The 67,302-nt window shown below is 24.0% G+C and overlaps 6 protein-coding genes across 11 annotated transcripts; 4 read left to right on the top strand and 2 right to left on the bottom strand.

The window, feature by feature from the left end:
- Positions 1 to 9,000: 9,000 nt before the first annotated feature.
- Positions 9,001 to 11,253, top strand: Rfwd3 (ring finger and WD repeat domain 3). The gene is made up of 4 exons (XM_011505449.1): positions 9,001 to 9,027; positions 9,187 to 9,392; positions 9,458 to 10,385; positions 10,702 to 11,253. Exons 1-4 carry the CDS (start codon positions 9,020 to 9,022, stop codon positions 11,246 to 11,248), a joined length of 1,689 nt encoding a protein of 562 aa, XP_011503751.1. The 5' UTR covers positions 9,001 to 9,019; the 3' UTR covers positions 11,249 to 11,253.
- Positions 11,254 to 12,751: 1,498 nt separating this feature from the next.
- On the bottom strand, positions 12,752 to 17,527 carry Ubc4 (ubiquitin conjugating enzyme 4). 3 transcript variants are annotated; one of them, XM_011505420.1, is made up of 6 exons: positions 17,014 to 17,527; positions 16,710 to 16,818; positions 14,754 to 14,906; positions 14,287 to 14,369; positions 14,059 to 14,222; positions 12,752 to 13,351 (listed from the first exon to the last, which is right to left on the bottom strand). In XM_011505420.1, the coding sequence occupies exons 2-6, from the start codon at positions 16,791 to 16,793 to the stop codon at positions 13,215 to 13,217; spliced, it is 621 nt and encodes a 206-aa protein (XP_011503722.1). In that variant the 5' UTR covers positions 16,794 to 16,818; positions 17,014 to 17,527; the 3' UTR covers positions 12,752 to 13,214. The 3 variants fall into 3 exon arrangements, with proteins under 3 accessions (XP_011503722.1, XP_011503721.1, XP_011503723.1); XM_011505419.1 differs by lacking the exon at positions 17,014 to 17,527 and having other exon boundaries at positions 16,710 to 16,882; XM_011505421.1 differs by lacking the exon at positions 17,014 to 17,527 and having other exon boundaries at positions 16,728 to 16,878.
- Positions 16,977 to 28,692, top strand: Prps (phosphoribosyl pyrophosphate synthetase). 2 transcript variants are annotated; one of them, XM_011505422.1, is made up of 7 exons: positions 16,977 to 17,037; positions 20,892 to 21,102; positions 21,953 to 22,136; positions 23,211 to 23,285; positions 26,376 to 26,599; positions 27,685 to 28,018; positions 28,600 to 28,692. In XM_011505422.1, exons 1-7 carry the CDS (start codon positions 16,983 to 16,985, stop codon positions 28,690 to 28,692), a joined length of 1,176 nt encoding a protein of 391 aa, XP_011503724.1. In that variant the 5' UTR covers positions 16,977 to 16,982. The 2 variants fall into 2 exon arrangements, with proteins under 2 accessions (XP_011503724.1, XP_011503725.1); XM_011505423.1 differs by lacking the exon at positions 23,211 to 23,285.
- Positions 28,693 to 29,963: 1,271 nt separating this feature from the next.
- Positions 29,964 to 38,124, bottom strand: LOC105366844 (metallophosphoesterase domain-containing protein 1). 3 transcript variants are annotated; one of them, XM_011505427.1, is made up of 6 exons: positions 38,088 to 38,124; positions 31,815 to 31,931; positions 31,155 to 31,299; positions 30,683 to 30,959; positions 30,340 to 30,566; positions 29,964 to 30,136 (listed from the first exon to the last, which is right to left on the bottom strand). In XM_011505427.1, the coding sequence occupies exons 3-6, from the start codon at positions 31,282 to 31,284 to the stop codon at positions 30,009 to 30,011; spliced, it is 762 nt and encodes a 253-aa protein (XP_011503729.1). In that variant the 5' UTR covers positions 31,285 to 31,299; positions 31,815 to 31,931; positions 38,088 to 38,124; the 3' UTR covers positions 29,964 to 30,008. The 3 variants fall into 3 exon arrangements, with proteins under 3 accessions (XP_011503729.1, XP_011503726.1, XP_011503727.1); XM_011505424.1 differs by lacking the exon at positions 38,088 to 38,124 and adding an exon at positions 32,266 to 32,439; XM_011505425.1 differs by lacking the exon at positions 38,088 to 38,124 and having other exon boundaries at positions 31,815 to 31,967.
- On the top strand, positions 32,571 to 35,697 carry Mcad (Medium-chain acyl-CoA dehydrogenase). The gene is made up of 8 exons (XM_011505428.1): positions 32,571 to 32,657; positions 33,085 to 33,252; positions 33,326 to 33,426; positions 33,511 to 33,591; positions 33,702 to 33,941; positions 34,374 to 34,514; positions 34,930 to 35,205; positions 35,410 to 35,697. The coding sequence occupies exons 2-8, from the start codon at positions 33,108 to 33,110 to the stop codon at positions 35,560 to 35,562; spliced, it is 1,137 nt and encodes a 378-aa protein (XP_011503730.1). The 5' UTR covers positions 32,571 to 32,657; positions 33,085 to 33,107; the 3' UTR covers positions 35,563 to 35,697.
- Positions 38,125 to 46,036: 7,912 nt separating the features above from the next.
- Positions 46,037 to 46,830, top strand: LOC105366846 (uncharacterized). Its single transcript, XM_011505429.1, has one exon. It carries the CDS (start codon positions 46,245 to 46,247, stop codon positions 46,569 to 46,571), a length of 327 nt encoding a protein of 108 aa, XP_011503731.1. The 5' UTR covers positions 46,037 to 46,244; the 3' UTR covers positions 46,572 to 46,830.
- Positions 46,831 to 67,302: the final 20,472 nt, after the last annotated feature.

Genomic DNA, 67,302 nt, shown 5'->3' with positions numbered 1-67,302 from the left:
CCACAGATGGCGCACAGCTTCGCATAACCTCCATTTAGGCTCACTTACGACCGATATTTAGAGGCAACTGCACACGTGTTAAGATAAACACAATAGCATTGCAGTGTTTGATCAGAGCACTACAATCGCCATAACCTCTTAGTGATAATATTCAATAGATTATAACCTACTTCTTGTTACAGTAAATCATAATCTCACCAGTGACATGCAGGGAATAAGAAATTGATTATCCTCTAATTATCCAACAAACAGATATATTAACACCATAAGATTATCAAGAAATATAAAGATCATTGTAATTTAACCAAGGTTAATAATTCTCATTGGAAATAAAGTAAAATAAATGAATCAAACAGCAATAATAAAGATATGTGTTAATTATTGAATCGATGCATTAACCCTTTACTTGCCCGGCAACCCCACACAACATCTAGTGGGTTTTTTGTTCTAAGTTGATTTTTGCACGTTTGGCTGACGAGTCAGATTGTGGAATTATTTTCCGAACAATAAATATTAAGAGAGTTAAGTATCAAGGGAGTTAAGTATCAAGAGAGTTAAGTATCAAGAGAGAGTTAAGTATCAAGAGAGTTAAGTATCAAGAGATATCAAGAGAGTTAAGTATCAAGAGAGAGTTAAGTATCAAGAGTAAATAAGTATTGAAAATTGCGCCCCTTAAATACATTTGCTGACCATGAATTTTACTTGAACCCCTTCCCTTATTTTCTGTCCCATCAGAGACTCCTCCCTTATAGTGCGAGGGCAGCGCCTCTTTTGTCTTCGGAGTTAATTAAGAGCCTAATCGTCTCTGGGTCTTCATGATGACCAGATCTCTCATTGCTGCTGCCGCATGCGACAGCATGTAGGCAGCGGAAAGGGGGCATTGTTGACACATCTAGTGATAGCATTGCAACTTGTAAACAGCGGGAAGGGGAAGGAAGGTCCGCTTGCAGTAATGCTTGATGTAGTTACCGAGCGGAACGAAAATGCAGATGTCTAAACTATAGGTTTTCCTGTGTTTATGGTATTGTTTTTCCAGATGTTTTATGACACTAATGCGTCAGAAATTTGAGCAAGCGAAGTTTTGAAGTCCAAATACAAATTTTACGATGTTACTTGCCAGATGTTTTATTACACTGACAAAAAAAGATAAATGTTCTCGCATTCTCGAACAATACTATAGATTGGAAAATTATGATTGAATAATAATAATTATATTTAATAATATTAGTTGTCTAAAAATAGACTACCGGGCTAGGAGGGCCAAATATATAAAGTTAGGAGTAAACTCCCAGATAGTGAAAGGGAAGATTGCGGCAAGTGGATAGGATAGTGCATGTGTTCAATAATAAATAGTGTTGATATTTGTTGTAGTTTATTGCGATAATTGCGATAATTGTGAATTATAATTGTATTATAATGATTTTTAGTTTATGTTTGAATTCCTATGTTTCTTGAGTTTTGTATTGCTATTGCCACAGAGCTGTAATGTGCGTTGCATGTACAGGTAGAAGGGCGTAACTTTCTGGTCCTCCTTATGTAATGCACGTGGTGGTGGAGTTATACACGTAGTCTTCTACATGTTCTTACATGGTCATAAACCCTCACGCTTCCTTGTGTAGTGGCACGTGGCAGTAGCTTGAGTTTGCCTTGTTATTATCTTATTGCTTACCTTGAAGGTTCTGCAGGTGTGCTCTTGATGGAACTTCATCTTAGTCTGCTGATATTGCTGCGTGCGGCACCTCGTAAGTCTTTCTTGTGGGAGCTAAACTTGCCCTTTATGCGTTTGCAGATTGTGTGAGCTTGGTCGCTCTACAGTTCTTTACCTTGCGAATGGAACTTTTACCTTGTGAGTTCTGCAAATTTTGTGCTCTTGATGGCAGCTAGTGATGTCTGTAGGTTGTGCCTCATGCGGCAGCTTGCAGTTTATGCTTTGTGTTTTTCTGGCTATACCTCGTATTGTTTGCTGAATTTGCCTCGAGCGGCTCCTTATAGGTTATGATTATGTTGTGCTTTGTGCACCACTGTTTTCTTGTTCCCGTTTCCTTGTCTTGCACTGCTGCCAGTGTATGATTTGATTTGCATTTACCATGCATTTTTTATGAGTTGGATATGACTAGGCTTTGCCTCTTAATCGGCCTTTACTGTGTATGTCTACATCCTTGTTACTTGGCGTTCCTTTGGAGAAGAAGCCTTGCCGGCTTCTCTTGTGAGAAGAGACTCTGGTGCGCCTTGCCGGCGTCTTTCTTAAAAGCATTCTCGTCTTTTCGAATTGCCTCCTTGGTGTTTCCAATCAAAGCGCCTCTTTCTGGGCGTCTCCAATCGAATTGATTCTTTCATTATTGGTGGTTCCAATCAGAGTGCTTCTTAGTTGCATCTCCGCCATGAGGGGGACTTTTTTGGCACGTTCTCGCTTCACTATCCGAGCCACATGTAGCTGGGTTTGACAACAGCGTATGCGTATGCCTTTAATATCTCTTTTTCGGATGTCAGACGAGGTGGTTTTTGCTTATATTTTTATAACTTGATTATGCCAGAAGTATTATGGCTTGTCGTCGATGGATACTTTATGGCGTGGTCGCGTCGAATTTCTCGCCGCATGTTTTATGACGTGTTTCGTTAGACTCTTAATCGCATATTCTCGCCGGATGTGTATATGAATTGTTTTTGTTTAGAAAATCAAGGGTTTGCTTTTTCCAGAACTCTTATCTCGAGTTTTCCAGATGTCTAATGAGCTGGGCGTATTCTTACATTCTGGAACATTAGTTATTACAATATTTTTACTCAATACTTTTACTTAAATAAATTTCAGAAGCAATTGTAGTAAAACCATGAATAGTATTAGTTATTAATTATTTATATTGATAGTAATAGTATCAAATGAATTATGACGTAAGAGATTTTAAGAAATAATAATATTAATTTCTGTAATAGACAGCGATATTTAAACATTTTTTTATCATGTTTATCAATAACTACAAATATTTAAATGTCATAATATTAAATGGATTGATTAATTATATAAATATGCACATAAACTCGCATTTCTTATTTCCATTCTCTACCTCTTTATAATACACTAATATATAAACAAATCAATATGTTCGAGATTGCGAGAACATTTTTCCTACCACAAAATACCCTCGGTCGTTGGATACTCGAGAAGGTCAGTACATCTGGAAAACTCGTAAATATTTATTTTACTTATTACCGCATATCAAACGCACTCATGATTCTCCGCTGCGGTTAAAACGATCTTGTTTACTGCTAAGAAAGCAAAGAGTGTCAGATGTACGTAAAACTATCGTACAAATTATTTCCAAATATTCATTGCAATTCAATACCCTACACGTGCGACAACCGGCAATCATCGGCACGTGCCCACATCGAGGTCAAGAGACAATGAATGCATTATTGTCAAGTACGCCGTAATTTGTCTCTCGCACGAGCCAAGCAACGACGCTTGACCAAGAACCTCCCACGTCGCTAAGTCCAAGAGAGGGGCGAGCCTACCAATTGTAAGGGCTGCCGCCGAAAACACTTTTTCGGTGTTATCATCGCCAAAGCCTAAATTCTTCGGAAGTGGGGAAAAAGGGCGTGTATGCTCACTCATGCAGCCCAAAACCGCGCTCTAATTGGACACAAGGACGGGGAACGGATCCCAAGTGAAACCCATTGTTAGTAATGTATTTAAGAGAAACAGCTACGAGAGCAATCACTCTTGATACAGTTCTTAGTCAATTAGGAAGTAAGATTTCTACGCGTAAGTAAAAATCATACGTAATACATCCTCCAAGAAAGGAGACATACAAGGCAGTTATCAGAGTCCGAAGATAAACACCAGTCGAAGTCCTCATCAAAGCAGGCGTGGAAAAGTCCCTTGACTGAGTCTACGATTAGTCTTCGTAAGTAGTATCAATTACTACAAGAACCAACAAGAACACAAATCACGCTTCGCGCCAATCAACGCTCATAGCAGACGTAACCTGTAGCAGTTCCTTCGCGACGTGGAGCCTTACAACCTCTTTCTTCTCAAGGAACAACTCTGCAGTACGCCAATACCAGGACTAAGGTACGCTTGCTACGACCCGAGTATAATCTCTACTAACAACCGTTGCTCATTGAGCACCCACCTGGTCGGCCATAACCTTCACAAACACGTGCCCATGCGCACGGAGAGCAATCGACAAACCCCGCTTACACCGTAGTAGTTTCTAAGCGGAATAAAAAGTGGGAGAGGTATGAGTGCGCGAGCATTTGTTTTGTAAAAACTGACTAACGAACCCAAAGAATGCTTATAACAAAAAAACTCAAATATACTACTATAATTCCAAAAGTAATAACAAATGAACTCTACGAGTCTATGCCCTGTTGACGTCACGACAAATATCGGCATAGCAACGGCAACCGAACCACTATTGGTGCAGCTAGTTTTTACGAGAATATTTAAGGAGCTGCACATGACGCTCTCGACCTCTTATTAGTTCAATCAAGCAATCATCAAGATCAAATTGTTGTTCTAAAAGTCAACGCCATTTCAACGTATCATCAATACAACTGAGATCGACTCTACACACGTAAGCTACGCTATGACACTCGTTCTTACGAATCACTAACACACGGCTCCGTGAACTAAGTAAGCAGCAATACCTAAACCACGGCATCATTGTCATTCATCAGTGACGTCACACACCAACGCCACCACTCAGGCCTCTCCAGCTTATCGGTAGCGGCAACGGCGGTATCAATTCTCCTCAACAGTGACGTCACACACCAACGCCACCACTCAGGCCTCTCCAGCTTATCGGTAGCGGCAACGGCGGTATCAATTCTCCTCAACAGTGACGTCACACACCAACGCCACCACTCAGGCCTCTCCAGCTTATCGGTAGCGGCAACGGCGGTATCAATTCTCCTCAACAGTGACGTCACACACCAACGCCACCACTCAGGCCTCTCCAGCTTATCGGTAGCGGCAACGGCGGTATCAATTCTCCTCAACAGTGACGTCACACACCAACGCCACCACTCAGGCCTCTCCAGCTTATCGGTAGCGGCAACGGCGGTATCAATTCTCCTCAACAGTGACGTCACACACCAACGCCACCACTCAGGCCTCTCCAGCTTATCGGTAGCGGCAACGGCGGTATCAATTCTCCTCAACAGTGACGTCACACACCAACGCCACCACCAGGCCTCTCCAACGTATCGGTAGCGGCAATCGGTGGCGTCAACACTCACCTATCACACCGTGACACTCTTCACGGCATCATCATCCTTTATCAGCACATCTCCCACTACCACTACGAGTTCTAATCACAAGTAGGAGAGTCACTCACTTCAAGAATATACTTATAAGATTATCATCACTCATATCACCTGAAGAAACTCTCACCCATTCATTGTATCATTCATTCAATCTCACCTCCATAGACCACTGATTATTTATTATATCATTATTATTCAATAAAGGGAAAACCAACTCATACAAAAGCAGTATTGAATTATTGCATTGTCCATTCCACTTGCCAACAAACCTCTCTTCACCATCTCAGGGAAGCGTTTTTAGTCTGATCTCAGACCCGTACACTTGCTACAATCCGAGTATAAGCTCTACTAACACCAGTTGTATACGTCACGCTACACTATAAACCATAATGTCAACTAAACATGTGCTCACGCGAACAGCGCAAGTGTCAACGAATCAAACTTTACGCCATTCTGCGCTCATACTCGAAACATCACGCTGCATTAGATGAGTGTATGTTTGCCACAGTAAACGCATTAATCCACCACAAGTCATTTTAATAATTAATAATAGTAATACTGGTCAAACCCTGTAATTGGATAAATAACAGAATAAACAGCATATACACCAGCCATATTTATATTAAATTATTTATAATATCCCTTCCACTTGTGACCTTTCATCGCTATCACACACCATCCGTGGTCTCTGAGTTGTTAACGTGTCTGGGATCAGACTGAAAACCTCCTTAGATGTTGGGTGTTGCTGGCAAGTGGAAGGGGCAATGCAATTATTCAATACTACATGCAGTGTTTCCTTTCTTTCCTTTATTAAAAATAATAATGTAATAAATAGTTATTATTCATAAAGTGTGTGAATAAAGGTGTGAACGATGAATTAGAGGAAGTTTCTTCAATAGTGTTACGTGCTGACGGGTGTGTATGTACTCTCCGTGATGTGTGGAGTGATTCCTTCCCTTCCGAGAAGTGCCGCTGTAGTAGTATGCGTGAGAGCCGCCGCTGTTGTACCGCTGCTGCCTAAGTGAGACTGGGTTGCTCCTGCCTTTGTGTTGGTGCGTAGGAATTGCTGCTGTTGCACCGAAGCTTTCTAAAGGGGGACCGCTGCTGCTATCTTAGGGTCGGTGTAATCCGTTAATAAATGTAGTAGGCTTCGATAGTTTTACTCTTGATTAAGTTAGCACTATCGCGTTATTCGTTAAGTTTGATTAGCGGATTCTGAAATATGCTGCAATTTCACTATTGTATAGTCAAATTGCTTACTGGTTGAGCAATTACGTACGTGTGTATCTACAGTGAGAGATGACTGTAGAAAGAAGCTTGAAGACTGAATAGTGAGCTGCTGTGTTACTGCGTAATCGTTATTACGCTAAGCTGAGACAAAGACTCGCAAAGAACCGACAAAGACTGACTGGCGCGTGGCACGCGCAGTCCTTAAGTATTCTCGTAGTAATTTTTTGGGCGCCGGTGGCGATCCGGTGTCTGTTACTATACCGGTATTTTTTTGTGACGTCAATAAGCATAGTTTTTGTGAGTTTCATTGTTATAATTCTTCGAAATTCTAGTCCTATATTCGGGTTTTCGGTGTAGAAATATTACTCGAGTTCGTTGGCTAGTGTTTATAAACAATCGTTCGCGCGCTGTTATATATATATATATATATATATGTTATATCTCTCTCACTTTTGTCTTCCGCTTTCAACTGTTCAATCCGTAACAGAACGGCATCAATTAGTATCTTTCGAACCGGTCTTGGTAAAACAAGCCGGAACGGCGAATACATTTTGTACACGATATATTAATTAAAATTACGCAATTATTTCGTGACGTACAACGGAAATTGAGAAATCTTATCAAAATTCACTGTTATTTGTAAAAAAGAAAAATATGAACTTCAAAACTGATATGTAGTTAAAGAAGTAGACAAATATATAACGATGAATAGTCATATTATTATGCAATACTATACAATATATTTCACAAGCTTATAAAGGTAAGAAAATATCTTTTGTTTTATCAAGTGTTATATTTAAAGTATTCCAGATTTTGTAATTCCAACGTAATAGGCAATCCTAATTCAAGTATACAAGCTTGGTATCTTTAACTTAAAAGTCTTTGAAGCAGAACAGCGTTTTAATTTTGCAGCAAATTAACAATCTGTTTAATATGAATATGTAAAAGTTTAGTTTATCTATTATTTAAATGTTTATTGATATAACAAGTTTTATCAAAGTTATAAATCGATATGGAAATAAAAAAAGACTACTATCGAAATATTATAGTGCAATCGAATAGAACAATGTTGATTATATTGTCAATAAACTGTAAAAAAATCTAAAATGCCACTGTAATCTACACTTTTAGACAAATTGAAAATGAATGTTGGTCGTTAACAATAACGAGAATTAAAATAACAGATTTGAAAGTAACTGATAAACCATGAAATATTTATATAAATTAAATTTTAAATTCTTAAATGCTATATGATATTGTATGTAGTAATTAATTAGTATAAAGTAAATATATATATAATATAGATATATAATGCTTATATATTTTGTCGATAGTAATTTGATTTTATTAAATACATATACAAATTATCGAATTAAAATATTATTAATTTATATTTATTTACATCACTATGAAAATTATTATAAAAATAATATTTTCTTAATTCAATATATAATATTAGTTATATTTACAAAATGTATTTATCTCCCTTAATAAGTTTATATTATTATCGATGATAAATTGTCTAAATTATATATATATATATATATATATATATATATATATATCCAATAGAAATAATTGAAAATGAGTATTAAAAATGATCGCTACAATTTTACAACTGATCTATCTAAAATATTCAGCTACATTATATTTTTTTGAATATTGAAAAAGATTATATAGAAATATCGTATATATCATTATTTTTGTAACTTTGTAAAACACTGAACCAAAATATCAAAGATTAAAAAATGTAGCAGATAAATTATAAACAAAAGTATAATTATTTTATAAAACTCAAATCAAATTTTCAATCGAATATATTTAAATCTGCTTTAAACTATTTATTCTATCATAATATCAGCACAATTTTTTATATTATATATGGGATGTAATTATTGCATTTGCAATGTACCAACTATTATATAGCATGGTTTTGAAGCTACATTCAGTATAGGTTACAGCTTATTGTTTTTTTTGAATGCATGGAATTCCTATTTTAAATTTTAGATATCGAAATAATATTTTAGAAAGTTTTATTAAATCTATATCATTAAAGGTAAAAACAGTTTTTTATGAAATCGCATGGTGCTTATATACTTATTTCTTCGAAGCCCTTATATTTCATAATATTATTATTATTATATCTATATATTATATCACAAATATATTACATCTGATTTTATAGTTATTTTATATGCACTAATTTTTCTACATTTTCATTGATTTTATACTTTTCATTCATTGTTATATTTCCATAAGTTTTTTAAAACTTTCAAATTTTTAAAACAAATATTGTAATTTCATAATTGTTAACTAAAAAAAAACTGACTGCTTTTTAAATATTTATTAAATGCCATCTAAGTACATTCAGTTGTAACATGACCCAGTTGAGAAAGTCAAAATATGTATAAGTATGAATAAATGAATTTGTATAGTTTAATGTTAAGCATAAAATTTGTTGATCTTTAATATGGAAATGTATTGCTATTATTAAATGATTGTACATCTAATATTAAAAATTATTATGAATAGGTATTTTTCAGTTTGAATCAATTAATTTTTTATTTATATTTATAGACCATGTTGAATTTAAATTTGATATTGATTATAAAATCATTTAATAGATTATAATATATAAGAAAATAGCAATTATCTTAGTGAATAATTAGTGAATTATACAATATATTTCAGATTAACGAGTGTCAATATGAGTAATAATTATGATGACATTAATCACATAACTTCGAATATAGTTGCTGACGGTTCAGACTTTCACGAAGATGACAATTTAAGTGGACAAAGTATTCTGTTAAGTCAAAATAATCAGATGAGCCAATCAAGCAATGATACAGAAATTAATTTTAGTCAAAATGTTGAGGATGAAAATATTGTTCAATGTAAAGATTACCTATGTATTTTTTTAAATTATATAAAAGATTGAAAACATTTAATTTTTTTACAGCACCAAAAAAGATTAAATTACATGAGGATGTTAACAAAAAGATAAATACTGTTTTACACAATGATTCACTGAACGATGATCAAAAATGTTCAATATGTCTAGAAATTTGGAGCAGTGCAGGAGATCATAGGCTCTGTGCATTACGTTGTGGTCACCTTTTTGGTCTTAATTGTATTGAGCAGTGGTTTAATGTAGCAAGAAATGCTGCTGCTAGGAAATGCCCGGAATGTAATAAAAAAGCATCAAAAAAAGATATTCGAATTTTATATGCGAAGAATCTTCGTTGTATTGATACAAATGTAGTAGAAAAATTAAAAGAAGAAGTAAAAGAAATTACTAAGAAAAAAGAATTAATCGAAAGGGAACTTAGACAATACAAATTCAAAGAAATAATATATGAACAACAACTAAATTCTTTAAAACAAAAAATTTTTAAATTAGAAAAGGTATTTCATACAGTATCGTTTGAAAAAAATAATTTTTGTATAAAATTTCAGAATATAGTTCTAAGTGAAAATAAAGTTTATAACATTTCAAATAACAGTTCCTGTAGGGTCATGGCATATAATCCATGGCATAAAATTCTTGTAGTTTCATCAGGTAAAGCAATCAATAGAATATTTATAGATTCTCTCTCTACTTCGCTGAATTATAATATTCATAATGGACCTATAAGAGATATAACATTTCACGAACAACATCCTAATATCCTTTTAAGTGTTGCATTTGATAAGAACATCATGTTAACGGATATACGAAATAATCTCTTAACTCACAGTTATCGAGAAGAAACAAGTTTATGGAGTTGTTGCTGGTCAAATTATAACAATCAAACATTTTTTGTTGGAGGAGCAAGGGGTAATATTATAGAATATGATATACGATTTTTACAATCTGGAGTATCTACGAAAGAAAATGTAGACGACAGGTAAAAAGCATTTATAAAAAATTTAAAGAATTGAATTATGTTCATTTGATAATAAATTTATGAAAATTTGAATTATCTTCTACTTAATAACATTTATTAATTATCGAATTCAGAATGAAAAATACTAAAATTGATATTGTTCAATTCCTAAAGAATGTTTAAATTTTCCTAAAATAGAAATAAAATTTAACCTTTTTAACAAATTATTTTTTTATTTATGTATATGAGTAAATATTTTATTATATTTTTTTATTATTTTTAATCGATAAATTTTAATTACAATTTATATTGTTCATAATATGTTTTTTATTAATAGATCTCCAGTTGTATCACTTGCTTCAATACCAACAACTAGTTTAGTTTTTCATACTGGGGGTTATTTAGCATGTCAACTAAATTCATGTTATGCATATGGTTTTAATGAAGGTAATTATGAAGGCAATCGAATCAATATTGAAGGACCCTTTACATCTTTACGTTATAATGAAAAAAACAATCATGTACTACTTTCATGTAGAGCAAATGCAAAATATCCCTTTGTTAGGCATATGGTATGTACAATTGAAAAAAATGAAGACCAAATAAAATTTAATACAGTGCATTCATTTAATGCTGGAAATACACAAAAGTTACTCTCAAGGCCTTGTTACATAAATTTAAAAAATGAAACAATAGTAGTAGCTAATAATGAAAATTTAAATCAAATTATAGCATGGAGTATATCAACTGGACAGGAAGCTTTTAGTATACCAATTTCTGAACCTGTGGTTGATGTTTGTTTCTTTGAAAGTGATGTTATATATCAAGCAATTCTTACATCAAATAAACTTCATCTTTATCATCAAATATTTACAAAATCTTAATATTAGTAATTGAAAGTTTTTTATATGCAAAAATATTATTGCAATAAGAGAAAAATCAGTTTTTTATTAAAATTTTATTTTAATTTATTTAAGAAACTATATTATTTTTTTATATTAAATTCCTATATTTTTAAATTAGTAGTATTAAAACAATACAGTATTAAAAAGGATTTGTTATACAATTCATTTATATTGAATCAAATTTTTAAAAATGTTTTTGGTATTAAAAAAAAATTTTATTATTTTAGTTTTTAATCTAAAATAAAAATTAATCTAGAAAAGGTGCCACAAAATTTGATATATATTTAAGATGAAATTACATATTATTTAATTTGAACCAAACATTTTCATTTCTTAAATGATACAAAATGTGAATTTAATAACACCTAATGTTGAAAAATCTTAAAATACTTAAAATAATAATAATTACATAATAGATATAATGTATTTGTAATTTAAATTCAATTTGTATTAAATTCAATGTATAAAAAAAGCAATAAACTGTTTTTAAAAATTGAATGAATAGCTTTATCCATTAATAACAATCAATAAAAGTAACATTTTTTAACTTTGAATATAAAGAAGTCATTTTCCAAAAATATAATATTAAATAATTAATCCACGTTAAAAAAAAAATATATATATATATAAATATTTAAATATATATATTAAAAAATATATAAATATTAAGAAAAAAAATCATTTATACAATTGTATTGATCACTCCATTTAAATTGTTTGTATTTTTATTCATTATGGTATGTTTAAAGGTAAAATTTTTTATATTAAAATTCAGTTTTTATTTATGTCGCCTTTCAAATAATTTCAGAAAACATTATTTAGCTTATATAAAATTGTAATTCATATGGCTTTAAAATTTAACATTTCTTATTATTTACAAACTTGATTTTTACATGAATCAGAAAATTTATTTAGATGTAAATAACTGTCATAGGTATTCTATTAAAATTAAAATATTATACTTGCTTTCAATTACCATATAAATTTTGTTCACTTTTCGACATATATAATAAAATATACAAAGTTGGAATACCTACTTTAAAATATTAATGTTTCAATGCGGTCTAACAAATGTCTATTTCTAAATAAATTTTCTTTTGTATGAATATATAGCTCAAATTGAAGTAAATATAAATTTTTATAATGTGATATAAAAACACTTATATAAATAAAAATATTAATTATCAACAATAAAATTATTCTTAGAAAATGGTTAGATATATTAATATAAGTAATCGTTTAAAATGATTATAAATTAATAAATCCTGTTTTATTATATGAAACTAAATAATTTATCAGTAATTTATAAACTTTTTTAGCATTAAACAATATCAAATTTGTAGAACTTAGAATATTTTCCTGTTATACAGAAATAACGTATAATTTTGGACGATTAAATTTTGTAAAAAATTAATATAACAAAAATTATTAACCAAAAAAGCAGTTTATTATAAATACTTTTTTTAAAACAAATAAATTGGCAACTAAATCAATATCACATATACAAAATTACACTGTATGATATTATAAATGGAAAGCGATGAAGATTCAGAAAAATTACTCTGAGCATTTTTCATTAATCTTGTTCTATACACAAGCAGGAACATCTGAGACAATGATTTATCGCATTATGATAAACTATTCATAAGATATGATAACGATTTAAAATTTCATTGTACTCATTTCACACTCCCACTCTTTATTCATATATAACTCTACTTTTTTTTCTCATACCTATTTTACAAAATAAATAAACAACTATCGTCCAGCCTTCGATTAACCACCCAATATTTCCTTTGAATATTGTCATAATATGTTGAATTCATATAATGCTACTACAATAAATATGATCAAGTGGGGGATCATAGTTGTTTGTACAAATATGTCGAGTTATGAAATGGGTGTTGTATATGAATAATATCAAGCTAATGCCATCCAGTGACCACTAACTGAAGAGCTGCTCTGTAGCACGTTCCAAATCCCAATTGTATGAAGAGAGTGCGTCTCGTGCATTATGTTCCTCTATTCCCATATCAGTTAAGCGTTTAATTTTTTCGTCCAATTCTGGCATTTTTGATGGTCCTAATAACATTAGCATATTTGAATTTCCATTACATTACTAACTTATAATAATTACTATAAATGTTTCATATTTTTTAATTAATACCTTCAAACTTAGTAAAAAAAGAAAGTTGTTGGATAAGTTCAATTAATAAAGTTTAAGACAAAACTAAAGGTAAGAATCATAAAAAGAATAAGAAATATATTCTAAAATATATAAAATTCTGAAAAACTTAAAAACTCCGGTTTAAGTTATATATCTACTTAAATTTTTCATACATTTCAAAAGAATAATCATAAATAAGATTAAATAAAATTTATTTTATATTAAATTTGATAATTTTAAAAGTTTTAAATTATTTTTCTTTCAGTGTTAAAAAAATGATGTAACTTATATTCCATTTTTTTTGTTTACTTGTACACTATTTCATGTCAAAATTTAAAAAAATTTATTACTGAATAATTCACCTATATACTTTATTTCGCGAGGAATCTACTAAATAATTTAATATTTAATTTAATATTACAAAATTAAATTTACAGAAAATTTGTTTTTATTTTCTAATAATTTAATACATATAATACAGTATAAAATATATGTTAAACTACACAAATTTATGAAGCAAGTATGTTTGTACTAAATGTATGAAAATAAATGTTTTTTTTTTAATTATTTTTGAAGCATAGGAATCTTTTACATTGCAAACAATGAAAATTATAAAATTTACCGCCAGCATACACAGATGTCCAATGTTTAGCAGTTTGATGAAACATTTCTGGCTGTTCTTTATACTGTTTAGCTACAACTGCATCTTGTGGATCATCTGGTTCAGCTGCTGACAAAAGAGCTTGTAAGGAAAGCAGCACAGTTCTTAAAGTCATAGCTGCAGCCCTACAAAATTATACAATAATACAAAATTTCAATAAATAAATAATGTAATTCAATTTGTACATACCATTGATCTTTTAATATATCTAAACAAATTGCTCCTGTTATAGAAGATATATTAGGATGCCATATTTTTGTTATAAATCTTACCTAAAATATTTAAAATATAAAAATAATAATTTTATAGCTATTTAATAATAGTGCTTTATATTACTTTTCATTATATTATATTATATATATATATATATAAATTTACATTATATTTTTACATTTTAGAAAATGTGATACAAAAGTACATTGTAAAATAAATATTTATAAATTATAAATATCAACATTAAATATAAAATAATTATTAACCTCTTTACAGAAATCATTTTGCACTAATTTGCCATCATAAAAATAAAACTTTTTACTAAATTAAATTTGTTTATACGTTATCTTTATAAATTTATTAAAATATCTGTTTACATATGATAAACCAAGCTCTTAATTTCAATTATTAGATATGTCTATATAGGCCAAAATTGATCATACTTTTGGTGGATTGAATGGATATGTCTCTGGAATTTTTATTTCAAGAATAAAATTTCCACCTTCATATGGAGTGTCTGGAGGTCCGGCTATTTCTCCTTTTAGTTCAACACAACTATCATTTACAAGCTCTACTTTAATTGAACATTGAGCAACCTGAAAATTATTATAAGTAATATTAAGAATTAACTGTTTATAAATAAATTTTGGTTATTGGTATATTTACATTAAAATATAAAACTGATATTTAATTTAGAATCCCATATTCTAATCAAAATATAATGAAAATTACTAATGTAGAAATTTATTTAAAAACATATTTTCATTTAATTCTGAATCGATGATTACTTCATTTTCTAATTCTACCCATTCTAATCAATAAAAATTATGAAGCTAACAATTTAAAAATATTAAGGTTTAAAAATAATTTCCATCTTTAAATAATAACAAATTGAAAATTGAATAACTTTTCTATATACTCATACTTATATATGTTTATTCAATAGATTATTATACCATGAAATAATTATTATACATAAAATAAAAAATAAATATTTTAAAGATCAAAGGAAATAAAAATATTAGTTAAAATATTAAAATTAAAATCAATGCAAATCAAGCAAATTTATGAAACCATTAGAATAATAAAAAATGATACCAAACAGAAGTTTAAGAGCAAAATATATTAATTAAATATATGATTTACTATTACTTCCTTTCTTTATTAATACGATTTTCATAAATCATTTTATAAGTATCATTATTTATAATTTTTATATACAAAAAAAATATAAAAATATAATAAATGCATATCTTTTGTTAGAGTTCAAAATTTAATTATATATTTTTAGAATAATTAAAAACTTATTTATATATACAAATTATATTTAAAGAAAATAAGTTTTAAATGTTATTTTTTAATATATCTATTAAGTTAACATTTTATTTTATACTAATTAAATAATAAAATAACATCTTTATAAAATTAATTTTTAATAAAAATAAAAACATTTTTGTCTGTAATTAATAAATGATTTCCAATAAGATTTTATAAATTCAAGTGATTATGTTACATATTATAATTTTTATTTAATTAATTTACAATAAAATTAAAAAATGTTTTACATATGTATGTTAATGTTAATTTTTAATTTTAATTATTTTTCCATAATTTAAAAATATATATTATCAATAATTTAATATTTAAAAAAAATTATGTTAAAGTATTATAAATTTTATTAAACAACATTTAAAAAACTATAAAAATGTCAAGCTCATGATTAATAAAGATAAGTTTATCTTATACAGAAAGATTTGTTTAATATCATGTCCAAATAATTAATTAAATTTTACTAAAACTTAAATTATTTAGCATATTGTTAGAATTTTATTATATTAAAATTATATTATTTATTTACATTAGAATTAAATTTGATGTTTTGAAAAAATATTGAAAAAGAATTTATTATATTATGTTTCTTTACAAAACTAATTAAATATTAACAGCTTTCAAAAATGATAAAATTAAACTAAAAAAATTTTGATAAACTTATAAATATAATGGTAATTGTAGCTTAATTATTTTTATGTTAAAAATATAAAAAATATATAGAATAAAATTTATAGGTACAAAAATTATTTAAGATTCTAATTATTTAAAGGATGTTTGAAATTCAAACAATCTCATTCTCTGTTATTACATATGTATTTAAATGAAAATTTCATATTAAGCAAGCAATACCTGCATAATGTGAAAATTATCACGTCTATAAACATTAATCATTTAATAGATAAAGTACAACATATCCTTAAGGCACGAATATGAACTTAATAGATATAAAAATAATTATATATTTATTCCAATATATCACAACATTTATATGCAAAATTAAGTAAACTGAATTTCAAAATAAAAATTTCTAATCTTTATTCAAAATAAGTTCTCCGTGGAATACATACATTTAGATACAGACTTACTTCTTCACTTTTTATAACCTCTTTGAATTCTCGTTTGATCCGCTGAGCTGCGATGTTCGTCGCCATAACTTGCCGCTCCGATGGTAAGATTCTTTAGAGTAAATAGAGAGAAAAAATGACCAGAAAAAATAAAAGCTTTTAAAAAGAAAATAATATAGAAAGCAGAGGGACGGAAAATAAATTAAAACACGAAATAAATGCTTGCGTATCAATGAGAGTAAAGTTTATAAAAAAAAAATAAGAGATCAGCCAACGATGGACATTGCGGTTGTCTTACTCTACGCACATTTGAGTAACAAATTGAGAGAAGGCAAGTTCTTTCTTTTTCGTAATCTTTCTTCGTCTTCTTTTTACTTCTGTTTACTTTTGTTTCTAACGAAAACCATACAAACTGCGCATTTCGCCTATTATTTTTCGAATTAATAAAAATACCATAATGCACTAAATAATAAAAATTAACATTGATTCGTTAAGTTCTTAATGGAATTATATATGCACACACACGTGCAAACTATCAAATGTATTTAAATTTCTTTTTCTGACCAATTCTTTTAGAATTTAATAATAAATTGTCACGTGAAAACTATACGAAGCGCACAATGTATGTATTCAGACCACTAAAATTTTTTACACTTTTCGTTTTTTTTTTTAATCTTACATGCATTACACGCCGACACGTGTACAAATTGCACTCAATACTCAGATTTGTAACTTTCACGTTAAATTATATTCCAAAATTCTTTTTGTTAAGGAAGGAAGTTATGCGTATCGCATGCGCATACAAGAGAAAAATAGTTGACTGTCGATCCCGCGCTAAGCGAAAATGTACAAAAATTGAAAGGTTCGTGGAAATTACTTGACAATCCCAAAATTAAACAATATTAATATATTTTTCCCTTTCTTATGGTTCTAATTTAAATTTCAACGCTGTCTATAACTTCTTTGCTCAGATTATTGTACTTACAGAACAGACACTACTTCATTCTTTTCCGATTAAATTAATATGTTTTATCATAGTATGTACATCTACGATTAGCAAAATATATTTCAACGTATACATAACATACAAATTATAAGTGATTTTTTATAACACTTAAATTTTTTTGTCATAAAATATGTTTACCACTATTTTATAATATGCAAATTTTTATTTTATTTAATAATTTTTTAAATATATTATTTTTTATAACGATTATTTTAATGATGATAAAAAATAAATATTAAAATAAATAATGTTAATTTTGATATGTATAAAAGTACTGCTGGAAAAAAATAAAACATTGGATTTTTATATTATTCTCAAAATTTAAACATAAATTTAAAAGCTTTTGATTATTCAAATACAAAATAGAAATTTTATTGCAAAAATATTTCTTCACTTAAGATGATAGATTTCCTTTTAATTAATGGTATATTTTTTATAGACTTTTACAAAACACATAATTTAAATAAAAATTTGTGCGAAATAATTAAGTAATATAATCAACAATTTTAATTTATTATTTAAATAAATGTATTTGTAAAATTGATGTTTCACAATATCCTAATATAATTATTTCCACTGATCATTTAAAATTAAATATTACTTTATTTTAATTATATACAAATTGTTTTAATAAACAATTTATTACGTAACTACAATTTATACAATAAGTCCTTAATTTATAATGGTTATAATGCACACGCGCATATGTATACATGTAGAGAAAAAGAGAAAGAGAGAGAGAGAAAAGAAAAATTTATCAAAATTAGATTCTTTTATATTTTTATATATTCATGGGTACTGAATAAAATTGTATAATTGTTAACTGTAAATAATTACAATTTTATGCCGTATGAATTTAATGACTTGTTTTTCTCTTATGCCTTATCAAATTATTGGTATGATTTTTGTCATCCCAAATTAAATATATACTAGATTTATCAACGACTATATATTTGAAAAGTTTTAGGAATAAATCAATGGTACATCAAAACAAATTTGCTTAACGAATTCGTTTTGATAAACCAAACTATTCTATTAATTTAAAATGCAAAACCTTCTTTCTATAATAATTGTTAAAAAAATTTTTATATTTTATAATATATGTATTTTATACGAGTACAAGTAAATGTACTGTAAATTAACATTACGCATTCTTTTTTTCATTTTTTCGCTCTAACTCTGTTCATCAGTACATCAGTACGGTACGTGTATTCTTTCTTCCTTCTCATTCAAAGTGAGTCACTCTTTCTTTGTACGGACTAGTTTTACATAATCCATTACGCAGATTCTCTTGACATCATGAGTATTTTGTAGACTTTAACTCAATAAAAAGAACAAATAATGATGACATTATCATTTTTTCCTGATTATGACCAAATTACAAATTAGGAACGAATTTATACATTGCGTATTTTGACCAATCTCCTCTATTTAAAATATTTTATATATCGTATAACGTGTGCAACTATAGCCTCTATTCGCCTCTATGTAGCTTGTATTTGGTATAATGCATATGAGCATATCGTTCATGCATGTGGTGCGTAACGTCTTTATGTCTGTATTCGTTCAGAGGAATTATGAGTAAAGAATCAACTAAAATTATAATATTATATTTTATTATATTTGGTTCCTTATTATGTTTTAGTTTAATAAAAGGCTTACAGTGTTTGTATAACCAATTGGAACCTATAGGTATGCTGGACCCAATTAATATCATCCAATTCCTGAAATATGAAAATATAAGGCATAGAATGTGTTTTCTTTTAGAATAAATATTTCTCAAAGGGGATGCTTTTAAATGAGTTGTATTATATTTAACGTGATAATAATGATTAGTGAACATGTCTTATAACCATATAATAAATAGAAATATCTTTATGGAATTTGGACTCGATATAGCCAATCCTCAAACATTCAATGCTTCATTTATTATCTTGACATTTACGTAAATAATCATTGCTGAAATTATTATGTATTTTTCATATATAATACGATATTTTAATTTTGTATATATTTATTTTATCACATTTCAGTTTTGCTATTCAAAATTAATTAAAATGTATAATAATTTCTATTTTATATATATTTAAAAGAAACGTTCATAAATTAGATATATTAATGTTTCCATAAATTTTTATTATATTACTATTTTCATTAGAAACAATTTATATTTTGTTTAATTTAGGTGGTTAATTATTGGAAATAGTACAAAAATCAAAGATCACATGATATAGAACAAATTTTATTATTAAAAATTTCAGTGTTGACTATCTACTTATGACAAGAATTATATATATTGATATTCATTATTCAAATCTAAATAAAAGTAGAACATATCAATAGATAAATCACTTTTGCAGAATATAGGCAGATGCTTCAAATATGTATGTAGTTTTAATTAAAATTTTAATACAAGCAATTACATTATCAAAAATAAAACATTTATTTAATATATTGGTCATAAATAAACCAGATATGAATTTTAATAATTAACAATAAAAAATTTAGACTCAGTAAAATATGTATAACTATTTTCTATAGAAATTTCGTTAAATCTTTTCATTCATGTCAATAAAACTATTTTACTACAATTTTTTATTTGTTAAAGTTTTTTGGTTCATTTTTTTAAATACAAACTTAATAAACGATTTATAACAAATTCGTATTATGATTAATATACTTATGTTGATATATTATTGTATGAGGATTCATTGATTCAATTTATAAACCGTATATAGAGATTAAGAATAAAAGTTCTGCTTAATTTGCGCTTTTTAAACTTCGATCCTCCTAAAAATTCCTAAAAACCTCTTATACGTATCCTTATATTAATTTTTGAACAACCTAAGCATATACGAGCATGTTAAAAGCATTTAAAACTTAGATTATTAATTTTTAAGTACAGCATATTCATATATACGAATGATATGAAAGAGATGTTGATGAGCTGGGAACAGGCGGAGTCAATATATTGGCGTCATATCCGCCCTTAATGTCATAATTAATTTCGATTGGTTGTAAAAATTATGCGATTGATTATGTTACATACCGAACAACTGCTACGCCGCCACTGCCTCTGATGTAGCTGATATACCCATATATGTGCACTTTTTTCTCTGTATCGCCCTCTTTGTCATGCACGTGTACTTCAACGTTGGTCTTCTATGTGTGTGGAGCAGTGATGCCCGTCTCGCAACCAGTGCGTGCTAAGAGTTTGTTACGCGCAAACTTGGAGAAGCCCCGCAGTAGTGGCTACCTACAAAGCAGAATGCCGAATATTAAAGTTTTTAGCGGGACATCGCATCCGGATCTCGCACAGCGAATTGTAGATAGACTTGGCATTGATATCGGCAAGGTTGTCACCAAAAAATTCAGCAATCTGGAAACTTGGTAAATAGTGACCTAAAGCAATTTCTTTTATCTTTAAACTTATTACCCTTGTTTCTAGTCCATTTCTATATCGTATATTCGTCTGCAGACTTATATCAGCACCTATTCGAGATTATTTTTTCCTTTTAATTTCATAGATGCTGAACTTGTATCGCAGATTGCATATCAATTACCGCGCACTCAGAACTGTGCACATCGAATGCATATGCGCCATGTATTTATTCTCTGTCAATTTCTGTGACCACGTGTTCGAGCGCGGGAACAAGCGTAGCTGCAAGTGTTACATTTTTTATGATTGCGTTTCTATTTTCAAAAATATCGATAATGTAGAATCAAAGAGCTTCCAATATATGTGAACCATAACAAACTACAATAAGAGTATCTTTGAAAACTTTAATTTGGAACTATAGTTATTATACAAATTTTAAACAAATTTTTACTATTTAAACCTACTTATTCATTAAAAATCCATTAATTTATAATTTATTTAATTGTCGACCTAATATATATTTTAACATAAATAATAAACATTTAATATAATTGTAAATAAATTACACTGCCTTTCATTCAATATAGTTTTTTAAATGATAAAGGAATTGATAATAACATTTATTAACATAAATTATAATATAAATAAAAGCACTATATCGTTTAAAATTAAATAGCTTTTCTTAACTTGTATAATATTTTAAAATAATTTATTCCTACAATTTAATTACTATAGAAAATTGGCTTAATTAAATAAAAATCAATATAATGTAACATAAAATTAATAAAATTATATTAAAATGAAGCTTTAAGAAACTGAAAACTCATTAATTTTATATTAATAAATATATTTATTACACAGTGTAGAAATTGGAGAGTCAGTTCGCGGAGAAGATGTCTATATTGTGCAAAGTGGTAGTGGTGAAGTTAATGATAATCTGATGGAATTGCTGATTATGATCAATGCCTGTAAAATTGCATCTGCTTCTCGTGTAACAGCTGTAATTCCTTGTTTTCCATATGCCCGTCAGGATAAAAAGGATAAGGTATAATTCTTCTCAATATGATTGAATAGAAAATTAACTGAACAAAATTTTTATTTATAAAAACTATTTGAATAGATTTATAAACATATATTAAAATAAAATAATTTACATTACTTTATTGAGAATAATATTGAAAAGAAAAAAAAAGTTATGAAAAATATAAGATGATTTGCAAAAATATATATAAAATTTACAATTTGTACTAAATATTAAATCTAATATTTAATATATCTATTACTAGCATTTAATTTATGATACAAATAAAATAAAACTATAATTTATAATAAACTTTTTGTAACAATGTAATACAAATGTTTTTTGATATTTTTTAAATATTTTAATTGTATAATATAAAACTTCTTCAAAAATTTGTTATATATATAATTTCACTGTTTCAATTTTAATTTTAAAATATAAATATATCAATAAATTATAACTATAATTTCATTAGTAAATATAGAATAAATAATATTTTTTAAATAGTCTACAAGGTTTAATATTTTGCACATGCTATAAAGTATCGTAAAAATAGTCATCTTGTTATATAAAACTTACCGATTAAAATGAATAATCCTTTTAAATGGTATATTTTCAAATTGCATATTAAAATATAGAAATTTATTCTATTTTATTTAAATTTGAGTATATTATCAATATTAATTTACTTACATTTAATCATGTTAAAAAACAACAATGTTAAAACTTTATGAAATACAAACCAATGAATATATATATTATTATAATATAATATAATATTATTCAACATCCTTGAAATAATATCCATGATTTATAAATCAGATTAGATTTATTTTTATTAGATACTTATATTTTATAACTTTATATAATATATTTACAATTATTTTTCTTCATTTTGTATAAATTGTAATCTTTTTAATAAAAATTTATTTTTTCAGCATCTGTCAAACTACACAGTATAAGTTTTCTAAAAAATATATATATGTATATATTTTTCATGTTACAGATACCTTTTTACGTACTAAAAACTATAAACTGATATAAAATTATGTAACTATTGCTTGCTGTAACATTTTTATATTATCAATTTCTTCACAGGGAGGTGATGGTGGGGACAAGTCAGATTTATCTAAGAGTCAATTTGTCATGAAGTCGAACGAATGGAAATTCAGGGTAACTTATGGTGTTCCTTTTTTTCTGATTTTTTGTCTCACTAGCTTTAGAGAAAGATAATAATGTAACAAGCATATCATAAAAAATAGAATATGTAAAGTTATTGATATCAAAAGGAATATACCCATTTGAAAAGACGAAATTTTGATTATAATCATTATAGTTTCATAAATGTTTAATCAACGTAATCACGTTATTGCTTTATATAAAATTTGTATTAATATTAAAGTATTTTAAAAATAAAAAGATATAAATTTTTTGTTAAGAAAAATTTTTATAAATCTATTTTTAAACATAAGTCTTTTAAATTAAATAGAAATCTATTTTTATTAGTAAAATATATAATAATAATTTTGACATAGTTATCTGATTATAATTTATAAAATATCTTTTTAAGACGTTTGAAATTTGTAATTATATTATTTTTGTGCATTTGATAATACTACTATGAATGATTTTAAAATTAAATATAACAATAAAATTAAATTACAATAAAAATAAAATTAAATATAACATACGTAAACTTTAGGCGATATTGCTTTATGATAATATAAAGGTTATCGGTTAGTGATAACCCTCAATGTGTATGACAAGAATGTAATGACAGTTATATGGGGTACCTTGTTAAGCATTAATAAATATAAGTTGACAAAATTTAGCACTAATCTACATAGTACTGAAAAATTCTAAAGTTACTAATTTGAAATATTTAATATTTTTTTATAATTTCATTCATTTTTTGGATTCTTTTTAGATTTCATATTGTTATATTTATTTAGAAATAATATATCTCAATAAACAATATACATAATAAAATTAGATATTATTATACAATTACTTATTAAATCATTGAAAATATAAAAAAAAATTTGACATTCAAAAATCAGTATTTTCAAACTTTATTCTAAATTTAATATATTAAATATATACTAATTAGAGATTTTAATAATTTACATATGTGTTGTATTCAAGAAGATTAAATAAATGATTTGAACAAATTTTATTAAAATATAAGATATAAGTAAATGAAAATTATGCTTCTTCTAAACACAAATTTATCTTATAATTTAGTATGTAGAATCTTCTTTATAATATAATAATGTAAGTTATATACTTCGTTATTAATTATAAGTTTTTACAAATTTATCAGACTTGCATACATTTACATTCTTAATAACATAAAAATAAATTATATGCATAATTTTTTAATAACAATGTTCTGAATTGCTCCATCTTTTAAGAACATTGTACCTGACTTGTTGACAGTGAGTATAAAAAGAAAATTAACAGTGAATAGAAAAATTTTCAAATGAAATGTTTATCATCATTATTATTACTACTATATGACAAAAATTTTAATTCTTTCCCAATTTATCCATCTATTAATCATTATTTATATACCATGTAATGATTGGTATTATGGTTAGGATTTACAGAATAAATCTATATTATCTTAATTCTTATTCTTATTATTCAATATGATGATTTTCAATATTATAATTAAATTAATGTTAGTTTCTCCATAAAGTTTGTTTACTAGTTAATAAATGAATGGGTAAAATATTATTATAATAGGATTATTAGTTTATTTATTGTTTCATTTAGGGTTTGAAATACATGTTTACTTGTCTTTGCAGAGCTCATTATTAATTTTCACTATTTTATATAAAACCATGCTAATCAATTTTGTATTACCTACAACAGAGTATGTGATTTTGTAAAAGTTGATATAAACTATAATTATTGTATATAAATGAAACTAGTAATTAATTAATATAATTAATTAAAAATATTAATATACATTAAACTTTACACCTAAAATAACTATTAAATACATTTTCATTTTTATTTTTTATGCACAAAACAAAATAATCGGAAATTCAAGAGTTTTACTTATATTTATTTTTCAGTGCTTTATTTATAATTGTTAATGTTATCTAATAAGTATTAGATTATTAAAATATCTTAATTATTTAATAATAGATTAATGCTTAAGCAAGAAAGAGTTGATAGTTATTGTTCCTGATTTTGTAACAATATTTCTCTAGTTTTTTAATGGCAGATTTTAACAAGATAAAATTAACATGGATCAGATTCTTGAATTGTAGATCATTTAAAATTCAAAATTATATAAATAATTCAAAATATTTATATAAAAGACAATGCATTTTAATATACGTTGCAAATGAAATATTATTAAAAAACTATTTTCTTCAAATTTTTACATTATTTTCACAATAGTCACATTCTTTATATATATTTTTTTATATTAATAATTTTATTATATTTATATTTACTTTATTTTTAATAAAGTTTAAACAAGTTTTTGTTACTTTTGTTCATTGAATAATATAGTAATTATGAGAATTGGAATTGGAGCAACTTAAATTTATTGAATTAGTTTTATACATTTTAAAAAGTTTTATTAGATAGTAAATATAAAATCTTGATTTTTGTACTATATTCGTATACTTTATATATTTTAATAAAACTAATATTTCAAGTAAATTATATCAAAATAAGCATGATGCTTATTAATTACTTTTTATTATTTAAATATTAATTGTTAAAGAACTGTTTTACTTATTGAGTCATATTTAATAGTATTAATATTAATATTAATATTATCACATTTAATAGTGGTGCATTTGCAACTCTTTAGTAAAACATCTTTTGATATATGCTCTTTTATAATAGACCATTATATTAATATTTTTTAATTTTGTATTTTATTATTAACTATATTATATTAATAATATTATTAATAATAACATTATTAATATTTTGAATCAACTTTTTAGATCCTCATTTTACGTATTGTGAATATAGTATAATATATAAATAAATTATGAAGCAAAGGAACATGGGCAGTTTATAATCATATTTATTTTGATTAACTCCGTATATCTTAATATCGGTTGTACTTGGTTTCTTTTAATATTATTCTTTTTATCTTTTAGTACAAAAATTAATCAGGAGATTTTTTTTAGATTACAGGAAATGTTCAATTGAAAATGGACTTCGAGGACTCAATTATTTGTTAAGAGAATTAATTGTCATCTGTTAATGAACGTATTATATATTTTACAGAGTCGCGCACCCATATCGGCTAAGTTGGTAGCAAACATGTTATCGGTTGCCGGGGCTGATCATATTATCACCATGGATTTACATGCTAGTCAAATACAGGGTTTTTTCGATATACCTGTGGACAATCTGTTTGCCGAACCGGCCGTCCTTAAATGGATTAAGGAGAATATTCCCGAATGGAGAAATAGCACTATTGTATCTCCGGACGCTGGTGGTGCGAAAAGGTGAAATTTATCTAACATCTATATAATGCGAATACTTATTCAGACAGCGTATTGCAAGCTATGAATTAAAAATATTTTTATTTAATTGAAATGCAGCTATAGTTTAAAAAAATTATGCACAGATTATAAATTAATTCAATAATTATAAAAATGTAAAATAAATAAGTACTGTAAAGTCAAGAATTTATTAAAATAGTAACAACAAAAATAACAACGATCAATCACATGAGAAAATATTGGAAGAATCTCGGAATATGCACGCGCGGAGTCCTAGTTGTTCATGCCCCTACATCCAGACAGGAATTTAATAAATGTAAAGGAAAATCTGAAGTTCTCCTCTAAGAAAAATTCTTCAAATACTTTATTGCTTTATCACGCTAATGGGCCCTTCAGACCCGAGGATTAGGCGATGAAGAAAATTATCGTAAGTGCATGTGTCCAATTTTTCCTTTATTTTATTGTGTTGCAACAGTTACAAATGCAGTCATGTAAGAATTTTTAATTGATCGACCAATTTAATGGATTATATATCGAGTAACCTTACTACAAGCATTTATTTAATTTTTCTTGTCTGTTAATTAAATTATAAACATTTATTCGTTTTTAAAAGAAAAACTTATTCAAATTAATTTATCAATTTCGTTATCATTTTTTATACTTATTTTACTTAGCTTTGATATTCATTCATACTTAAATTTGATATTGTACATTATAAAACAGAAAAATATTGAATACAGTATATTTAATATTTTAATTTTTTATCAATTTGTGTAAACGATTAAAAATGTAAATACGTCAATTTTTACAATTAAAAAAAAACTTTATCGTAACAAATTATCTGTAATACAATGTTTATTTATAGATAATAAAAGCAAATATAAGATTTTGAAATTACAACGATAATTTTGATATATTTAATGTATAATAACTTTATATAATCATGAAAAATTGAATATATCATGAAATATATCACGAAAAATTGAAAGCTAAACGTAAATTATGGAACAAATTATAAAGTAATTTTGAGCTCAAAATATTAAGTAAAATTTAAAAGGCTAAAATAATATACAAAATGTTTTTTACAGAGTAACATCAATAGCAGATCGGTTAAATGTAGATTTTGCCCTTATACATAAGGAGAGGAAGAAAGCAAATGAAGTGGCTAGTATGGTACTTGTAGGCGATGTTAAAGATCGAGTTGCAATCCTTGTTGACGACATGGCCGATACTTGTGGTACAATTTGCCATGCCGCGGATAAGCTAGTCGAGGCTGGCGCTATAAAAGTTTATGCAATCTTGACTCATGGTATCTTTAGTGGTCCTGCTATCGCTCGAATTAATAATGCATGTTTTGAAGCAGTTGTCGTTACTAATACCATTCCTCAAGATGCACACATGAAGGACTGTTCAAAAATTCAGGTACTTATAATTTATTTATTATTTATTTTATTGTAATTTAATTAATAATATAAATTATAATTTATTTATTCCTTTATTCTTTTTGATAAAAAATTTAACATTTTAACCCTTTTTTTTGAAATATACATTTGTATGTTTTTTTAACATAACATAAAATTTTACATTAAATATTTAATTTCATCTTCGTAATTATATATATAAATAATTATTATTAAAATCTTATAATTTTTTTTAACTTTAATGTTTTACATATTGCATTGGAATATGAAATTAATATAAATCTCAAATTAATTAATAACAAAAAATTTAGAATAAAACAATATTTCACTGAGTTCATATTTTCAATCTATGCATCTTCGTATTTACGTTAATATGAAGTGTCGTAAGAAACCTTATTATATTAATAATATATGTATAATTAATAATTGGCTTATGTTTTAACTTCTAATTGTTGTATTGCTATTTATCACAATAATTTTTTCAATATTTTTTACTTAGCTTATCATATTAATTATAAAACAAAAACATTGAATTATTGTTAAAATAATACATGCACTTATGTTACTTTGTTTTTCTTTTAGTGCATTGATGTCTCAATGATGTTTGCTGAAGCAGTTAGGAGAACTCACAATGGAGAATCTGTGTCATATTTATTTTCAAATGTACCATATTAAGTACTTCATAGTAAGATACTTCAGTTTTTTTTTAATACGAATGTTATAAGGAGAATATATTATACTTTAATAATTGACTATCATTATCTAAGGTCCAGATCAAGAGAGTGAATATGATTTTAGGAAATAGACAAATTTTTCAGTGACTTGTTTTTTTCTAAAAATTCTATTACATCTAAAATTCGAAACATACCAAATAGTTTAATAAACATTATTCGGGAATATTTTCTAAAACTTTCTTGCACGATAAAATATAAATCAATGCATAAGTTGTACCTTTACTTTCTTGAACACTATATTATCTATAATTACAAACTCATTTTATTCAAATTTGTGTGAAATGTTAGACATCTTTTGGAGAAGAATGAATTTTACATACAATAGAAATGCATATTTTGAAATATTAATAACAAACCCTTTTCTAATGGAAGTTTGCATATATTTTATTTTGAATTTAAAATTGACATAAATGGATATACACAAATTTTATTTTATTACAAATGAAACGATAATAACACATTTTTAGGTTTCATTACTTTCAATTTTTTATTTCAAGTTGAGTCAAGTTCAATTTTTTATTACAAACTAAAATTATTTTTGATCATTATGTAAAATTTTAATAATTATAAAAGTAATTATTTTAAAATATTGCTTTAATTTATTTACCATATTTAATATAAAACAAAATTAATTTTGTATATTTAAATACATTTGTGAAAACTTTTTTATATTATAAAAATAGTTGCTTGGAAGATAAATAATATAATTATTTTATTCATTAAAAATTATTTATACTCTTTATTCAAGTAATAATAATGAAGGGAAATGGTAAGAATCAATATTTTGTCTAATATTTTAAGGGTAAAAAATATTTTTTTGAGTACAAGAAATTTAAGTAAAAAATGTGAATCACTTACATTGCTTAAATTTTTTATTGTAAAACTATTACGTATCCATTTCTAGAATTGAATTTTATTAAATTTATTTTATTTGTAATTATTGTCATAAAACAATTTAACTTTTTATTTTATTTACGAATGATATTTTGAATAAAATCTATTAATAAATTAAATATTTATGACTTACTTGAAATTTTATGAAATTATTTTTATTATTAAACAAATTTCTATTAAATAAAAGCAGTCTTTAATTCAATATTTATTTGATTTACATTTTATGTTTGTACTGAAAAGTTAATTTGCTTATTTGCTTAATATTTATTGATCTTACTCTGTTACCATATATTCATTTCAATAGCAATATTCTACTTTTTTATTTTTGGTGCTTCAACAAATGTAATTTAACGATTTAATAACTTATATTTTTTCTATATCTACTGGTAGTGTCACATCAAATACTACTGGAGGATTGCTGGGTAAGTAATTTAAATCACACGTGGAAGCATTTATAAATATTATTTTACCATCTGAAGACACACCATACCCTAAAATAAATATAACATGATTAGTCAAATAGAGTATATTAATGTCAAATTAAAAATATTAAATTTAGTAATTATTAAAAATATACTGCAATTTAACAAATTAGATATTTAATTGTTGAAATTAATTATTAATATATATTATATAGAATAATTAAAAATTATTCTGAATCTAAATGAATATAATAAATAATATATTCAAATACCTTCATGAATGTGTCCAAATACATGATACTTAGGTTTTACACGATTTTGAACAGTATTTAAGAGTTCTACACAACCAGCTCTAACTCCACTGCAGCAAAGATCACCATGTCCTATAGGAGGGGTATGTGTAACAAGTATATCTGTATTATCAGGAATCATATCCCACTTGGATAAACATGGCTCTCCACGAGGTATATTAAATGCCCACTTACAGAATTCTGGTTGCCTGTATGAAACTATGTATCATAAATTTATCTCTTGTAATATATAAAATAATTTTCATTAAAGTTACATCTTTAAAGTAAAAAATTTGTATAAAATTAATGTAATAATTATACATACCAAGGTGTACCATAAATTTTAATACCAGAAATAATAATTTCTTTATCTTCTAAGTAAATACAATTAGTTAATTTATCCTTAATATTATTTGTTTTTATGGCTTCATTCAAAACATCTTTTGGAATCCCTAAGGTAGGTATACTATCAAATATACTGGTTTTTGTAATCATATGCCAATTTCTACTTTGATGATTGGAAAATGGATGAGTAAATGTAGGATCAAAGCTAAGTTCGTGGTTTCCAGCAATTACAATTTTATATTTGTGTGGAAGATTGCCTAAAAATTAAAAAAATATACATTTTCTAATTTCTTTAAAAAAATCAATTTATTTTAACAAAGTTTAAGAAATTTTAAATAAATTCAAAAGTTCTAAGTATACAGATAAATAAGATATTTTTGTATACATGCAAAATTTTAAATAAATTTTAGTAAAAGTTTCATTTATAATTTTATCTTAAATAATGTTATTACCAATCCAATTATTAAAGTCTATAACTTCTTGAAGACTTCCGCATTTGGTAAAATCTCCAGCATGTATAAAAACATCTCCATTGGGAATATTAAATTTTATATATTGTATCATTGAATGCGTATCGCTCATACAAACAACCCGCAACTAAGTGATTAATTATTATATTATCTCAGAGTTATTATATACAAGAATTAATGATTTATATAATATATAATTCGAAAATTATTCAATAAATATTTCAAGCTCTAACTATATTTTTTAGAACCCAAAATAATTATTTAATTAACTTTAATTATAAAACAATGACTAGAATAAGATTTTTATAAAATTTAATGAAAACAAATATAACATTAAATTTTTCTTAGAATTTAATCAAATATAAAGTTTTTTTATATTAATCAATTTAATTTAAACAATTTTATTTTTAAAATGTGAAATAAAACAAATATCCAATATTGCTTAAACTTTCATGTTACATTATTTATTTATATTTCATGTTTTTAAAATTTTATAAAACATGTTATACTGATTATGCTAGTGTATTTTAAAATAAAACAAAATTAATTGCAAAATTTAATGTAAAATTTTAAATATACTCATATTTTGTACAAGTATATTGAAATATTAAAAGTACATTATTCTTGTTTATAAATATATACCTTATTTTTTGGGGTTTCATCTGTTGGTATTTTTGTATTTATTTTAATAACTCTCTGTTGCTGTGAAAGTTGTTGCCATGCACCAGTTGGATCATTTGTTAACGGATGAACTATAATCTTCATGATTGAATGTTAATAAAATATGATTGTGTTAGAAAATAACAGTAATAAAAGAAAATATAACACTTAAAAATTAAGTGTTTATAGGAAATTTATATTTGATTGTATGTCAAATTGACATAAAACGTAATTATGAGAGATTAATAAAATCTTAAAGTATCCTATTTTAATTAAAAAATACATATATTATTGTGAAGTTATTTAAAAAATTCATATTATAAAGTTATAATGTATAACTGTTACAGAGGTAATATACAGGGGTGGGTATAAAATATAAAGAGCTTCACTTAATGAGTGATGTTATGATTATAGTTCAAGTAAATTTTATAACCTTTGAACGAATAGAATGATGCGTAATCATTATTTATGGAGTTCATTCTTCCAAACAGTCACACAATAGCGAATAGCTTTGAAGTGCATCGTGCAAGTCATTACGATTAGTTGTTTAAATCATTTATTCAATGATATTTGAGCATTTATAAATTTTAATTTTAATCCCATTAAAATTTTTATAAACGAAAATATGCTCTGTAAGGTAGCATCATTTAGAATATTTTGTTTAAATGACAATAATGAATATTTATTAAAACTTAAAATCGTTAATTATTGGTAAAAATATAATTGTTATAAAAATAAAACTGTTTTAGATTGTTAATCTGTTGCGACTTCAAAATTCTACTAAATTCTTTTCCACAAGTAAAGTTTATCAAAATTATAATTTTCGTAAGTATTTTTAGACAATCATTGTTTTATAGGCTTCTCACAAAAAGGAAATTAAAAGTATTTAAAATTTTTATAAAGTATTCTGAGGAATTAAATATTATTTATCATTGTTTTGAAAGAGATGACCTCATTTATGATAAAGCTCACATCATTTTGTCTTAAAATAAACCAGTTTTATATATACCATGTTTAAATAAAAAAGAAATAAAAATTATAACTTTAAGTTCTTTATTTTGAATGAATTATTAATTGTTATTAATTATCAATAATTAATTATTTTTTATTATTGATTTATGATTTTGTATTTTAGTAATTAATTATTACTATAAATAATTTTATTATGAATAAAAGATTGTATAAATGTATAAAGGTTATAAAAATTAAATACACGTATTTAAAAAAAATTTTTTTCAAATAAATCTTTAAGGATTAAATGATACTCAGAAGGAAATGCATGAAATCGCACAAAAGTTCACTAGAGAAGAAATTATACCAGTAGCAGCTGAATATGACCGCAATGGAAATTATCCCTGGGATATTGTTAAAAAAGCTTGGGCTTTAGGACTTATAAATCACCATATTCCTCAAAGTTGTGGTATGTATTAATATTATACTTAAAAATTTCAATATTTTATTTTAATATATTAATAATCTTTGTTTATTTAAAGGTGGCCTTGAATTTGGTATTTTCGATGGTTGTGTTGTAAGTGAAGCTATTGCTTATGGTTGCACAGGGATTAAAACTGCTTTAGAAGCATCAGGACTTGCAGTACTTATACGTTTCTTTATTTTAATTTAATTAAATTCTTTTATTATTGAAGTTTGAAACTTAAAATATTTATTTATTTTACAGCAAACACCTGTTATCTTAGCTGGAAATAAAGAACAACAAAAAAAGTATCTTGGAAGATTAATTGAAGAGCCATTAGTAGCAGTTAATTATTTAATAAATAAAAATAATAAAATAATAAATAACATAATATAATATCTAGTTCAATTTGTTGTTGATAATACATTCAAATTAATTTATTTTTTACATGTTAGGCATACTGTGTTACGGAACCAGGTGCAGGATCTGATGTAGCTGGTATAAAAACTAAGGCAGTAAAAAAGGGTAAAGAATGGATCATTAATGGAACAAAAATGTGGATTACCAATGGAGGAGTTGCAAATTGGTACTTTGTTTTAACAAGAACAAATTCAGATCCAAAAGTTCCTGCCAGTAAAGCTTTTACAGCATTTATTATTGATCGTGATAGTGATGGTTTAACTCCTGGTCGTAAAGTAAGTCTAAAATTTTGAAACATTTGCAAACGTAAAGTATTATATAAAATTGTTTAAAAATATTTACATTTAACTATTATAAATAAATTATTTATTATATAATTTAAAATAATTTTCTATTGCAGAAGGATTCTACTAATTTTATCTTAAATATTAATTAATATTTGAAGTCATTAAGAACATAACTTCTTATTTGAAAATATATTTGAAAAATGAAGCTTAAGAATTCATTTTTATAATTAAATATATTTTTCTTTAATATTGAAAATTTTTCTTATTTTATAATTATATAATTGATAAATATAATATTATAAAATGTATTATTATTTCTGTAAAAATAAATTTAATGTAATTTAATGTAGAAATTACTATTTATTTAAACTAATGAAAAGTCTTAACAATTGTTTTATATTGATTATGTAAAACTTATAGGAAATAAATATGGGTCAAAGAGCTTCAGATACTCGTATGGTTACTTTTGAAGATGTTAGAGTTCCGGAAGAAAATGTGTTACTTAAAGAAGGTGCTGGATTCAAAATAGCTATGGGGACTTTTGATAAGACGAGACCTGCAGTAAACCAAATTTTTTATATTATATTAATTAACTAGATTGTTTAGTTTTATAACATTTTATTTCTTAGTATATTGAATGAAAAACTACAGTTTTAATTGTTTATTTAGCTAATTATTTATTATGCTTTCATTAATATCATTTAATCAAGATTTAAACATTTTATTCGAAATTTAATTTTTATTCTTAATTACATTTTAATATTTGGTTATAATTCGATTAACAAAGAAACTTAATAAATTATAAACTTTTACAATATATAATGTACATTTATACTTGCAAGCTTTATTATTTGTTAAAACATAAGATTCTTGAACATTATTAAAATACAAAACATTGATTTTATAAATAAAATAGAACCCAATTCATTAATATTCTTATTTACATTACTATATATTTGGAAAACTTATATTAAAGGTTGCTTGTGGTGCTGTTGGTTTGGCTCAACGAGCACTGGATGAAGCTACAAAATATGCATTAGAGCGTAAAACATTCAATAAACCTATCGCTGATCATCAAGCTGTAGCATTCTTGCTTGCTGATATGGCAATTGGTATTGAGACTGCAAGGTTGGCTTGGATGAAATCTGCATGGGCAATTGACAACAATGATCCAAGTGGATCTATGCTTGCCAGTATTGCAAAATGTTATGGTGCAGATGTTGCAAATAAATGTGCAACTAATGCTGTTCAGGTAGTAAATAATGAAGATTCTTACTAAAATATAAAAGAAACTAACAAAAGAAGTATAAATAATTCTAAAAGAAATTTAAAAAAATATAATTAATTGTAACAGAAATCAACAAATTATAAAAAAATGTGTTTGATAATATGAAGTCATTAAACAGTGCTTCTTTTAAAAAATTATTTATTGATTTTTAAAAATTTAATTTTACAGATTTTTGGTGGCGCTGGTTTTAATACTGAATATCCAGTAGAAAAACTAATGAGAGATGCTAAAATATATCAAATCTATGAGGGAACGGCACAGATTCAAAGACTTATTATATCACGACATCTTTTTGCTAAAGCAAAACACGGAGGAAGTTAATCATTTATATTTAAATGCTTATACATTATTTAAGCTATTTTACATTAAATTAAAGAATGAAAATTTTACAAAAGTATCAATACAACTGCAATAGTCAATATATTTGTGGATATATATAATTTTTTTAATTACTTTTTAAAATTAATGAAAACGCTATTTCAATTGTATATAAATGCATTTAATTATACTAGTTTTTTCTGGTTGAATAGATATTTAAAAGAAAACCCCTTTAATAAAAGTAATTATTTTAAAAATAATTAAAAAAATAATAAAATCGTTGTATCTATTTTCATTTTATTTTACATTATTTTAATTGATCAATCATAAGTAAATTATTTATTATATAAATATATATATATATATACTTTATTTATGTCAAAAATAAATAATTTACTTATAATATGTCACAAATCATGGGATGTAAATTAATTTAAATAAATAAATCCAATTAATGTATTTTAAAATATAAATTTTATGTAAAAATAATCATACAAGTCTCTATGTCTTTAAAATAAAATAAACTGATCATAATTTTTATTCATTTCATTCATTCAATAATCTTTTACATATATTATTGAAATTGTTTAACTAGTAATTATAAATATACAATATTTGAAACAAAACTTTATAATTATAATATCATGTTTCTATTTTCACTTCAATTTATTCATAATATAATTGTTAAATTAAGTATATTTTTACAATCTAATACAAATTTCATTTTTAAAATATTTAAATCACATTTATGACTAATTTATCAATATATATATATATATATTGTTTTTAAATTACTTATAAAATCTACAATTTTTAAATAAATTTTTAATCAAACCATCAAATGCTCCTGCTCTTAGATAAGTCAACCAAATATTTAATTGTTTATAATTTTAAGTTTTCGAGAAAGTTCATTTTCTTTAATCTGATAAAATTGATAATATATTTTTTGCAAAATTACATATTATTTAAAAAAATGTGCTACTCTTATATAAGATTAAATAAAACTAAAGTTTTCAAATGATTTGTCAATACATAACGCATGCTGCATCACATTTTCAAGTATTATGAATTATATAAAAGCTATATATATCTATTTCATTGTAGTTGCTTTCTTTGTTTACATATATTATAATTCTAATCTTTGATGCAGGATCACTTTTTTTAGTGGTAGGAATAAAAATATATAAGGTATCATATTTTTTTCAAATAATATTTTAAAATTGATATACAAACTATTTTCATTTCAAATTATTACTTTGAGAAAATTAACTTTAACAATATTTTTTTTGTACTTAATAAATTTAATTTTATATGTAATAAATAATAAATTATTAAACAAAATAACTAAATAATATTTTTAATATCATATAATATATTTATTCTAGAACATAACTATTTATATATTCTTCGCGTATTATTAACTTTGTCTTAAAATAATTTTATGCTAAAAATTAAAAATAGATTTATCATATGTTTTTAAAAATGTATTGATGTATGCATTTATTCGGAAATTCTTTAATTTTTAATAATTTTAACATATTAACAATAAATATATTAATTTCAAACTGTAGATAACTTCATTTAAAAGTATTCCATATTTTATTACATATGCACACACACACACATATATATATATATATATATATATATATATATATATATATCAGTGATCAATATGCTACGAATTTTATTATAATTTTTTTTTTATATTCCATTAAATTATGGGTTATTTAAACATTTATAGTATTTTCATATTTTCTTAGAAATTATCTTATAGAATTATTACAATAAAACATTTATTATAACTATAATTATAAGATTTCATAAATTGCTAAGTGAAAGTTTTACTTATATCTACAGTTGATTTTTTCAGTTGACTAGCCACTTGTGATTCTGTACACACCTTGAAAAATTCATAAATATTAATAAATAAATTTAATGTTGTAATAGACACATTAAAATCAATCATAAGGTTTTAATCAAGTATGAAACTTAGAATTTTCAAATTAAAAGTTCTTATTTTAATAATAATTTAATATGATAGATTCAATTAACGAAAAATTATTTGCATAATTAAAATTATAGAATGAATCTAGAAAAATTAAAGTGAAATGAAAGTAGTGTACTGATGAAAAAAAAACAAAGAAAAATAACTGATTAATTTTATGATTCAAAAAGGAATAAAAATTAAAACGTATCTCGCCAAATTACTTAATCGATATTTTCTAAAAAGTGTTTCTAAATACACTTTTTGTTATAATGTTAATAATATATAGATATGCATATATATACTTTACAAATATGCATACTATTACATAAAAAATTATTTTAACATGATCATTAAAGGAATTTGGATAATCATTTTCATAATAAACAACTATAATTTAATTATATTATTCGAATTCATAGAAAAAGTTAAAATATGATTAATAATTTTCATATTAAAATTATTGGAGAAATAATTTGAAATGGATTTCATTAGAACTTAATTTTGAGTATATGTTACTTCTTTAATAAAGTAATACTACCTCTTAGGTGAATTTTTTTGTATTGCCTATAAAAATATTCTTTCATTTGCCACATATAGGACGTTTATCCAACCCATGTAGCAACTGCCATTTTGCACACTACCTGTTAATTTTTTCTATATAATTATAGTACTTTTTTCATTATTTGTTAATGTTTTATTATTGTACTTTATTAAATATGAACGTATTATAAATATTTATATAGGAAAAAAGAAAGAAAAAATTACAGTTAATATTAAATTATTTTTGATTGCATATAACAATTTACTGAATTATACACTTTACAATTATATATATATATATATATATATATATATATATATATACATTATAATAATTTTACATACATAGGCATGCGTCCATGCGTGCGCACACGCCCCCATATAACTGCACAAATTATGGATTTAAATTAGCTTATTTACAAATAATTTATTTTGTATTTATTAGATATTAAATTTAGTACAAAATATTATGGAGCTAAAAACATCAAATTAATATCTCACCAAATAATTATAAATCTAAATTAAATCATTCAGTACAAATGTATAAATTATAAATATTATTGTATTTTTAAATATAACATTGTATTCAGTTTCATTAGTTTTTTAGGAATTTTTAGTTAAATAATTTTCTGAATAAAATTTGTCTAAATTAAAAAATAATTAAAATAAACTAAAAAATAAAAAAAATAAAATTGAGAATAGAGTTAATACTTTAGAGTTAATCTATTTATTGTCTTAATGGATTTAAACAAATTTATTGAATAATTTTAATCTTTTAGTGCTCCAAAATCTATTGCGAAATATTTAAAACTTTCAGATCTGTTAAGTTGCTTTTAGATCCAAGTTTCATACTTAGTTTTTCCTTCTTTATTAAACAAAAACTGATAATAACCACAAATATGAAAAAAACAATAAACAAAACTTTGAGCAACCAAATTGAAACTTATTGTCCTATATGGATTTTGAATAATTTTTGCACCGTTGTAAGTTCTGTAAGATACAAAGTATTTATTTGACCAACTCATATTATCAACTAACAGTATGTACCTGAACTAAAAAGTTCTCATTTATCATACTTGCTAAAGAGACTTAAGCTTATTGACTTATTGATTACGTGTTTGACTTCAATTTAATTTAATTTGAAAATTTAATTGAAAAATAATTTAATAGAATTTAATAGATAGTTGAATGAAACACGTACTTTATATATATACGAGGAATAATTTTGTTAATTGTATAACATTACATGTTTTTACAAAACTTGAATTTTGTAATTATCAAATTAATCACAATACTAAAATTATAATTACAATTTATTTAATTAAAAATGAAAATATTAACAACCCTAAATATATGTTCCAAAAATATAATTACAATTTTATTTAAACCACAAAATCCTCTGTACAATTTTCAAATAAATTTGTATATAAAAATAATATAAGTAAATTATTTTAAATTTTATTTTATTTTGCAATAAAATATTAAAATAATATATATATATATATTCATAAATATATTTACGTATTTATAAATAAAATATTGTACAATAGCAAAACATATATTTTATGGTAAATAAGTATTTTTTAGTTTAATAAAATATTTTCTGTCAATGAATTTAGTATAATAGACAACGAGTTTTGATCTCTATTATGTACACTACAAACAAAAATTCTTTAGTTTTCTCTACAGAAAATAGAATGTACGAATTTGAAGCATGCGCAATAGAGATCTAAATTTATTGTTTCTGAATTACATATGGAAAATGAAATTGACACTATATATAAGTATAACTGAATGTTCCTAATTACATATGATATTTTAAAAAGTAATAATGTCACGTAGTTACATTATTTCTGTGTAAAAATTGTTTTATCTATGGTAGTTTATTATATATAAAATATTATAATTGAAATTATTTTTAATTTTAAATCAAAACTAAATTACTTTAATACAGTAATAATAACAATATATGCATAAAGCCAGTAAGTATATTTTAATACGATTTTAATTTGGATCTAGAAATATAGAATAAAATTAATTTATGTCTTTAAAATATCAAGTCAAATATAAAATCTAAATAACAAGAAAAATAGTTGAAATCGATTTTCACCTACAGAAAAAACTATGTATCTTAAATTTGTAGAAACAAATATTACATTAATACATATAATCTTATCAGAGAAAATAATATATCTAAAATTTGCTCTTACTGGTTTTATTTTATAGTTTACTTTTTTAAATATAATGATTGAAACTTTTATTTTATAAATTTCAAATAAAATTTTTTATATTAATTTTTTATACTAATTACTGTGCCATCATTATTGACAAATATCTGAATATCTTTTGATTTTATATTAAACTTGAATACGTTTGCAATAGAAAATAACCTATACCATGTTCTTACAATAGGCTTTAATATGTATATTTTTTGTTTGTATCAATTCTATCGTTCTTCAAAAAGAAATGCCAATCATTAAAAACAACTATGCAAAAACTGAAACTCGAATTGTTTCTGAATCAACATTAAAATTTGATTAAATTTCATATAATATGGTAGATAGATTTCATTCTCACTTTTGATTGGATATGCATTATAAAAGCATGTTACCGGCGCTAGTGAAAGAACTAGCCCGCGTATATTAAATATTTGATGTCTGCTAAACCATCAAATGTATTCATAAATATTAATAATTAAATAAACGTATTACTAAATATTACACAAATAAATAAACGTAATAATAAATAAACTTTGAAATGAAATTTTTAGTTTCAAACAAGTATAAATAATACAAAGCTAATTAACTACTAAATTTGTATAATAAATCAACGTAATATATTCAATGTGTTATATATGAAAAATATTTTTTTATTAGTTATAAACATTTTAAGACGCATATAAAATAGTGGATACGTTAAAGAAATCACAAACTTAATTTTATATTTTCGAATATTTAAAAATTTCATTTGGATGTCGGAGATTGAAAGTGTTGGAAGTAAACGCTTAAGTTGTGTAATTCTTGCATATCATTGTATAATTTGTAATGTAATATTCTTTATATATTATCACTGTCGGCATCGCATTACTATGCTAGTTCATTTCTTCATCTCATGGAGATATTTTTTTTTAATTCGAAATGATAAAGTTGATGATTGATTATACAAATGTAATTAAGAATAGATTATTTTTAATATTGAACAAAATAAAATTAATTTATGCGATGGTTTCACATAAATTTAATTGAATAAATCAGAAACATTAACAAATCATTTAAAGTACGATTTAATAATACAATTAAAGTAAATCAATTATAGATATCTATATAGGTACATTAATAACTAAAATTCGTTATTGAAAGGGACAGCACATTTGCACATACAAACGTGTTCAGATATTTGATCAAGTTGTACACTTACGTATGCTGAATTATGCAATTTGCGAATACATATGCATAGACGCGCAAGTATAGAAACACTTTATATGAGAACGCGATCCCATAACTGCCTCGTCTCATACAGTGTTGTGTCACCTACCGTGACTTGACCTACTTTAACTGACTGTGCCAACAGAAAACTACTTTTTTTCTTTAAGTTATCTTTTCATTTTTACATCCTTTCATCCGTTAAAATACACTATTAATTTAAAAATGGCTTATATGCAATTCACTTTTATGAAGTTTGTCTAAAAATTTATAGAGATACAAAAATTTTGTATACAATAGAATATACCAAAATATGTTTTACCTATTTATGCATTATTAATCTTTACATATTCGTAATTCGTGAGAATTTATACACTTTCGTTATTAATTATTATATTCAAATATTAAATAATCATTAGCGTATATAGTATAACTATATATTAAATATTTATATGATTAATCTAAAGTACGCGTATAAATATATTATATATAATGTAAAAAATCATATAACATTAATTATAAATAATGTTAATATAATTTGCATTTTAATTATTTAATCATGCAATTATTAAAAATTAGATATTTAAACAAAAATGAAATCGATAAATCCAATCTTTAATTTATTCTTTACAAACAGTTTCAATGTTGCACAATTGGAAATATTAAGTAACTTATACAAATATATTCTTTCTTAGTTATTATTCTTTTTGATAATTACTTAATATATTATATGCACATTTCAATATTAATATTTTCAAGGACATAATTTTTGTTCTAGTTTCATATTTTATTATAATATAATTTTATTAATATCTTATTAATATCCTTGGTATATATATTAATATTATATTTATTAATATCCTCGGTACAGTTACCTTACAATATCTAAATTATTTGAATATATTTGAATTTTGTCAATACAATTTCAATATTTCGATATGCTATTATTTTGAGAAATATGTAATCTTATATGAATTGTAAATTACACAGACTTATTATGTATTTACTATCAATCTATTTGAAAAATTTTTTAGAAATTGAGAAACATAAATTATTTATAACAATGAAATTGATTGAAGTTTCTTATACTTAATCAATTTTTTTTCAACATATATTTCGATCTATACGATTAAATTTTAAAACAATGACTTTTACGGCTTATTCATCATTCAACTGCATAAAGAGTATTTTAATAATTACTATCAAAAATTAATTTTTGTCTTTCATATTTTTTACCTGTGTATATCAATTTACAACGTCTATATTACGTCAGATTTCGGTAATAACATTTAGAGTTTTTAAGATATATACAAACTTTTTACAATAGAATTCAATTCACAATTAACGAATAAAATAGAATTTAGTTTCTATCAAAATTAAATAATACAAATAATTTTATAATATTTTAAATCTTAAAATTTTCATTTTAAACATTTTATTTAGTTAAAATTCAGTTTAATATTATCTTTTTCTAACAATACTATTTTAAAACATCATACTGAAAAAATTTTAAATAAAAATTATAATCTACTTTTAACTCATTTACACAAATTATAAAAGATATTCTTACTTATTATCTTACTCTTTAATACATATTTTTCATATTCTCCACTAATTTTATAAATGACCTACGGAGTTTTAACAAATAATTAAAAATAAAAGATTTTTATGGAGCTTTAATTTTTTCCAGCACTTAATTTATGCCTTAAATAAATATGATCGTTTGTACAGAATCAACATCATTATAACTATCATATAATCTGTAGTAAGATAATATGTAGATTTTATTAGTGTAAATAGACGTAATCTAGAAATCAAATCATTTATTCATAGATGGTACATGTAATTTTTTTAACAAAGCTTATTTGATATATCCTTAAAAATTACTTAATAATTATAATAAATACAATAAATATAATTCCTATAATATTCATTCTCATGAATTTTTAAAATACATAAAATACATAAAATACAAATTTTCTCTTAATTAACAAAGTCTTTTAGAAACTGTTTACAAATTATTATATTGATAAAAGTTAAATAATTCTTAAGAAAATATTATGAAAATATTAATTATCATGTTTTGCAAATAAATAGATATGAAGTAATAAAGGTATAAATAAATAATAATAAATAAATAAGTATAAAAAAATGAATAAAAATAATTACGATTTTATATCTTCAAATAATTTTTAATTATAAAATTAAATTAAAACTTTTGATAATAGTTTATTAATGTTTTAGTTTGATAAATGAACTTATGTTTTTTTGAGTATTTTAAAATTATTTTATAAATTCCTTTCTTTAATGGATTCCTAAAAAATTAATTTTCTTTATTTAAAATTGATGAAGTTAAACTAATTGATTTAATATAGACAAATACTTTAAAAATTATATTTATATTTCATAAAATAAAGACGAATAGCACAAATGTGAGATATAAAATATAAAATATTTTGAATGGTTTTATAAATTGTATAATAATTAAGGTAAACCAATGATATTTAATTAAATATATATATCGCGCAATTAAAAACAGTTGTATATATATTCAAAATTTTTAATATCTTATCATTGTAGTATTTTAATATTTAAAAATGAAAAATAGAATTTTAATTTTTATAAATTTATGAAAATATGTACACACTTGTCATTATAAATTATTTTATGTTGGTATTATTCATACTACATTGATTATTGAATCTTTTGCCCATATAATCTATGACGGTTTGAAACGTGACAATTCTGCAAACAATTATCCAAACGTGACAACTGTAATAGATTTTTTTTCGATTAAAATTTGACAGCAAGTATTCCAAAGTTTTTAATTGTTTACCATGTCCATGCTTTGTTAATTTTAGTAATAAATTATAATGTAGAACAAAAAATACAGGTCACTATGGAATCAAAAGTAAAGGGTTATACAGCATTCGACAAAAAAATTATATAAAAAAAATTTGAAAACTTCGATTTTGATTTTTGATATATTCGTATATACAATATTTTATATCGTATGCGTAAACAAATTTTATACGTATATACGATACGTATATTTTGTAAATCGTAAAAATACTATAATACAAAACAAATCTTAATATTAATATTAAATATTACATTTTGAATTATGCTTTAAACTGGAATGAATTAAATTAATGAAATTTATAATATTTCATATACAAGTGATAAAACTTATATTGTAACATACGATTAACTAATAATTATCATAATTATTATATATGATAGTTAATCAAAATTATAAATATTTTTTTTCTTAACGCAATGTTCTATTTTCAATTTCATTTTCTATTCCGAATGGAATACTAGTAATCGCTGAAAGAGGGAGAGAGAGATTATATAAAATCTAAAAAAACTATAAGTTAAATTTTACCGTCAGTAACGGTCGGGGATGATTGTTAGTGATCGTCAATTTATTATCTAGCTGTATGTGCAAACACGCGGAGTGTGTACCCCGGCAGCGGTGGCGACAGCAGTAAAGTAAATATCATGAGGATTGAGAAACCAAAAGTGCAAGGGAAGACAAAGAGAGAACAAGAGCAACCTGGAGAAGCTGTGACAGCAGGGAGCAACATTGAAACCAGTGTGACGATAGAAATTTACAAAAACGTTAAACCAAGGACAAGATATAGAGCGAGCGGAACAAGAAACACTCGCTTGACTTGGAGAGTATACCTATTGGTATATGTTGTTGCGAATAGTTGAAGAGGCAGGGGCGTTTGATCCGATCCGCGTTAAGCAGTGTTAAGTGAAGTGGCCTACAGACCTACATTTGTCTAACATTCGATTTTTTCTCCCTTATGTTGTTGTATATATCCATGACAATAGCAGTCGAGTCTGTCAAGTAATAGTACCACTAAAGAAATAGCAAGCGAATGAGACAGCACTTACCAGTTATTGAAAAAGAAAAGGCGTTAGCGTGAAGACGCACCTAGAAATTAGTGTTTAAAAACGAGGAAGGAACCTTGGCTAAAAGTAAACAGCGACGTCGTTACTGTTTTGCAGACACAATGATGCTGATTATAATGATAAATGCCGCTGAAATAAAAAGGCGGATATCTTTGTAAAACAGAGAATATTGACCGTGGAAGATTAAGAAAGAAAGGTGATAGACAACACCGTAACCAATAGCAGCAACTTTGTTGAGAGTGAGAGAGAGTGAGTTTGAGGGGTGAAGGAGAGAGGAACGACACACTCTCTCTTTCTGCTCTCATGAGGTGCGTGTTTTCAGGCACACACACAACATACGCATACGCATTCACGCACTGTGCATGCATAGCCAATCACCCACCTACCCATCGTAAGCCTGCACAATCCTACACACCTAGAATAGCACGTAGGATAATTATCAGACTATTTTTATTAACCAAAGTTTTTTAGTGCGCGTTTTGCTACTTTTTTTATATATATTATATATTATGTATGTGTGTCATGAGAAAAGAATATTTAAAATACGATTTATCAATTAAATTTTTCATTTATTTTTTTAACAGTCTTCTTTGTACTGCTCTATACTATTATATTAAGTCGTTTTTTTTTATCTGGAATACTCAAAATAAAGTGATATGTACATATAGACTTATAAAACAAGAAACAAAGCCTTTGAAAGCATTGAAGCCAAGGGTTAAGTGCATTATTCTAATAGTATATTTCAGTTGAATTGTTGACATTGTGAAAAATATATTGAATTGTTTTTTTATAAGATACGCAAAAGTAGAATGGCAACATTTTTGAACAATAATAATGATGCCACTATTAATATTCAAAGTTCTGAAGTAGTTTTAGAGAGTACCAGCACTGCAGCCAGCACTGCTGTATTATTGGGTAGTGAAGTCAGTACGAATAGTCTTGAGTTGGCTCCACAGCAACAGCAGCAGACCATAGACATGTCATCTGAAGTGACTACTGCTGGGAAAATCGTCTCAGGTAACCTCAAAATCAACTTGCCCACTCTATTCTCAATGCCTGAAGCGGCAATTCGGTACATGCGTACGTATGTCGGCATTGGTACAGGAACAATACACGCGGCCTACGTAAGCGTTTGATCCGAAATATACAAATATATATCTTTTTCATATATGCATGTGTGCAGTATTATTTTGACTGGTTCTTTGCGTCACCAGTAATGCTTATATATTGCCGAACTGTTACTATTGCTGCGTGCGTTCGACTGAATTTCGTTTACTAAAAAATGTGATGTTTTATTTAACAAGTTACATTATTTACCTCTTTCCCCTTCTCATTATACTTTATCTTTAACTTACTTGATAATATAGTCTACATTTTTTATTCTTTCTCGATTTGACTGGCTCCTTGTTTCATATCATTCCTTTCTTTCTCATAACTATGCACGGATATATGTGCATGTTGAATCACATATGCATTTATATACTAATTTTTTAACATTTTTAAACAGTCCACGATATAAGTAATTTTATTTTCTCTTTTTTTTGCTTCTTTTTTTTAAGGTCAATTTATGCTTTCGTCTTTTTTAATATTTTCGGTATGCGAAGTAGTACCTGAACAAATCTTTGAAAACTTAAAAGAGTTTCAATAATTTTTTAATTAATGTTTGAGTGAGCGATGGGTTATATTTGCATGTCTGATTTTATTTTTCCCAAGTTTATAATTATCTGTAAACATAAATCCTTTGATAATTATTCTTTGCTAAATATTTTGAACTTACATTCTCTACATGCATTAAAAAATTATAATCAAATAAATATTTTCTACAAATACAATTATTTTTACAGAAAATAATAATATGTTAAATATATTATGTTGCAATAACAATAGCGTTGAACATAATAGTATAATTAATAATAAAAAAAAATTAGGTACTATCTGCAAATAAAAATTTAATTTTTATCCTGGATTTTGATTTATTATGCATGAATGAGCGACACAACAATGAAAACAGCTATTTATGTAGTATATATATTCAACAGTAGCATATACAATTATGAACTACAGTAATAAACTTTAACAAATTAAATTATGCCTTAATGATAATAAATTAATGCAATCATTCCTATTAAATTTTTATTTATCTTTCGAGAAAATAAGTTTATCATAAATACAAATATAATGTTTCTTAAATTAATAAATATTTTATGAAGTGTTGCCTATTAACACGTAATTAATAACATGAATATAATTTCATATTTTATACTATGAATTTATAATTGAATTATTAAAAAATAAAACTTTTTCTTTTGTTTTCACCAGTTGGTGTTCTCTTTTTTTATTATCACCAAAATAACATATTTATCCTTCAATATTGGAAAATAATTCAATATTATAATGAAATGAACAATTATTTTTAAATATCACTAACAAAGTATTCTACTTTCTTTTCTACAATCGAAAACTCAAACGTGTTTTGTAACTTAAATAATGAAAATGCTATTTGTATGATACAAAAACAGTATAGAACTTTGTTGCAAAATATATTGCGTCATTACATGATAATTATTTTTTACAGCGTAACGTTAAAATTGAGACTTAGATATATTTGCAAGTTTCCTTTGTCAAGATGATAAACATCAATGTGTTTATGTTATGTGTTAAAATACCATTTTCGATTACACGAGAATTTAATATACTTTGTAAAAAATACATCTACTTTATGTCACTGAATAGAATATCATTTATTTGTAAATGCGAACATCAAATATATTTTATGATACATTGATTTTAATTTTATTGTGTTTTTTTAATATAAATAAGTAATAAATTATGAAAAATTGTTTGCAATTTAATTAATTGCAACGCAGTCATTTAATATTGAAGATATGAAATATATTCTAAAGACAAAATAGTTTTTCATAAGTTATATATTTTATTTATTATGAATGTATAACATAGTAAAATTAATTTTTTTAATTAATAATATTCTCATATTTTAAACACATATTTAGTTATTTTTTATATGATTTTATATTTTTAGTTAATTAGATCAAATAATAAAATTTGTATAAAAAAGTGATTGTAGATTTAAATATTTGAAAAATATTTACGGAGAATATTTAAATATAAGATATCAATTTAATATTAAATTGTCTATAATATTAAATTGAGAGGTGTATTTTTAAATGGCATTAATTTTATCGTCTATGAATGTATAGTTTTATTGTAAAATTTCAAAAATACAAAAAATGCAAATTATAACATTGTTCTTCATCTGTTAAATTAATTTTTTGCTAAAAAAAGCGACTTTTTACAATCTTGTTCAACCTTTATCAAACAATTATACACATTTTCCACATTTTTTAATTTCTTTTTTAAAGTTTTTAACTAACTGTTTACAATTAAAAAAACATTACAATTCAATAATTTTAAGATTTTTTGGCATAAACTTAACAGCATCATACTAGATCAGAATTTTGGTATTGAAATTTTTTATTATTTATAGTATATTATTTAATATTCATAAATTTTGTGAGTATATTTATTTTATATATACCTTACTATTTTTATTGTCTAACTAGATCATTATTAACATAACGAAAATAAAAAGTGATTGTAATTATCGTTGAAATTTGTGCTTCATTTTAATAACGTGGTAATAATGTATAAAGTATATATAAAGTATGTATAAAATTATTGTATATAAAGTAGACATTTCTTTTATCATTAGTTAATTCATATAGTTCTAAATTACCACATATATTTTTATAATGCATGTTTATAATTTATATTCACATATATATTTGGCTCCACATATATTTTTATAATGCATATTTATAATTATATATAATAAAATCTATCATTCTTATTATATCTCTAATTATCGGGTAATGTTAATTTCGCGTTGTATTACATGTGGATTTAGAATACATGCGGTTGACATTATATGCTACTAGCAGTAGCACCGATTTGATCTTACTAATAAGTAAGTACGTTATTTGCGAATTAATAGTAAGGATTAATAATAAGAGTAACGAGATGTTGTATTTATATGTTTTTGATTTCAAGACAAATGTTCTTTATTTCAATAATAGGTTTGTTAAATGGTAAATAGATTTTTTTATATAACTAATCTTTAATAATATATGAATTGTTGACAAATTCTACAGATAGAATTAAAAATGTTTTTAATAATTTAAATTTAAAAATAGTGATGTATATTACGCAACGTAATCTACAATAGTAAAGAGATTTTAAACATGCAATCATTTAAATGCTTAATTAGATCTAACATGATTTTCATCGTTTCAATTTTAATACTTGTAAATATTTTTATATTGAAATCAAATTTAAATTAAAACAAATTTAAATACAATTTCTTACTACATCTAATTTATGAAATACTAATATAGATAATAAACTACAATTTTCGAATTGATTAATCAGGATTATTCAGCAAATAAATTGCTATATTTTTATATGGATCAAATGATTTTTAAAATTAAATTTTTTTTAATTTGTTATGTATCTATTACATGTTATAAAGTTTATTATTAAATATACAATTTAAAGTTGAGTACCAGTATGTCTTAATAGATCTGTCTCAATGTAAGTATTATTAAATTTTACTTAGTAAAGTTCTAAAATGAAATAATTTATAATATTTTGTATAGTTATGTAAAATATTTTTTTATTATTATTACAATTCAATTGAAATAATTTTGTTAATATCTTTAAATTTTAAATAAGTAAATATATTTTTATTGAATAATAACTATTTTGTATGAATGCTAGGTTTTTCATTTACAGTCTGCAGTTATTTCTTTAATTTTTATTGTTAATAAAAAGCTAGCGTTACTAGTGAATTATATAAAAACCATCCAACGTTTATGAGCACAAAGTGTTTTTACATATCCATCGGTTTTAGAATATACAGGTAGTTGTAAACCATTTATATACAAAAACTGATTTGTTTTGATAAACTAAATGAATGATAAATTTTGATAAACTAAATGATAAACTTAATGAAATAAATAATTAGAGACAAATTTTATTATTATTCCACATGTTCAAATTAATCTTAATATCAATTAATATCGTTACATTTATGTCATATGTGATAACAATAGTAGTCTTTGCATGGTAGTAATTGTGGCTTCTAAAAAGATTTAAAAAATGAAGCCTGACTGATTTTAGCATGAATACTCTTGTGTGAGTTTGAAGAATATATAAACTCTTAATATATCAATATTTAATATTTAAGGATAGTTATTAATATTAATGCCTTTATGAAGGTCAGCTTGATAAAAAGACTAAATAATTTTTCAAAGTGAATAAGCAAATTAAGTATTTTGCAACTAAATTTTCAGAATAAAATCGTGTCGAATGACATAAGCATTATCATAGATAAGACGATAAGAATATGTTTGCTACCGGAAATTGTATTTCAGATTAACATTGAATACCTGCATGTATGATTGTGTTCTATTCTGCATTAAGAAAACCTGTAGGTTAATGAAAACAGAAAAGGTTTTGACGATTTTGTCGATTATAATTCGATAATGTGATATAAGTTTTTGTACAAATTAATATAAAGTTGTAAATAGCACGGAATAGAATAGTTGTAAGTTTTAAAAAAATAAGAGTTTAGTATAGTTTGTATAAATTGATTATAATATGTAAGACAAATAAGTAAATATAATAAAACTATGAAAATGTATATCATAAATAGCTATACTATTTAAAGTTATACACTATTAAACGGAAACGATAAAAGGTATTTAGATTGAATGCTGTTTGAAATTAGATATTGATCATGTGATGATGGTAAATGTAAGTATATAGAATAGGTATAATCACTATAAATTCATACTAATATATGATTAAAGTACAAAAGTAAAACACTAACATTTTGTAAATATAAGAAACTATGGACAGAATTTTTATGTGTGTAGAAATAAATTTAAAACCGTACCACTTAATTAATAAATTCATAATAACGAAATCCAAAAATTAATTTTTACTGATAAAAATGTAAAATCTAAATTGATGGGCATATTAATAAGCATGCAATACCTGTAGATCATAATCCAAATAAATAAACTTATAGTTTTATCAAAATATATATTGAATAAATTATGAGGCTATATATAGGACCTATAATTAATGTGATTCAATAGTGAATGTATAAGCGGCTGTTTGAATTAGGACCTCTTTTCATAAGTTTGATAAAAGCGTAGGTGTTAACACTATCTACAGCCTAAAAATTCTTATTTAATATAGATAGGGTGGAAGGAATTGATATCATATACATGTGTCCAATATCCTCGGAAAATGAACAAAAAATTTATTAAATGTGTAAGGTATGAAAGTTAGATACAATAATAAATTACCTCATTTTAGATTAATTTTAAAATATTTTTTTTAATCTTAAAATAGATATTTGTTACAAAACTTGCAATCTCATACAGACAAAACATCGTGTCATTTTTTTTACTATTCTAAATATTTTTCTAATACTCATCAATTATTTGTTCATAATTTTTAGATATTTATATATATAGAGATTACTGTATATCTAAATATATATTAAATATAGGCAAGTATGTTGCTATACAAAATCGATTTTAGTAATTAAATTTAAAGATCGTACATATACATATTTAAAATTTTTACTTAACATTTCTTAAAAAATCTTTTATTATATATTTATTATAAATATAAATATTGTAAACATGATAACAATAAGAACGTGTATTAAATTATATAATATACATAATTAAAAAAATGAATATTTTATGCAGTGCTTTAAACATAATTGGTATATTATGTTACAATTATAATCATTTTATCATATTATAATAGTTTAAAATCACAAAATATAGAATAAACATTTAATTTTATATATATTCAAATTATTTTTATTTAAAGATTACATAAATTTAATTCTATATCAATTTACAATATTTATTATTACTTAAAAATTATGCAGAAAATATGGTACTCACCATTTTTAATAAGAATTTATATTAATATCAAACAAACATAAACAAACATAAACAAATAAAAACATGACATGAAATTGAAGAGTATTCCAAACTTATCAAATATTTATAATCAATTGTTAAACATATTTCACCGGTATCAAAATAATTTTTTTGTATGAATTTACACTAATTCCATTCATCCTGATTTAGAATGACTTCTATTGTGAAAATTATGGAAGTCGTAATCTCGCCTTTAATTTTGTCAATTCGTTGAATCCGAAATAGGTTGGAACGTTGGTGAGTAAGTTATTAACGACTCTTCGTTGTCTTTTTATCCTTCGACATTTTTACGTTTTCATAGATTCTTGTTTTTTTCTATCGCTTTTTCAACGCAATCTTTTATAATACTTTTTTTTAACTGTGATTTTTATTGATTTAATATTTTAAATCGTGTGCCAACGACACTAGATTTTTTTTTAAATCAAATAATTCTAATTTGTTTTAAAAGACATTTTGCGATAATAAAAATATCACATACGATTTATAATATTTATATATAGCGTACACTTATGTTATATAAGAATTTCATTTGAATTATGATGATTTGCTAATAAAGTCGTAACCGAAATTTCTAGAACCTGATTATTTCTACATTTTATATTTTTTAACATTTCCTATATTTGATTAATATTTGTATTCGTGCCCTGCATAGTGCTCAATAATATCTAGAAAAACAACAATGGAATTATCACATATTCAATTTTGATTCTCGTATTTTTATCAATTATATATTATATCAATATCCATAAAATATTATTAATTATAACAAGTAAGTATTTCACCGTGGCACTCTGCTTCAAAGTTTTTCAGATCTTTTTTTTATTGGCTTATATAAAAATGTAAGTAATTTTAAATATAATTCAGAACATTTATTGATTAATTATAACTGTAAATTGTTAATCATTTATAACGTTAAAGAAGTTAATTACATCAACTGTAGTTATATATATATATATATATATAATAAATAATATTTTGCCATTTAGCATGTAAACGTTTTATTCCAATGAAAATTATAATTTTTTTTATAGAAAAAACATTGGAATCAATAAATACAGGATAATATTTCTTTTATATCCATTTTTAATCAGAACCAAAAATAATATGTGTCCGTTTACTGAATTAATTTAACTGTAATTACTTTATTTACAATACAACCTTATAGAATAATAGAATTTATCATTTGATTTAAAAATTTTTGATCTTGATATAAAATAGCAGCATTTTTTAAGGAAAATTAAATTTAAAAAGCAAATTTTAATTTATAAAAAATAATAAAATTTATAGAAATACGAAATATACATAAAAATACAAGGAATTGTAAATAACTGTATTAAAGAATATTAATAACTTCTGAAAGTCACATATTGAGGAAAGAAAAATAATTTCAAGTATATACATGTATTTAAATATGTTATATTCGATCAAGTGCATTAAATTATTACTCAGCTTCATCTAACAACTGTATTATTTTATTCCGATTATTGTTTAATCTAAAAATTATTTAATAAATAAATTGATTGTACAACATTTTAAGGCTTTTGTAATTTGAATAATTTTTATAATTCTAATAAGTTAAAAATTAAATTGTATCAGCTTCATATTATATTTATTATTCTTCTAAGTATGTGATAAATACAAAAATTGTAATTATAAAAATTTTAAATTTCATAAATTACAGATTATATTAAAACATAAGTTTAAAAGCGATTTTGTACATAAATAAAAATTTTATTTTTAGAAATAAAATTTTTTTAGTGCCTTTAATATATATATATACTTATTATATATAAATGAGTTTTTTATTTTTTGGAGTATTAACAAGTAGTCGAGTTTTGATGCACCTCGAAGCATAAGGAAAATACTATACTTTAACTGTATTTATCATTTAATTTACAGATTTCATTTTTGTTTATTTATTTTAGGAAATTTAAAAGTGGTTTAAATTCTTATGAAAATATACTATTCCTACATTTTGAGAATCTTGTTTATTAATCGTTGTTTTAAATTAATAAACAATTCAAACCTTCAATTTTTGTATTTTTCAATTGTAAAATATTATAGAATTAAAAATATATACTGTCAGTTATATCAATTGAAATACCAATGAATTTAATGTTTCGAACTTTATTATCAAAATTTTTCGGAAAGTGCATAGATTTCATGAAAAATATGAATATTTATAATTAAAAATATCTTTTTCCGGAAAATTTATCTAAAATTCTATGATATATCTAAAATTAAAAACTCAATTTCTGTTCCTCATATTACAATATATCTACAAATGATGTACGAATCTTCTCGTAAATGAAGAAAATTTATTCAATTTTATACTTTCAAGTTGAATGTTTTTATTAAAACTTAACATCTTAAAAATCTATTGTCTTTACCATTAAATTATTAATTTTCGCTAATTATACTATAATAAATTATTAGCCGATATAATTTAAAAGCATAAACTATCTTTTTAACGTTAATAAAAAAATTCATAATTATATATCTAAACGTATTCAATTGATTATAATATTTTGTGAGAATCTAATAATATCTATAATAATGTCATATTTAAAGTCTTGTTTTAATGGATTTCCGAAATATTAATAAAAGTATATGTGTGAAATACATTTTGTTTTGAGTTGTTTTAAAAAAATGTAACATTTTTAAAAGTTACAACCCATATTTGAAAGAATTCATAATAACTTTTTGAAGTCATATTCTACATCTTGTTGAATTAAGGGATTATTTAAATGAGATATACTTAAAATTCATTTTGAACTACTTATTAAAACATAACACAGACAAATAGTATTAACTACTAATACTTGAAAAAATTTCTTTAAACATTTAAATATAGTTAAATCAATAAACATATATTTCGATAAATTTAAGACTCAACTAAAGTATTTTCTTTTACAAGTATTCTTGTAATAAAGTAATAATTCGTTGTTTTAGAAAATGCGTGTACATTTTTCATAATATTTTGACATCAAGTTTTTTTTTTAATGAGTAATTACATTCAAGAAATACATTAACTGTCATCGTGAACATTTATATATACAATTTTAAGAAAATATATTTCTAAATAATCTGCATGTATCGTGATATTATTGCTTAAAATGTATTTTATAACTTGTTAAAATTAATGTATATTGCTACGTTATCTTACATAAAATTTTGTATTTTTTTATAATCTTTTTTTGATAAGATTTAATAAATATATTATAATAATCTATCTCTAAAAATAATAGAATTATTAAATTAATAAATTTTTATTAATATAATACAATATGAAATTAAAGTTTAAATTTAATTAAATAGATGTATGCCCCTTGTATGTTGTGCATTCTATATGTAATGCATTACACGTGTTAATTAAAACCATTTATTGTATTATAAGATATATTTATATTATTGTAAAAATATAGGTAATATTTTTAGATATTTTTAGTCACTAATTTCGCAAAATTGCTGTTTTTATTTACTATAACAATTTTAATAAAAATAGTTTAAATTATGTTTGATTCGTACTCTTATTGCAGTATTACTATTTTTAAAAACATGTACGCCTTTATTTTAGTTATACGTTTATGAAATCCTAAAATGATTTAAAATGGAGCAACATAAAATTTAATAATTATATCTGTGCATTGTTAAATCTATAATTATAAAATATTCTGTTTAATTTTGCGACATAGCGAAGTAATTGACAAGCTCATGTTAAATGAAAAAGGAGAGTAGAGGTAATTATACAATAATGTGTATTGAAAAGCACTAGTGTAGTACAAAAAAGTAGATTGACTGTAATGTGGCGCACCCGAACGACAAAAAATGTAAGCCAAATTGCTTCAAAGTTTCATTGAAAATTACAGAAATCTGTCAGAAATCGCTCCGAGGCAATCTTTTCTGCTTCTTTCTTATAGTTTTCAAATTTACTCAATTAATTTGCTTAGAAATTATTTAAGGATATATATAATTTTTTTTTAATTTATATAAATAATTGAACAGGTTTGAAAAGTATAAGAAAGAAGCAAAAAAATTGCCTCGAAGCGATTTCTGACAGATTTCTGTAATTTTTTATGAAACTTTGAAGCAATTTTCTTATACAAATTTGTCCATATATATACTCCAAATAATATATTCAATATTGTTGGTATATATTGTACAATACAATTTCTATTTTTTTTTAATGGAAAAAAATATTCTATTTCATTATTAGAACTAACATTTTTACATTAAATTGCTTTTCAAAAGTTACAAACTATTTTTTTTTTAAATAATCTTAGAAAAAATACTTTTAAATACAAAAAATGGTATTACATGACTGGGTCGTGTTCTAAATTTAGCCTTTTTAAATTTGTATACATAGGTAAATCTATTTTTCTATTACTTATTGCAATTATAAAGTTTGGGTGTAATACTAAAAGGCATTGTATCTAGTGCTATTTCTATTCAATATATATAATAATTATTTAGATAATGAAAGAATTAAAAAAGGAAGATATTTTTTCTTGTATTTTTATTTTTATTATTTCTATCTTTTGGTTTAGATTGGATGTGGTATATGTTTGTTATAAATATTGTTATAAAATTTAGCAATATTTTTTTTTCACAAATTTTTAATTTTTTCGTGGTTTTGATAATTTTTTTTTAAATATCTAATAATAGGATCTATATTTTATTAATCTTCTATATTTATTATTGCTTAATTAACTTAATGCTTTTTGCACTACTCATTAGTTATAATCTAAATGACATTTTATATGATAATATATAATTAATTATCACATGTAATAATAATTTTTATTAACAATATATGTACAAAAATTTTGTTGCCTCTTCTTTTGAACTTCATCATATTAATTTTATATTTATTTTTTATGAGTACGTATTTTCATTTTTAAAAGTTTCTTAAGTGCTTCGAAGCATCTTTTACTGAAGAATACATTTTATTTTTATCTTACATATTTATATATAATTAAAAAAATAATCATCAAGATTTTTTATAAGATCCAAAATTGAATCAAGAGTTATCTGCTCTTAGTAGAAAACAGTTTTTTTGGTCTGCAAATATATTAATATTTTTTATATTCACATAAAAATTGAGATTAAATAACACGATTAAAATATTGCGTATTATGCTAATAAGTATTACGCAAGTACGTAGTTGACATTTGTATTTTCCATTAAAGATTCATTTTTACATAAAGGATTACATATTTATCCACGCATATTAACAATGATTTGCTTATAAATGCATAAGTATTGATATCGAATATAGAATCGTCCGAATGGAAATTTTTCCATCTTACTTTTTTATTTCAGTTTATTTCTAGATAATATTTGATATTTAATCACTAGTTTTTCATTTGTACCCCTTCAATAACACATTATTCATATTCATAAAAATGTAGGCAAATGTCATTTTCGAAGTTATATCTACACCTTTGTAAAGCAACATATGGATCATTTTAAAAAACATGTTACAATAAATTTATATAAATATATGTTATTTATTATTTAATTCTTATTTAGCTTATTCAATTTATTTAATCTTATTTGATAATAATAAGATTATTGATTATTTTATTCTTTATATAAATTAGATCGACCAAATTTACCTTTCAACTTCCTTGATGTGCAATATTTGCTACCGTGTGTATTTTGAATATTGAACAAAATATTAAAGAATCATTATTAACTATTTTACTTTTGAGATTGTACTATAAAATGTATTATTTTGTATATAAAATAAATTCTTAAGTTATTAATAAAAAGATTATTTTATATTTGAAGTTATAATACAATATTTTTCATTTTATATAAGAAGTAAATTCTTGAGTTAACCTAAGAAATCAGCAATTACCGAAAATAAAATTTCCTGAAAATAAAGCAAATGCTAACGCAGTCGTAATAATATAATTATTGTGTTTCATTGTTAAATATTAATTTTCATCAATTATTTTATAATCGATAAAAAAATTTAGCAACTTTCAGATATTATATATTGTAGACAAATATTTGTTCTGAAAATCTTAAACTCAATTTGAAATTAAACAGGGCCGCTAGATTTTAGGAACGGGGAGCACGGCTACAATCTGCGTTAATACGAATGCTAGCTTTGCGTATTTATTTTATATATGTTTCTCTAAATTTAAATAAAGATCGACGAGCATTTGGTAAAATCTATCCAACTATTTGAACAGTGGTGATCCCCAGGTGATTCCATAAGAAAGTACTGCCAGTAGTGACTAATTGATGGACAATAGCACATGGACGGGCACGTGGTCCGTCGCACTGCAGGAGAGCGCCAATTGGAACGTGAAAACTGACCCCTCATTATGGTAATCTGCCTTGAAACACGTATAACTCTACACGCTGAGTTAACCTCGATGGGGGGAAACATAATATAGAAACAGATACACTTGTTACACCTTTGTAGGCCAGGGGCTAATAAATATTGGAATTTGCAAGAGATTTGAGATTCACACATTAGCCTCATTTTCGTTTGTGTACAAACATGCATTTATTATTCTCTCTTGATAAGATCTAAGACTAAATGAATATCGAACGTCTTGCATTTCTGTCATCTAGTTTTTTTGGAAGCTGTCTACAACTGATACATTTCGTACAATTTTTCAACTATTATTAATATTGGTGTATAGTTTTAATTCAGTTAGGTGTTTAAAATATAGATTAACTTGGAATCAATGAGGACAAAGGACGTTGATAGTTTTAGAATGACAAAATTAAAACATCAAATAACTACAAGATATCTTTATTTAAAGAAATTATAGATAATTGCATATACCATTCAACTGTATTGCACGTAAATATTTCGAATAAGTAATGTGAGAATTTAATATAAGAACTTTTTTTATGTTAACATTATATGATGAAATTATTGGTTTCAATTACGATAATAATGAACAAATTAATGAGTGCTGAAATAAATTTCGAGTGGTAAAAAAATTTATCTATAAAGTAATAAATTTTCTAATCTAAAAACAATTAATATAATATATAACCAGATACAATAAAGATATAATAAGGGACATTTTAGAATACTTATTCCCGATATAGAAATCAATTCTAATGATTTGCAATGAAAATATCATATTTAAAAATTTGCTAATAATTTGATCTATTTTTTCATTTTAGACTAAATGCAGTTAAAAATATATTCTAATTATATTATAACGTTTTTTACTCAAAATTTTGTGAATTAAAATCATACATATTTCACTGTTAAACTATTTTATCATGCTGACAATATTTATTACATTATTTTCTTTATCAAGCTTTTTTATCTCATAGCAATATAATTATCGTGTGAATTGTGTGAATAATTTGTGAAACCATAAATATTTGAACCCATGAAACCTATAAAAGAATATTGCTTTTATATATTAGTATCAATAATAATTTTATTTTATAAAATTAATGTGTTTTAATAAGTCAAACTGAAATTTATGATTAATAAAAAAAGCATGATTAATTGAATACCAAATAATATAGAATTGAAATTGATCTTATTTCCATATTTCATAACAATAATGATAAATTTATTTTTATTACGTTGTATACATAAACAAACAGACTTTTTATACGTGATATATTGTATAATTATTTTTATTAGTCGCAGTAAATGTGAGCAATTCAGTACATAATGTGTTTATTTATTATAGATTTTCTCAAAATTCGTTGCTTTATATTTTATACTTTTAAAGAATATGCTAATAATAAGAATGTATTAATTATTATTTAGTCAACTATTTCATTGGGAATTACCCTCAAATTGAGTGTAAACTCGACTTTACTCTGTGATTAAAATATATTGATTATGTTTTCAATTTTTTTCCCTTAATTAATAAGGGTTTTCTATACTAACAGAGTAATCGTTAAAAACGAGTTTATTCTAAATATATGAAAGTAATATAGGTTCTCTTAGTTATTTATGAATAGGTGAATTATTAAATTCAAAGATAAAGAAAGTTTGTATAATTTACTCCTTTTAGAAAGATATTATCAAAGTAAATGCTACTATCTGCAATGCAGAATTAAATAATAATTTAGTTCCACTTTCTGAATCATTCATTGCTTAAAAAAATATCAATGGCTTCAAACTTATTTTTTTTGTTCAAAACAACTATTAGGTTAGAAAAATTTAGACAGAGACAAACCTGTTAATGACACAAATAAATCATGTGAAAATTTTTTATTCTATCCCCTATCTTTCTCGGCTATGAAAGGAAGGGTTGCAGATTTTAATGTCACACGCAAATCGTAAACGACTCTTGTAAATATCAATTTTATCAAAATCCTCTCGTACTCTCCATTTTTCTTTTATACCGGTGGATATGAGAGTAGCGATGACAATGTCAATTTTTGCACAATCAGTATGATAAATTATAAGGAAATTCGCAGAAAATATTTAATCGTAAGAATAAAACAAAAAGTAAGCTGGAACACGATTGGTTACAAAATTAAAATTAAATTATATACGTGCTAGATCGATGTAACTTACTAAATAAGGTTTAAATAAGGCAAATTGAAATTACTTTTGGAATTACATTGTATGTGAAATGAGTTTTTATATTTTGTAAAATGTGTATCTTAGATAAAGCATTTTACATTTTTAATAAAAAATATTCAAATAAATTGTTCAAATTATTGATTCATATGCAAAATTTATGAAGATTCAATTCAATTCATTCAATTCATTAAGGTTGAAGAAATTCGAATTTAATAAATTTATGTTTTATATTATATGTTTTTATTTCTTTTGAATAAAGATGATCACTAAAAATACAAAATTACAAGAAAAAAATATATTTAAAAGTGAAGATTTTATTGAAGTAATTATGAACCGATATATTTTAAATTATGTCTTTATTACTTAACTATTAATCGTATATTTGAAAAAGGCGTTATTTTTACTGCGGAAAATAATTTTTTTTATATTCTATCAATTACCTCTTTCAAATTGTATTTAAATATTTCTCTTATACAAATGCAATTTACGTTTTGTTAAAATAATTTTGCTGTTGCAATGCATAGGAATAAAAACGGAAACAATTACATTCGACATTTGTATAACACTGATAAACCATAAAAATGTATGAAAATTATTTCAATGAATACTTTAAATTGAATAAGCTATTTAAGTATTATTTACAACTTCCTAGAGCTCTGTAATATCCTTTTACTTTTTAATATTTTTTACTTTTATCTACATTTGTGGACTTGAGAGTTTTACTTTGGTTGTAGCTGTTTTACAAGCGTTGCATAGTAGCATACATATAATGTTGCCATCAATAACAGTAGCATTTATTAAATTGCTTGACCTACTTCGATAAATTTATATTAGCCTTCTTTCGCTTTTTTCTGTCTTTCTTCTCTCTCTCTCTCTATCTCTATCTCTCTCTCTCTATATATATATATAAGACAAGGGTGAATAAGGGGGTATGGATATGGGTGTAAAGACTACTAAATCACAGACTAGAATATTCACAAGTAAAGGACTGGTAATTATTATATATTTCAAGTCACAGCTCTTAGTTATTAATGTTATATCGTCAAAACATGTAAATTTCACTCCAATAAGATATTTTATATTAGTTTGATTATATTCTATGAGCATTAACATTCGGTTGATTTTTTGAAACCGTTCTTACAGCACTTGTTCTTTATATCTATATATTCATAAATCGTATAATCAAAGTTATAAAGCGATCTAGATATCGGTATTCACATTAAAAAAATATTTTATTAAAGAATGAAAAACAATTATTCATCCAATGATGAAGTGTATAACTTGGAAAGTAAAAAAAAAGATAAAAAAGTTAAAAATATTAATATTTATATAACACTTTCCAATTGTTTATATTGTTTGAACAAAAATAGCAATTCCTTATTCACTTACTGACCTATTGAATAATTGTCTGAACCAATCAATATATTATGGAAAGATCTATTAGAATAATATAATATTAAATTATACTATTGCTCGAAATCAAAATTACATTTTTTATTTTTATAAACAAGATTTAACTCGTACTATGACATTTTTACAATAGAAGAGTTACAGAATAGATTAATATAAAGTTTTATAAAATATTAACCTTGCCTATAGTAATTCGCAAAGAATTAATTATTTAAATAAATAAATAAATATAATGTATATGTTCAGGATATTTCAGTTGTTGAACTTTACTTTAGAATTTGTTCAAAATTCAAATAAAATTAATAAAATTATAAAAAATAATTACGAACTATAATCGATAGATTGAGAACTTTTTAAAATTTTTATATCGATGTTATAGTTATTATATTATTTAATTTATTTATTATATTATTTAATTTAATATAGCTCAGTTTTAAAAGTATTTCTATCTTTTTGTTTTAGAAATTTCATCTCTTCTCTTTGTTACTGTTTATGTATTATACTCTAAATACCGAGGGGTTCTATAGTACCAAAAGTAGGTCATGAACGCTTTGTTCGTGTAAAAGCGCAATGTATGAATTATATATAAAAATGTGTGTAGCAATTTAAAGTTATTTGTATCTCTGATTTTTAACAATAGTTTGCAAAAATATTTTATACCGTAAGTTATTATAATTTTAAGCGTGTACTAATTCATGAATAAATTGAGTTGTTATTGGAGAAACAAATTTATTATATTCAAAAGAATTAACTATGCTTGCATATTTTCCAGGTAAACATGTTCAATTTTGAATTTATTTTATTCAAAATATATTGTAAATACAATAATAATTCGTATATAATAAAATTATTTTTCCATTTTTTATAATTTATAAATTAATTTTTGTCATTTAAGAAGCTTGTATTTATATTTAACTTTTATTGCGTCTAGCTAAATGAATAGTTAAAAAGAAAAAGTAAAGATAAAAAATCTTCATATTTATTGTTATCAGTTAATTTAAAATAACAACCTCAAATTAAATATAATTTTTTAGGTCATATGTATATTTTATTTATTCTCTTGCTATTTTGATATGACTAAATAACAATGGTGACTTTCTTTAAAATTGAATTGTCATTAATGCAGTTAGTTAGTATTCCCTCTTAGTCTCTACACCGAGAAATATTTTATTATCAAAAATTTTTTGAAATTCTACTTAATTAAAATTGCCAATTATAATTAAATTTTTTATTTTGACTCTGCAACTTATACTATTATTCTAACTACTATTCCAATATTTAGGTAAAATTTTTAATAATTGGTATTATAATATTAATTCACAAATTACACATAAGGATAATATAAAATAATTTATGAACCTTGAAAATTAATTAATAAAATTTTAAATAATTATGAATAATTAATCAATTTTCATTTGATTTTAAGTTAGTTTTTAATTTATGAACTGTAAATTAAGTATAATAATTAAGATTTATTAATATAATAATAAGATTTTTAATGCATTTGTCTAATATACATTGAATACATATATAAATAAATAAAGATCATATGGAATATAACAAATACTTTATTATCGATATCAATTTAATTACATATATATGATAGTAATAATTAATTTCAATTTATATACTACTGAAATTTAATCTCATAGATTTTCCAATGATGGTTTAATTACATTATAAATAATATTTATATGGTTTGAATACCCTATAAAAAATATTATAAATAATAAATCGAATTAAATTTTGGAAATTTGTACAATAACAATGACGGTAAATGTTGTTTATTAAAAAAAAAATATTCAGTTAAAAGTACTCAAAAAATATCTTGAAATTCAGTGTTATAATCTTTAAATTATTCATTATAAATCATAGAATTTATTAACTTTTACAAAATTTAAAACATATTTTGTTAGTTTAAAAAGTCATTATTTTTCAGTACTCAACAAATTTGAACATTCAAAGTCAAGTTAAAAAATGAAAATTTGCTTATATAAATTTTGGATAGTATATAAACATGAATTCTTCGTTAATTTTAGAAAAAAGTTAAGAGAATTTAATATTATATCAAAATAATAAAATAACTAAATTTTAATTGTACAAGTTTTCTTAGCACTGCGGAAACAAAAGTTTTGTCATAGAAAAATAGTTGGAAATGAACTGTTATTTACATATGAAACTAAAAATTATAATTAAAAATAATTTTTTTAAATGTTAAATATGATTGTCGCAATTCAAGTATTAAAAATAGCAAACAAACTTGCAACAGTGTAATGATGCAATCTTTAAATATGTACTTCAATATTTAAAAAGGCAGAGAAACCACTAATAAATTTGAGCCGAGTTTTCAATAGTTCTGGATGCACAAGCTGAAAATTAATCAGGATTCAGAAAAATTTAATTTCTGCACAAACGAATAGGGTAAACGTAGTTGACAAATAATTAGAATCAATAACGGACGACCTGTGATTTTGTGTCGGCTCAGTTATGATAAGTTTAATTGAGCAATCAGTGGATCAGTATTCAAAAGAGAGAGAGAGAGAGAGAGAGAATGAGTGAACAGCAATGTGTTACGCCACAGTAGTACGGTCTGCGGTTTTTAATACGCGACCTACTTTTCTGTGTGAGTGGATTTACTTCTCTTTTTGTCTCTCATCAGCTAACGACTAATCTTCATGCTCATTCAACGTTTCTCTTTGCTTTTCAAAATTTTTATCATGTTTTTTTTCGATGGTATGGAAATAGCACTTTTTTACTTCTGTCCAACATCACTCGATGCATTGTCTTGTAGAAAAAGCAACTTTTCTCAACTTTCCGTAAATTAAAATCTTATCTAAGTAAAATAACATTTAATGCACTTTTTATCTTTACAAATAAAAGCCTCAAATTAATGTAGGTATTATCTATAATAAAATATGTATAACAATATAATTTAAAAATTAAATCAACTTTTTTTTTTAATTAATTATTATATAAATGAAACATTAGTTTTAGTTATATTAAATGAAAAACATTCATTCCTTCACTAATGATTTAAAACACGATTAATTTGTGGTAATTCGTGGTTCATTAATAAGAAATATGTATTTTCTTTGACTCAGTGTTTATAAAAAATAAAGTAAATATCATAATAAGCAAAAATAAGCATTTCATAATAAAGCTGCTTTAGTTTAAGTTAAAACAAAATAAAGCTATTGATTTTGTAGGTTATGTATCTATTGTATTACGGTGAGTTAATATGATCTTAAAAATGTTTAAAAATATTCTTTTGAATGAATAAATAAAATACGTCCATGCATCTGTTGAAGGCCCACATTATAGATGTGCCTTTCCTTCATCTTTTATATACTGTTTCATGACGATTGCTTCTTGTTCGATATGACATCCATATATTTCTTGTCTTAGAAATACCAAATGATTTAAAACTGTAAATAATAATAATTCACAATTTCCCTCAATTGACATTACATAAATCGCTACCAAATGCATTAATTTTGCCGTTGTTATATATATATTTCCACACGATAGACAGTGTTGGTTAATTTTCGATGTTATTTGCGTCTCTGGCAGTTATGAAAGATGTTGTAGAGAACTGAAATGGAAAGTAATTGTCATGTCCTAGTGACCCACTGACCTTATTACCTACTGACAATGGCACGGTTTTGCTATTCTAACAAAGTTGCGTCCTTTACTTCTATTACTCCTTGTTATTAATCCCATTTTAATTTACGTATCAAAATTATGAACATGTATGATGAATTCTATATTGCATTTCACACCCCACCTTTACTCTTTGTTCCTTTAACTCAATACAAACACATAAGTGCAAACAAGATAAATTTGTTATGGATTTATTTATTTTTCTCTAGTGAATTTTCATTTTTCGTCGGATTTTAAAGTATGTTTTAATACCGACACTAAACATAATTTTCAAGTTTCATACCTTTTCATGGTTTATCCATAAATTTTATATAAATTCTTAGTGTTTTTTTATTAATCTTAAATTGATTTAGTTTTACGTGAAGAATTTTTTCGTTTTATATTTATTTTATATATGTGTGAAAACAATTAACATTTATTATGAATTTCATACGTCCTTTGTTTATCTTTGTATACATAATATTTGAATGCTTTTAAGAAAATTCAACTACTAATTAATATTCCATCTTTTTTCTTATTTTATTTTAAAATTTTTACTAGGTCGTAAATTTATATAAGTTATTAAAAATAATTTACATAAAAACTTATAATGAAAAAATTAGATATTAGATACAGAAGTAATATACAATAATATTTTTTAATAATTTACAGTAAAAATTTTAGAAATTTAGAATATTTTAATTTACATTAAAAATGTATTGCAAGAATAGTTTATTATAATTATAAAATCGAAAAATGTAATTTGATATTCAGTAAATATAAAAAAATATTAGCGTCACTGACTTTGTACAAATTAATTTAAATATTCAATGATTTTTAACATTTCGTTAAATATTTATATACAGTATTTTATATATTTCATGTATTTATTTTTATATATTTTCATATATTTTAAGTCAATATTGTATTCATTTTCAAACATTTTTTAAAGTTTAAAAATGATAAATCATAAAAATACAACATAAGATTCATCATAATATAATTTAATAAAATATTGTGCATGCATGTCAGCAGCTTCACACTGCTATTAGTTTTACTATGACTGTTTTGTCTCGACTAGTTACATATGACAGCTGAATTTTATTAAGACGTTATTTAAAATAATTTTCATTTAAAGATTGGTTATTATAAATTGATTTTTTAGTATGCTTAAATTTTTGCTTTATTAGTTTTTTTTCGTTACAAATAGTTCCTGCATACATTTATTAATATAAATGC

This window comes from Ceratosolen solmsi, unplaced genomic scaffold (assembly GCF_000503995.2).
Source record: "Ceratosolen solmsi marchali unplaced genomic scaffold, CerSol_1.0 scaffold94, whole genome shotgun sequence".
Lineage (NCBI taxonomy): Eukaryota > Metazoa > Arthropoda > Insecta > Hymenoptera > Agaonidae > Ceratosolen > Ceratosolen solmsi.
This window is presented reverse-complemented; position numbering and strand designations above follow the sequence as displayed.

Coding starts and splice junctions, on each gene's coding strand:
- Prps (XM_011505422.1), top strand. CDS start 16,983: ATGGACATTGCGGTTGTCTTACTCTACGCACATTTGAGTAACAAATTG. Junction 26,600..27,684: donor GACGCTGGTGGTGCGAAAAG/GTGAAATTTATC, acceptor TGTTTTTTACAG/AGTAACATCAATAGCAGATC. Junction 28,019..28,599: donor AGGACTGTTCAAAAATTCAG/GTACTTATAATT, acceptor TTTTTCTTTTAG/TGCATTGATGTCTCAATGAT.
- LOC105366844 (XM_011505424.1), bottom strand. CDS start 32,295: ATGATTACGCATCATTCTATTCGTTCAAAG. Junction 31,300..31,814: donor ATGAAACCCCAAAAAATAAG/GTATATATTTAT, acceptor TTAATCACTTAG/TTGCGGGTTGTTTGTATGAG. Junction 30,137..30,339: donor ATTTGGACACATTCATGAAG/GTATTTGAATAT, acceptor TATTTATTTTAG/GGTATGGTGTGTCTTCAGAT.
- Rfwd3 (XM_011505449.1), top strand. Junction 9,393..9,457: donor GGATGAAAATATTGTTCAAT/GTAAAGATTACC, acceptor ATTTTTTTACAG/CACCAAAAAAGATTAAATTA. Junction 10,386..10,701: donor AAAGAAAATGTAGACGACAG/GTAAAAAGCATT, acceptor TTTTATTAATAG/ATCTCCAGTTGTATCACTTG.
- Mcad (XM_011505428.1), top strand. CDS start 33,108: ATGCATGAAATCGCACAAAAGTTCACTAGAGAAGAAATTATACCAGTA. Junction 33,427..33,510: donor TAGAAGCATCAGGACTTGCA/GTACTTATACGT, acceptor TTTATTTTACAG/CAAACACCTGTTATCTTAGC. Junction 34,515..34,929: donor TTGATAAGACGAGACCTGCA/GTAAACCAAATT, acceptor CTTATATTAAAG/GTTGCTTGTGGTGCTGTTGG.
- LOC105366846 (XM_011505429.1), top strand. CDS start 46,245: ATGGCAACATTTTTGAACAATAATAATGATGCCACTATTAATATTCAA.
- Ubc4 (XM_011505420.1), bottom strand. CDS start 16,793: ATGGCGACGAACATCGCAGCTCAGCGGATCAAACGAGAATTCAAAGAG. Junction 14,370..14,753: donor ATCCATTCAATCCACCAAAA/GTATGATCAATT, acceptor TAAATATTTTAG/GTAAGATTTATAACAAAAAT. Junction 14,223..14,286: donor GATATATTAAAAGATCAATG/GTATGTACAAAT, acceptor ATAATTTTGTAG/GGCTGCAGCTATGACTTTAA.